This window comes from Juglans microcarpa x Juglans regia, chromosome 5S, assembly GCF_004785595.1.
Source record: "Juglans microcarpa x Juglans regia isolate MS1-56 chromosome 5S, Jm3101_v1.0, whole genome shotgun sequence".
Lineage (NCBI taxonomy): Eukaryota > Viridiplantae > Streptophyta > Magnoliopsida > Fagales > Juglandaceae > Juglans > Juglans microcarpa x Juglans regia.
The window spans coordinates 2,661,623-2,719,719 of NC_054603.1; the positions used below are offsets into that span (position 1 = coordinate 2,661,623).

A 58,097-nucleotide genomic window follows, 5' to 3' on the forward strand; every position below is an offset into this window, starting at 1 on the left:
TCATCTTCAAATTTGACCAATTTTATCGATAGGTGGTCTAAATTGAATTACCTAAACCCATTTCTCCTATAATTTGATCTACAGTAATTTAATCTTTTTTTTAAAATTGAAAAAAGCTGTACCAACTACCAAGTCTGATTGTTTATTAATTTTGACTCTCTCTTCCGCAATTTCTTTCTTTCATCTTCTTCTTTATTTCTCTTCCGTATCTCTTCTTTTTTCTCTTATTTTCTCTTTCTCTCTCGCGTCTATGCATTCTTTGGATTCTTCTAGTTTTTTTTTTTTCTCTTATTTCTCATCTTCTTTCCTCTCTTGTATCTCTTTTTTCTTTCTCTTCTTCTAGTTTTTTTTTTTCTCTTTTTTCTCTTCTTTCCTCTCCCGCGTCTCTTTTTTCTTTCTCTTCTTCTTGCCTTTTTCTCTCCCGCAGCTAAAACAACTTCAATCTTTCTCTCCTGCAACTATTCTTTCCAACACGACAAGCAATAACGCGGTAAAATTTGAAACCCTAGCCTTGATTTTATTGTTTGAATTTATTTGTTTTTTATTTTGTTTTCAGCAATAGTTTTTCAATTTCTAATTTTGATTTTAACACAATAGGGTTCAATTTCATTTCTATTTTCTAATTATGCTGCTTGTATACAAGTAATTAAAATTTCATTGACTTTTGTAAATTGCTGTAAATTTAATTTTGGTGTGTTAGTTTGAACATGAAATGCTCTGTAAATTGTATACCATGTACATTGTATTTTATTTCCTTCTTTTCTCGTTTACTTGACTCTTATACAGCTGCAGTACATATCTACTAATTAATGTAGTTGTGTATGGTTGCTTTTTTTATATCTTGTCATCATCTATTTAAGGGATAAGCTATGTCAGGGTAATGATCTATTTTATGATAATTTAAAAGTGTGCATTAAAAAATTAAAAAAAGAGGTGCTACTGATCTTTGGTCTATGCATATCAAAAGAAACAAAAATTAAGTCACACAAAATATAAAAGATTCTCATCTTCATGACCTTTTGAATTTGAGCAGACTGGAGGAATAAATGACCCTACAGAATATGGAAAAGGGTGATGCCCTACCATTCTTGATGTCGCCTTGGGTTCATTATGGGCTTGGTTATGTCCATTGATTTCTGATTTCTTTTCTCATTTGTTTTCTCCACAACAGTCAATCAAAGAAAAAATTACTTTTCTCTGGCCTCAATGAACAACCAGTTCCTCTTCATTTTCATGTTAAAATAATATTTCAGCCCTTACATCTTGAATTCCAAACTATTATAAGAGTGATAATTCTGCGATTAGTGCTTCAAACTCTTTCAGATTTTGCTTGAATTATTAAATCAAAACAATATCTGCACTTACTCATGTGCTTTTTGTGGTAAATATATGGCACGTACGACATGTTATTCTATCCTTTAATTTTGTTTCGCCATTACATTTTGGTGGATAGATATGGCTGCACATTGAGAAGTTAGATATGGAGGTACATATTGACTTAGATTAATGTTCATGGTCTAATCTTTCGAAAAGCCTTTTACTTTGATTTATTTGGATAGGGAAGCAAATCAGATTGGTTACCAATTGAAGGATAAAAGCTAATCCCACTCTTTGAAAGATAAAACATTCAGATATGCCCTTGTAATATTCATAATGAAAACATGAACTATTCTCATGATGTGAAATAGGTAGCACTTGTAATGTTGGGTAACTTTTTCAGATATGCTCCATTCATCTCAATACAAAATGACATTTTTGAAATGAAGTATTGTCTTCAAGTAATGCAATATTAGACCTTATTGCATGAGATTATATGTGAATATGTGTGAAAATTTGAGATTGTGGCTGCTGTTTCAGTAGCACTGTTTATGAGTCTGGTCCTAATTTTCTATAATTATACTTGAATTAAGAATGAGCACCACATTTGATGAATATCTATTCTTTACCACTCTATTGCAAAGTGGTGAAGAAGGTATATCCAGTACCCTAATAACTAGTAGCCATGATAATATTGGATTCCAAGCAACACAATTGGAAGGTAAAAAAAGGCCACCCAGTAAGAAAACACAACTAGGTGTGTCTTTCACCGTAAAGGAGGACAATCTCCTCGTGTTGGCTTGGCTCAATATTAGCATGGATGCTATATGAGAGACGGATAAAAAATACTATCAAATGTGGGAGAGAATTAACAATTATTACAATGAGCATAAAAAACCTAGCATGACAAATCGTTCTGAGGGGTCATTGACCAATTGATGGTCGGTGATCCAAAAATGCACAAATAAATTTTGTGCTACTGTGGTTCAAGTAGAATATTTGCATTCAAGTAGTGCGACAAAGCAGGAGAATGTATGAGTTTCTAACTAAATTCCATTCTAAATTTTCTTGCTGAAATTCTATTATCACATTCTTGTTACATTCACATATTTAGATTGAAAGAGCTAAAATCATGTATAGAGAGATTGAGAATGCCACATACAACATGAAACATTGTTGGTGTCTATTGAGACACCAACCAAAATGACAGCAACACATGTCCATGTTGTCAAAGAGAAGGAAACCACATGGGAAATGCCTTGCTATGGTGGAGTTGACTCCACTAGGAGACGACACGATAGATGACAACGTAGAGGTCATTTTTTAGAGACCTCCAGGCAAGAAGGCCAAGAAAGAAAGGGAGAGAAAAAAGGAAAGCTGCATAATCTTACGATGCAGAATTTGTTGAGGCCTTAACTTGCATGACAAATGATAGAGTTGTCTTCATGTCTGAAAGAAGACAAGCGGCCAGTAAATTGGATGCTGATAGGGCTCAATTACTAGTGAAGAAAAAGAGGAGAAATGATACGGAGAATAGGAAGATCGATATGGAGATAGTGAAGATGGATCTTGCTGGCATGAATGGAATGCAACAAGAGTATTTCTTGAATCTTCAAAAAGAGGTTTTTGAAAAATCAAGGAAGCGATTTTCATCTCTATCTCTATCTTCATCTTTTGAAGATGTGTAGCCTGTTGTTGGTATAATGTTTTGGGGTTGTTTTTATCTTGTGGTTGTATTTGTTTTGGGGTTGTAGCCTATGCTATTTTGTGATTTTTTATTATTTTGGATCACAAATATGGGTGTTTGAGAATGTGGGCAATAACTATATATGAATGTTGTACTGTGGGCAGTGATGAAACTTTTATATTTGGATATTGATATGGTATAAATTGTTTATCGGATGAAACTTTGTTTATTGTTTTTAGATATTGATATCGTGTGATGAAACTTTATTTATTGAATTGTGAAAATGAAAATAAATATGATTGTAAGAGATTATAAAAAAAAATTAATTAAAAAAAATATTATTATTATTATTTTATTATTATAGAGAGTGTGATGACTAATTTAATATAGACTTTAAATTTTGAACAAATAGTTAAAATTAAAAAAATTACATATTAACCAAAATTTAAAAAAGGATAGCAATCCAATGCTGATACTTATGCTGACAATCCATCACACCAACATACTCTAGCATAAAAAAGCAAACACAATTTCGTCTTCAAAAGATAAACTCGGTCAAAAAGTAATTAAATAAGGACAAAGACGTAATTTTACGAAGAAAAAAAACCAATAGTAAGGACAAAACGGGAAAATGATAAATGCAGAGGGATAACATTGAAAACAAAAATTGGAGAAAATTACTGTTCATCCACGGTTACACAACATAAACAAGGTCAAATATGTAAATCTATCAATAAATTAAAAGGATAAAATGTAAATTTTCAAATAGAAGAAAAGCAATCATAAGTATAAAAAGGGAAAAGCAAGAATAAAGATGGATAAAATGGAAAAACAAAATTTGGAGAAAACACTGTAGATTCTCTTTTATTAATAAATTTAAAAGAATAAAAATATTTTTTTAGAGAAATTACTAATTATTTTTTAGAGTGGTTTGGATTCAGAGATGAGTTAAAATGGGTTAAGATAGTTTGTGAATAATAAAATAAAAATTGAATTATTTATTATATTTTATATGAGAACTTAAGAATATTGTTTTGAGATTTAAAAAAGTTAAATTATTTATTATATGGGTGGCGATAGGGTTACTACACTATTACTACCTATCTACTATCGAAGTATATTTCAAGACTTTTTTTATTTTTTTATCATTTTTTTAACATCCTTAAACACTAAGAAAAAATTAAAAAAATATATAAATTTATTAATAGTCAATTCCTTAATCATTAAGTAAAATAAAAAATTAAAAAAATCAAATACAAATTGAGTAGTAAATAAGTAGTAATAGAATAGTAAGCCTATTATTATTCTAATACTTATATCTCAAAACAAAATAATTTATACAAGTTTCAAGCATGCGTATAATCCTTTTGTAAAAATCATGAAAGAGTGTAAAAAATATTTTCTTTTTCAATGGGATTCACACTTTTACAAAATGTTTGTACAAGATTTGTCTGTTTAGAATTTATACTTAATATTATTCTTTCCACAGTAAAAAGCAAACATATTTTATGGTCAATTTTTTTTTTTTTAAGAAAATTAATATACACAGTTATCGTATCACTTCAACATGAAAGTATTAAAAAATCGCAGATAAATTTGTTTCACACAACAACGTCAACAAGCGATAAGGTATTGAATTATGAATTTTTGTACTTTCCAACCCATCTTCGCACACTTGGCTCCTGTGAATTGGTAGTAGTCTATAGATGATAATTCTCTGATTTTGCATGTCAAGTACTATATACATGTATACAAGATATGACCATGTTTCTTACATTATGACTTTTTTTTTTTTTTTTTTTAATTCTCGAATGTATATTATATTAGTAATATTACTATTTACCGTGAACTTGTCATCTCAACTACATCGATTTATATGATTTAAATGAAGAAAATCATTTAAATTGCATCATCACTTATCGGGGTCACTTCAAATGCAAAATCATTACAAGTTTTTAACATAAAAAGCATTTATCGCATTACTTAAAGTCCAAAATAAACAATGACATTACTTTTGAAGATATTTTACATTAATCACTTATCTCTAAAGTTTAAATTGATAGAAATAAATATATTTACTTATTTATATTATATTCTTAATACCATTTATGTGTGAGTCAGACTCTCTTTTAATTAATAAATTAAATACGTAGAATATTTAATTAAATAAATTAGAATATAGATGTAAAGTTTGAACTTAAACCTCTTACTCTGATACAATATGTCTAAAGCCGATGGAAAAAAGTATATTGAATTATTTGTATTATGTTATTAGGTATGAACAGTTCTGCAAAAAAACAGTTACTTTATCCAAAATTTGAGTTTTTTTTTTTTAATAATGCTATTTTATCCTCTTAATTTGTCTAATCATTTTGACCGTTCATGTATTTAATTTTAATTTTAATTTTATTATTTATTGATTAAGAAAATGACTATTAGTATATTGATATTTTTTTTTATTTTTTAAAAATATTTAAAGATGTTAAAAAATATAAAAAAAAAAATTATAAATTTTGTCTAGTGGCACTCCCAACAGTCACTGTTGGCAGCCTAGCATTACCTTTTTTTTATTTTTTTTCTTTCACGTAACAATAGGAAAAATGATTGGACTCCCACCAGTTGCCTTTCTAAGTTTCTAGATAAGAATCATAAGATACGGATGACATTGAATCAAATTGTTGTTAATATTAAGGAGAGGTTCAGATAATTGGATAAGATTAGAGTTTGAAGTTAAATAAAATCTTATTATATTATAAATTTTTATTTTTTATTTTATTTTAAAATTTTTAAACATTGAGTTATTTATCATATTTTATTTAAAATTTTAGAAAAATTATAATAATTAAATAAAATAAAATTAAATGAATTAAGATAATTTATTATCTAAACAAGGACTAAGACGTAAAAGTTCAATTTTTGAGTCGGGCCCAACAACATTAGTGCTTATTTTAGTTCAGTCTTGCTATATACAATTATTTTTATGTATTTTTTATATATTTTATTAATATGATTGATTAAAATAATTATTTTATATTAAAAAAATATGCAGTTAATCAAATTAATAAAATATAAAAAATACATAAAAGTAATTAAGGATCAAATTTTTGATTCTTTAATATAGTTCTATGTTGTACGTACTCTGCAGTCGCATGTGCACTGCAGGTCTCAATGGTCCATCTTCTTTCTTTTGAGTACACCTATACGAGACGGTTCGATAAAGACAAAAAAGTTTTTTTTTTTAATATATATATTTATTATTTTTTATACTTTTAATTTTTTTTTTAAAAAATAAATCACAGCATCATCCAAATTTTTTTTTTTTTTTTTTTCAAAAAAAGCGTACGGACCGAATCCGGACCCAACTGTCGGTAGAGCAGCATTGTTCGCTTTTTTTTCCACTTATGTCTATCACTCTTCCATATTTGCTGTCCGCTTAACTTCCCAAGGCTTCCGAAGCCGCCCACGTGTAATATCTCCAGTGGCTCCCACGGCGGCATTATAATTTACTCCCTCTTGTTGTTGCGCGATATTTGACGGTCCCCGTCACGAGATCCGTGCGCTGTCGTCTCTCACCCGGTCCAAGACCACTGCTGCTACCTAACGCCGAGACAGCCTAACGGCGCAGCACCGTTATCGCGTCGTTGTCTCTTGCCTACTGTGGCGTGGACTTGGTCAGTTGAGGACCACGTGGCCCGGAGGTCCGCTCCGCGAGGGGCCCACGGGTCGTTGTTTCTAAATATGGATCGGACACGTTGCGGCGTCACATCGGCTGTCTGCACATGCCCAATGTCAATAAACTCAGATGCCTCCGATATTAGTACCAATAAAATCATTAATCAAATGTTTAGTGTCCTTCCGTGTCTGTTTTTAATATAAGAATAATATTAAATAGAGTCGTATATGCATAAAGATAGGATAATTCTTTTAAAAATAATATGATTTATTATTAAAAAATTAGTATTATATTTCATATAAATCTTATATCTATTCAAATTTTTTTATAAAATATTAAACAGGGCTTAGGTAATCTATAACCATGAATATCTAGCATAAAATATGAAATGATCAATTAACGAGGGAGGGCATCGGAGTCCATACGGAAGATGACAAGACTCACTCCGTCAGTTAACTCGCGGGGATTATGTGCCTCCCAATATATTTAAAAAATAAATAAAACGACGTTTACCCTTAACATAATTTCCATTTATCTTTAAAGAGAGAGCTCTGCAATCAGCGTAGCTATATTATTTACTAGAACACTGGTCTCGTTCTTGATTATCACAGGCAAATCGATTCTCCCTCTGCTGTCTCCAATAAAGAATTTATAGGGTTCCAGTCCCCCTCTCAACCTTTACAGTAAGCGTTCCCACGCTTGCTCCTATGTATGTATATATGTATGTATATATGTATGCATGCGTTTTTCGTGCTGTCGATATATACAATCGTTTTTCAATCTCGTTTTTGGATGAATACAGATTTTCTTCTTGTTTTGGACATTTTTTATGTTTGGAGCTTCGCTTTTTAAGTTTTTATGTTTATGACTACAGATTTTCGCTTTTTATTTCTATACATCATGCTCTCCTCTCTGTTTTGGTTTTTTTTTTTTTCCTTCCATACTTTTAATTTTTTTCAGTTTTCGTTTTGACTTTGGCTATATTCAAGTGTGGTTTCAAAGCTTAAAGATCTGTCATTAAATCTAGGATAATTATGTTGTGTCATTTATGCGGAAAAGAGAGAGAGTTTTATCGTATGGAATATGTGCATGCATGCGTTTGTTTGTATAGGCGCGTGTATTTTTGTCTGATGATATTGGTGGTGAGTTGGTGTTTGTTTTTCTATTTTTTTGGTGTTGTTTTAGCTTGATCTAATTTTGGTTACGTTTGTTAAGATTCGTGTGTTTAGTAAGATTACCCTTTTTTTTTTAACAAAAAAACATGCATGGGGGAAATATTTGAGCGAGTACCACAATTTTGAACATAAATCGGCTTTGAACCATTGAGATCCATTCATTTGTTAAGATTCATGTGTTTCGTAAGATTCCTTTGTTTTTCTCTCTCTAAAAAACATGCAGAAGTATTTGATCGAGTACTACAAGTTTGACAATAATCGGCTTGGAATTTCTTTGGCCGTAAGATGGGAGATAATATTTTTGGAAAAGAATTCAATGGTTTAAATCCGTTGCTGTTTTACATATTCAGCAAAAGATAAAAAAAAGATTTTACGGGTATTATATGCCCTGTGTGTGTGTGTTTGTGTTTTTTTTTTTTTTTTTTTTTTTTTTTTTTTTTTTTTTTTTTTTTTTTTTTTTTTTTTTTTTTAAGGAACAACTAGCGCTTGTGCAGAATTCTTGAGCGGCATTTCTGAGAGAACTCAGGGGCGTTATGTCTTTAATTTTTTTTTTTTTTTCCTTTTCTACCTTCTCTTTTTCCAATCTCTGTATTGTGTCAATTGAATAATAAAAACTTAAGCTGGTGGGATATATAAATTTAACCATCAATATTTAATCCAGTCATGTGGTTGAATGTCCATAACTTCCTTGTCTTTTATTGTCCTTCATCAACTCTATGTGCATGTGGATGTAAGAAAATCCTATGAGTGTGTACTTGTACGTTTATGTTTCCTCTTTGCATATAATTCTAATGAAATAGGCATTGGTTGACTCTGAGTTTCTCTTGTTTACATTGGGAAGCAGCATATTGGGAGATCATTATTTCAGGAGTGGACTAGGGACCATGCATCAAAAACAGGATGGCACAAACCATCAAAACACAGTCTGCTTTCAACCTTGGTGGCGTGGTATTGGGCAGGGTCCCATTTCGGCAGATTTCTTGGGAGAAACCACAGCAAGTTTATCTCCATCCAAAAATTCAAATGATAGTTTAGCGTCCAAAACCAGAAAATTACAAGTTGAGGATGGACTGGATGAGGGAAATGATGTCAACAAAAAAATAGAAATTACTCTTGTATCACAAGCAGGTATATTATTTATGGTAGTGTATGAGACCTCTACGCACAGGACCTTGCTTTTGCAGGACCAACACTGAGGAATAGCTCTTTCAATGCATGATACCTATTGTGTAGGAATGCTATTGTAATGCCAGCTTAATGAGATTTTTGAGCATGAAATTTGTCAATGTGGTATTCAGTCGATTGGCTTACCACATTTCGAAGTGAGAAGAGATTGCGAGTGAACATCACATAGTAAATCTTGCCATGAGGTTTAGAGAGTCAAAACAATATTTGATTAACTATTTGCATACAATAGCTTGTTGTTAAGGGTTAGTTTAATATTTACATACACGAAGTACATCTGTTGATATATCTCCAATCAAGTTGGTTTGGATTGAAGGAACACCAAAAGAAATAATGCTGAAGAAGGCATGTCATAAATCATGGCTACATACATGTCGATTGAAACCTCGAAATATTTACCCAAGCAGTTGTGATATCTGGTTGTGTAAATTGCTTCATTGTAGTCTCAATTCATGTATGCCATGGAAGCTTATTTATTCCTCATCTGATTTCCTTTCCTTTTAGGATTCTAGCTCATTATGATTATGGCTTATGATGTTTTTGTGCTCTGTTTGCTGCCTTTTAATATTTCTTTAACGGAACCTCCTATATATTTTCACGATGTTTTATAAACTTCAGTCCAAACATTAGGGTCCATTTACATGGTGGTGCATTTTGTTTACCCTCAACTTAAACTCAATTAAGCTTTGATCCCAACTAATAGGGATCTATAATTTATCCTTAATCAGTGCCACCCACAAATAAGTTCATGCATTATCCACTCTTTCCTAGTGTGATATGCATCAATCTTTATGCCTTATATCCTCAGCACTCGGTTTATGGGTATGCTGTTTCTTGATTTCCTAACATATTGAACTGTAAATCATAACTTACCCATATGATAAACTTTTTCTTTGAACATTCTGAACCATAATATTTTTCCCTACCTGATAAAATAGTTGATCTTCTTTTAATTGTGATCATGAAGATTTTCCTTTAATGTGCAGATGGAAAATGTGATCAAGAACAGCAGAATGCTGCATCCAGTAAGCCTGAAGCAATGGGTCAATACCTCACTCCACCGACAGAGCTAGAACTTCTCAACCACTCAATTGTAAATTCCCTCCCTCCCTCGTCCCCTTCCTCTCCTTCCCTCCCTCGTGAGCATCTGTGCATATGCTTACCCGATTGCTTATTTGATTGTGTACCTCTGTAGTTTCTTGACCAGAGATTATGGTCTTCCATACTCTGATATTAAAAACCTTTTGGCGTGATTTAACATTTTGATTTCGAAAATAAAGTTTGCTCTTCCCTTTAACGGCAGGCATGTGCATCGTATCAGGTTTCTAATCCATATTATGGGGGAGTTATGCCTGCTTATGGATCTCAAGCTTTGGTATGCAAACTGTCATGCCTCCTGCATCCTTGAATTGATAGCTTGCTTGGTTTTATATTTTATATTTTCTCTCTTTTATTTACACGGCTTAGTCAGATATTCTCGCAGTTCAGTTGTTTCCCATAGGACTGGTATTTGTGTTAACATTTTTCTCTGTTACATCTATTTGATATATGCATCCACACTTTGAATATTTGAGACATCATTATGTGAGATCCAACAGATACAAGCAAATTGCACTAGATGACTTTTTCGAAGGAGTCAAGTACTAATTTTTTCCTGGCAATGCAACGAGTGCAATCAGATCAGGAAGTAGTCTTCAGGCCGTACTTTTTACAGACATCATAGATTATTTTATTTATGTTCATAACAAAAGATCAGTTTTGTTGCTCATGATTTTCAGTAGCTCTTCACTCTAGGTTTGTTAGGATCTATTGGCATTGGCTGTCTAAATGCATTACCTGATGTAGCACTAATTTATTTAGGCTCTTAAGGTGTTGTAGCTGTTGGGTACCCAGTAAACAGATTATGTTCATAAAATGGATGTATTTGGCCTGAGATCTGATAACAAGTATTGGATATTGACTTAGGTACATTCTCATTGTCTTGGAGGGCAGCCCACTAGAATGGCCTTGCCCTTGAAATGGCTGAGGAACCTGTTTATGTGAATGCCAAGCAATATCATGGAATTTTGAGGCGAAGACAGTCCCGTGCTAAGGCTGAGCTGGAAAAGAAACTAATAAAGTTTAGGAAGGTACTTTTTCTGTATGTGCCCGTGCATGCTTAGGATTATCACATTTACATTGTATACATCGTTTTGGTTGCTTATTAATATATTGTTCTTACAGTTGCTCCACATAATTGTGTGCAATCTATGCATGTAGAAGAGTTTCATATCTGACTCAGTGGTGTTACTATCTCAACTAATTTAAGCTTGGAAGATGTAAGTAGCAGTTGGTAATGCTTAGCAAAAAATCACGGGGCCATCTTTGTTTCATGGATAAGTTTGCAGAACCAAGATCTATAGTTGTTTTTATGGACTAGTCAATTTCTTTGTTACTTGGAAATTTTTCATGGGAATATTGTTCCATGTTTTGGGTCACATGTAGAACTAATGTGTGAGAAATTAAAAAATGGTGAAAGATGGAATAATGGTTGAATGTATGTGAAGTTAGAAAGCTAAGGATAATGTATGACAAGATTCTAAAAGGTTGTAAGATGGTTTACTGCTGTGGAATGATGACATTCAGCGTCCTATGAGGATAGGTTTAACTCCCAAAGAATATGGGTTATTGCAATGAGTAAATATACGACAGCCTTTAATTTGGAAAGATATGTGCCAAGTAATGGGTAGATTGCTAATAAAAAGTTGTAATCTTCATGAAATGAGGTGGTCTTGCTAAGCTCTAAGCTTGGAATAAAGATATCGAATAGGTGCGGCCATATGAGCAGTTTAGGATTTTGCCGACTTTTTGGCTCTGAGAGTTCATTATATTTTCAAGAATGTGAGTGGTACTTCCGCTTATTAGGTGTATTGCTTCATGCTTTACAGCCGTATCTTCATGAGTCTCGGCACTTGCATGCAATGAGAAGGGCAAGAGGTTCTGGTGGCCGTTTTCTGAACACAAAGAAGCCTAATGGTAGTGATGCTAACACTGCACCTGAGAAAGGCGCCATCGGAGCTGTTTCCTCGTATACTTTCAACCCATTGCACTCTGAACAATCGAACCTCTCCGGGAATATGCATTCATCCTATGATCATATGAAAGTAACAGGGATTCATGTGCCGGAAACGCACCAACAACCAACATACTCCAATGCCAATGGCAACAGCTGCTATCCACACCATCAGGGATTCCAGTTTTCTGCATATCATTCGCTCTCTGGTGATAGGACAGAAGTAGTTGATTGTTCAGAGAAGCAGCACGAAAGAAGACTTATGGTCAATGGGGCTCATAGAGCCCTGATCATCAAATGAACTTTTTACATAACTTCACGTTATTCTTCCTCTTCGGGTGTGTGTTCTTTTACGAAAAAAGCATCAATCGACAAGGCAAGGCTGGTCTCAGGCAAATCATTCTTATGTTCCTCCCATGTACAAAGAAAGTGACTGTTGTAGGGGTTTTGTTTGAAGAGTGAGCAGGTTACATTTTTTTTTTTCCTTTTGTGTTTCGTGTTTAGCTTTGACGATTTGCAATTTGGCAATACCTTTCTGTTTTTTTTTTTTTTTTTTTAAAGAAATAAATATAAAGGTGTATTTGGTGTTAATACATTATTAATAATTTATTAGATTAGATGTAAATGGGGGGAGGCAGGAACTATGTTGGTGCAGGATAGCCTCCCAGAATTACGGTATTGGAATGATGATATAAAAACTGGGGAGTGGATGGGGTGTTATTCGAACTGGACCCGTTTCATGGGAGAGCCTGTCCTTGGTTTTTGTCTCTTTAGGATTTAGAATATCTTTTAGGTAACACATTGGTACCTACAACGTTTTTGACTGCCAGCATCGTCTGGTGAATCACATGATTTTAAATTATTTTTAAAGATTTCCTGTATATAAAAAGGGCCTATTTAAAATCCGTGGAAGAGTTGGATTCTATTTGTGGGTCCATAGACCCGGGGGTTGGGCGGCAAGTTGTGCATTATCCTCAAACTGCTTCTGTTGAAAATATTCGCTTTTCTAGGCGTGGTTGAAAGTGTGTTTTTTCCCATGTTACATTATACGCATGAGTAGCGAGAAAAGAATACGTAATGTCAGGTCAATATTGGGAAGAAGAAAGCTGCTCTCACCGGGAGTTTTTTTTTTACTCAATATACGTTTGCACACGCACGCTTTTTAAGAGAGATTTAGATAGTGAATTGACACATCTTTTAAGAGAGATTTGGATAGTGAATTCACTTTAGATGAGATTAGATTTAAGATAAATTTAAATAGTGAATTGAGTTGAGAGGTGATGAGAGTTAAAAATTGAATCAAATATTATTAAAATATTATTTTTATTTTAATATTTAAAAAAATTTAATTATTTATTATATTTTATTTAAAAGTTTAAAAAATTTATAACAATTAGAAGATGAGAATGACTGCCTGACTGACAGTATGCTTTGCTATGTAGGCCTACACAAGTTGGGGCAAAAAGGCCTGTCAAATGTGATAAATACTCTGTTTTGTAAGGCGCGTGAGTTATGATTTCCAACGTCAATATGCCGAACTCACTGGGCATGGGGCAGCTTTTCTCAAGGCTGTAAACTGTGAAGGAAGAAGCTTCGCTGATAGTGCGGTGGCATGTGTGTTGTTTGCTGCAAGTTGGGGCCTAACTCGAGTTTCCAGAGTGAGGGACCCAAAGTGAGGCCACAGGTAGCACGTGGGCGGGGCATGGAACAATTGGAGTTAAGGCTCCGACAAAAGGCTTTATGAGGGGCAAACTATTATCGAGCTGGCTGAAAGTACCTTATTTGTTGCCGCAGAAATCAGAAATCATTTCTCATTGCCCATCTAGGGAATACTGATTGTTCGAGTGTTTTGAAACAAGGAAAGAATAGGGGAGAGAAAACGGAGAAAAAAAGACAATGTGACGGTCTCACATAACAATATTCAGAGCTTTCTCACCTTTTTCCCATTCAAGTTATAGAATAAAAGATTGAAAAGAACTTTTTGAAATGATACCACAAGTTAGTATACCAAGGAAGGTAGTTGTCAGGTCGGCTGGTTGAATCCACTTAAGCCATCTGAAAATGAGTCAATGGCATAAACATCTAGACCTCTTGTCCGTCCAGGTGCACCTCCTTTGAGTGAGGACAAATCCAACACAATCCTGCTCAGCCCACATATACATGTAATTAAATTTAAAAACTCACTATCAGGTATTAATCAAACGAGTAATACTATACACCACACTCATCTTATTTTGATCATACTAAGTGGTATGTAGCACATTCATCACTATTAGATGATAAAGAAACATGCAATAAATAATCATTTAATGGTTATAAATGTGCCACATCATACTTAGTGGGATGAAAATGAGATGGTAGTACGGTGTATAGAATTTAAGAATTTTCCTAATCAAACAGATAATCAGTACAAAGCTTACAAGTTCTTTGATGCTGTTTCTAGTTCTGGACTCTCGCATTTAACGAGGACTTTCTGATCAATTTTTGATATTGATAGGTCCATAGGAAGCTCAACCCCTTTGGGTGCTGGATTGATGTTTTAAACTATTAAACTTCAGTTTAATGGCATATGGAATGTACAAGAAACAATGGGAACACAAATAACATGATACTGATGTACTTGAGGTACTTCTGAGTTCTTACATGATTTAAGGGAAGCAGTGACATTTCCATCAAGGCCCAAGAGTTTCTACAGCAGATGAAAGTTGTTATGTCAGAACATGTTAGCCTTAAATAGTGAAATTATTCACTGGCCACTGAGAAAACTAAAAACACAGAATCCAAGAAAAGTGTTGTGTGTGTAGATGAGCAATTGAAGATTACCTTAAGATTCTCATGACACTCTTCAAGATTATCATTATACAAGATATGATCAAAGATGGCAGATGATTGCCCCTGCTCAATCTCTGCCTGAGCATTTCGGAGTCGCTTCAGGATCTGTTCCTCTGTCTCAGTTCCCCTAATTACAGTCTTCAAGTTGGAATTAAGATGGCAAGATTTGAGGATGAAAAATATATAAATATGTATCTCTAACTAACCTTGCACGGAGGCGCTTCTCAAGTTCCTCCATTGATGGTGGACAGACAAAGATGAATATAGCATCAAGAGAACTTGCCCTCACAGATCTAGCCCCTTGAACGTCGATGTCAAGAATGCATCTCTACATCGTCACCAGACAAAAGCATTTCAGATTCACAGAGAGAAACCCATTTAATTTTACTATGGAACACAATGCTTGATTGGGGGGGTGCAACTTACAAGGTTCCCATAATCACCCAATAAAAGAATGATTAAAAACGTCATCCCATGATATGACCAAACAACGTCGTCCAGCATTCACCATTTTCAGTAAACAAATAGTCAAATATTTACCTTTCCTGCATCTGCTACCACTTCAACAGCTTCAACACTAGTTCCATAGAGATTTCCATGAACAGAAGCAAACTCAAGAAACTTGCCATCTTTTATCTCTCTCTCCATAGCACTTCGTTCGGTGAAGTGGTAATGAACACCATCCTTCTCCATGCCCCTTGGAGCCCGGGTTGTGTGGCTCACAGAGAACCCAAACATAGATGGGAATTCCTTCATGAGCATGGATATTAGTGTACCCTTACCTACTCCAGAAGGACCACTAATAACAACCGGCTTCTCAGCATCGCCCCTCACAGCCTTACTCCAAGCAACAACCTCAGTCCCCAATATTTTTCTCTGTTCCCTAACATATTTGGTGTCCACCTACCAAATATTCAAACAAATCAAACACTTTAAGAGGGGGTTTAATACAATAAGAAAATGAATGGTTCCATTTATATTTCTGAAGTATTCAAAAGAACCCTTTTGGATTTTAATTATCATTTTGGTGCTGACCCAGTTATCATATGCCATTTCAAGTTTATCATATTGGTAAGCGACTTCAGATGCTAAAAGATGTTTCATGGTTTCCAAATGTCTACATGAATATCCAAGCAAGCAAGATGGTAACCTCAAGAAACCAAATGCAATCATCTGGGGTAGTGCCTCTCTTAATGATCAATATCCTGTCTTCATGTAAAAGCACCGCTGAATGGCCTTTACATGGCTTGGGTTGTGTTCCCAGCACAGTAGGATTCACCCTGCAAATTCTTCCAGAAGTCAGGAACCGCGCCTGAACGAAGCAACTCCAAAGATACTATCTTTAAGATAGAACTATAAACTTACAATTCGCCTCTAGTTTGGTCAAAAATCTGAACTCCAACTGTTGATGATTCATCATGGCCACCACCAATCAGATACTGTAAAAAAGATACAAGGACAATTTCCAATTGGGAATATGATTCAGCCGCAGGATCACTAAAGCACAAAGAGTGACATTATAGGATATTAGATAATATAAAATTAGATCATCATACTTCTTTATTGCCGATGACAGTGGCTGTTGTACATCCCTTAGATTTAAAATCAAAACCATTTGGAAATCCCGTCGGCAGATCATCAACAATGAAGGCCGGGGCTTCACCCTAATGACCACAAGAAAATAGACATCCAAATTACAAGAAAGCAATCTCTTTGATCCACATTTAGACATCATTATTTAATTGCAATCCATAAGAAAGTATGCATTTTTACAATAAAATTTAATCCAAAATGACAGCTGAAAATTAATATTAAAGGCTCACCATGGAGAAATCTATATTGCCTCCAATTCTAGATTTTCCCTGATGAACATACATGAAGAGATATAAGAATACACTCAAGCTTCTGGATCTAACAACATATGCAAAATTGTCGCTTGTAGGTGCATAAAGGCAGAAACTCTATTGAAGCAATCAAACACCATGAGATACGCCGACAAAATATAGGTGAAAAATTCACAACTTGAAGTGCATAAAACCAAAAACAGACTCCAGAAATTAAGGTGCAGATGCACATTAATGTTTCGAATGCAATACATATACGCACAAGAATTACAAAGTCCACGGCATGCCATTGCGAACACCCCATGCTAGTCTTATTTGAAATCCAAAAATCCTTGAGAGAGAGAGAGAGAGAGAGAGAGAGCCAAATAACCAATCTAGCAAAATATATGGATCCAAGAATTGATTGTAACCAATGGCAGTGAACAATGCACCGGGGAAAAAGGAAAAACGAAACTGAACTAAATCAAACAGATTGAGACCCGGGCACCTATGAATAAGCAACACTCTCTCTGCCAAAAAATTAAAGCTTCTTTTCTTGAGGTATGTGAGAAAGGATCAATGAAACGAAAGCCCACCTTTTCAATGTCCGCGCGTGTGCTTTCCTACCTCGTAAGGTATAAAAAAATCAAATCAGAACGAACTTGGGAAGGAAAGAAAAGAAAGCGCTGTAGAAGAAGTTGCAAGAAGAGTTGGGTAGCATTCTCATATTTGTAGCCTGTAGGAGAGAGGGTCCTAGAAGAAGAAACAGAGAGGGGAAGAAGCGGTCGAATTCAATTCACGAAGCGAGAAGACCGGCTTTCGTTTTCCCGAAAGGTGCTCGATGCTCATCAAGTTCTTCCATTTATATTTTATTTATTTGATTATTATTATGTTTTAACTCAATATAATTTGATATCCATCGTACACAAACCAAACTTTTTATTTATTTATTTTATTTCTTCTAAACTAATTATATTTTTCTATTCATTATTCATATAACACATTTCGTAAAAGAAAAAAATTAAAAATTCATGCGTAATATATAGTGTAAATATGAGGAATGGAATTTTTCAATATATATATACATAGACAATTGTTTACAATCTATATTATTACCCTCGTCTTACTTAACTAAAAAAATAAAAACTTAAAAATTATAAATGTTTTCATCTAATTTAAATTCCAAATCTCGTATAATCATATTTTTTTATTTTATACAAAATTATAAAAAATATTAGAGAATTACAAAATCTATTATAAATCAATACTAGATTTTCAGTCTCGTAGGAAGCTATCCAAGTAATCAACATTAGTAGAATTAGGGCATATTTGGATCCTTGAAATATTTTAAGATTTTATGAATAGTAATAAAATAGTTTGAATAGAGATATTTTATTGAATTTTAAGAAATGTGAGAGAAAAAAATAAATAATAATATATTTTAAAATAAGTATTGTATTGGAGTTTGTGAAAGTGAATAGATAAAATAAAAAAATTGTTTCAATGTAATTTTTTAATATTATTTTTTATTTTAAAATTTGTATTAATTTTTGTATTTTGTTTTGAAATTTATAAAATTTATATTGATTTTTGTGTTTGAATAATAATTAGATCAATATGTTGAAAATTTAAAATTGGAAAGAATTTTTTGTTTAAGTGATATTTAAAAATAAAATTATAAAAAAGTCTTGAAAATTTTAGAAATTCTCGTGTTTATCAAACATGACCTTAATATATAGCTTCAAAATTCACATTTTTTAATTTTTTAATATTTTTTTAAACTTTTTTTGAGTTTATTCTTTTTAAATTATTTCAAATTTTCTATTCCTTATTTATATAATAAATATCTGATAAAAGAAAAAAATAATAAAAATTTAAAACAAATAGAATGTAAAGAGTGAAGAAGTTATGGAGATTTTCTTTCAAAAAGTAAATGTATTGCTTCAATGGTCAATCCAACACTTATTATTTTTGAAAGATATAAAAAGTCACGCGCAGCAAATATGACACGTGTCAGCCAATAAAAATCTGGCACATGTCACATTTTTTACCTACGTGGGAGAGGATCCCTTTCTCCTCAGTCTATTTGAGAATTCAATTGTTTTGAATATTTTTAAACTATTTTATTATTATGCATAAACTATTTATAAATCATTTAAAATACTTTTTAATATCCAAACGGAAGTGGGAAGATTATCTTCCCTTCCTGCCACCCACTTGAGAGAGAATCTCTCGGTCTCTCCCCCGTAATTTTCTCGATTTAATAATTTTTAGACATTAAGTATTTTTAATATTTTAATCATGGTTTTTTAAATATGGTAATTTGATTTGTAATAAAGTTTTCTATTGGCTAAAACCTGTTATATTTGTGATGTGGCTTACCATGCCATTAAGAAATTAGAAAAATTTTACTTATTATCTATCTTTATATCACACATAATTTTTTTTTTTTATCTCTTAATAAGTATGTGGTATATGAATGATGAGTATAAAAACTTAACTAGTTTAGAAAAAATAAACAAATTATTTTTTCAGAAAAATAAAAAATAAAATAAAAATAAGTATGTTGTGTAGTGTACTGTATAGATAATAAATAATAAATCTCAAAAAATTAACGGGTATTAGACATTGGAACTTATTTGCAAGTTTTTTTAAAGAATAGTGACTAATTATATGTAAATATTGAGCTTGTGTAACTTTTTTCAAAACTACAAAAATTTAGATACTGGTTTTATAGTTAATTCAAAATATTGCATATTAGTAATAGAATTATAGATTTTGAAGTTAATATGAAAAATGAAATAAAATAATTCAAAGTTTAAATTATTTTAAATTTAATAGTCTTTAAATTTTAAAATTTTAAAATTTTGAATTTCAAACTCGGAATAATAGTCTTGCATTTTAAATTTTAAATCTGTTTTCTACTTGTTTAGGTCTTGAAACTGAAATACGAGAAGGACCAGAAGGTGACAGTGTGACACCGACGAGAAATTCGAAGATTCGAATTGAGAGAATGAACGACACGTGTACTCACACGCGATAGGCAGACGACACGTGTGATGAGAGGTAACATGATACAAATTTTGGCCCTTGCGTGGTACAAAAGGGAGATATAAGCGCCGTTTGGCAATGGGTTAAATGCATTGCACCTCCTTCTATTTCAAGGGTGGAGTTTTTTGGTTCTAAAGTTATTATCATCACTTATCTTCAAATTTTAAATAAATGAGAAAGATAGATTTTATTATTTATTTTATATATTAACACCCACCCTCACGTGTAGGCCATACTCTCCATCAATAAATGACCAAACACGTATAATATTTAATTAAATAAGATAGAGTGTAGAAGGATTCGAACTTAAGATCTTGCTCTGATATCATGTAAAATCAACACTTATTCTAAAAATTTAAGCTGATAAAAATAAATAGATTTTATTATTTATTTTATATCTTAACAAAAGCCATAAAATTCTTCGTAAGCTTGGTTGACATGGGTTCCAAAAAATTACTAAAGAAGTATTATTTTCATCTTTAATATTATTATTTTTATCACATTAATTAATTTATTACATTTAAAGTAAATTTTTATTCAAATTATTGATCTGTAAAATTATTTATACAAATTCTAAATAAACAAATCTCATGCAAACTATTGTAAAAAAGTAGACCTCACTTTAAAAAAGTGTAAAACAAACTATTATTTGCTAGTAGTATCTACTTTTTTACAAAAGACTTGTATGAGATTTGTTTATTTAGGACTTCTATTTAGTATTACTCTTTAAAATATGACACGTTCATCAGTATGATTGAAGACCAACTACTGGTTTTTAAGATTGTTGAAACATGCCAAATTCACGTCACCCTCAAGCTTTAGTACTGGTCAAACTACTTGCTTGCTTGAACAAAAGTTCTATGGCATGCATGATTTGTGCTTTTTATGTGATCATGAAAAACATGATTCTCGATTTTATGCTTTCCAGACAAATTTTCCATCAATGTTATTTCACTTTCAATTGTGTTGATCATCATGAATGTTGATGCATTATAACATGCCACGTACAACTAATATTACGTACAGAACATATATACATGTTATTATGTTCTATTTGAGTTTTGCTTGGCGAGAAAAACATGTCTATGATATTATGGTATGAATTAAAGTACATTTCTTACGAGCATAACATGTTTTTAATGTAGTCGGATTTGAATGACCATGTCTGACGAACATGATTTGTATGCATGTCACTATAAGAAAAATACTTATTTGTGACCAGTTATTTCCAATAAAAATAATTATTTTTTGTCAAAATGAGTCTGTTATTGTTGTAAATAATCCGTCGCAACTTTATTTGTTTTGTCATTCTCAATCTTTTGCTGACAATTTATGTTGGAGAAAATGTAATTAATTGTGTGTGGATGATAGAATCATGTTAATGAAACAACCACATGGTGGTGTGTAAAGTTGTAAACACCATGCAGGTGCGTGGCCAACTATGACGGCACATGCACATGTGCTAGGTGGCCAAACATGCGTATGAGAAGGCATTGTGGTGGTCAACCAAACAAGACAATGTAAAATCTGCCCTAGCGCTAGCTATACCGTGGCCGACGGCGACGATCATCGGCCACTTGTTAGGCGGCTTGATTTGAGTTGTCTATAAGGGGGGGCGACATCAACTACACTCATAGGTAACTCGATCATGGAGTGAAAATAAGAAAAAATATTAAGACAAGGAATACAAATTTTTTTAAGTGAGATATTATTATTAGTTGTATGTTTGAAAATGAAATTGTGAGAAAAATAAAGAGAAAACAGTAATGCTTTGCCAAACATGCACTTAAAGCAATTCATTGGAGGAAACATTGAAGCGCATCTACACGTTAAGGAAAAAAAAAAGGCATATTAGTATATTACGGATGGGATCTGGCATAAGAATAAACTAATGCATGGCATGGCTGCTTGGGTATAATAGATAGCTTAGAAAATCTATGCATATATTCTATTCAGTGGCGTTTGCCTTTTGATTTTAGAAAGGGAATCGTTAGCAACGCGCATCCGTACCTCGTGGCAAGGGACAGTCCAGATCAGCCCCCCTTGTTTGTTGGCTGATTGCTTGGATGGGAGCGGGCAATGGCCCCAAACATTTTAAGAAGTTAAATCGTTTAGAGATTGTATTTTTAGTGGTTGAATGCGCAAATTTCAAGCATTCTATTTAAAAAAAAATACATAAATATGATATTTATATAAAAAATAATAATTTTGTAATGATAAATCTCACTCATTTTTTAAAAAAGATTGTGCGGCGCTTACACAATCTATAATTATATTTAACATTACTCGTTCTTTTAAGCAGCGTATTAGTGTCTAATTTTGGATAAGTACATAATTATTGTGGTGTATTTATAATCTTAGATGGCTAAATTATTTAATAAGTAGAATAATTTGAATTTGAGTCTTTAAATTATTTGAATGATAAATTAAATTTTGATTTTTGCACTGAATTCATATTAGATTTTAACCCTTCAAAATCGTATATTTCAAATTACATTATAAATAGATGGATTTAGAATAACCCTTCAAATTTATTGATTTGAAAACCAAAACCAAATCTATTGATTTGAAAACCAAATCCAAATCTAAATTCTTTTATTTAAATAAAATCTTGGGAAATTTTTAAGATTTAATGGATAAGGTATATGCCATGGAATATAACCTTGAAAAGAATGAACCAAAAAAAAAAAAAAAGGTTGCGATTGGATTTAAATTGATGACATCGGGTTAGGTGGATTTGATAAAGAATAATTATTCTCATCGGCCATCTCATACTTTATAAAAATTATTATACATTTTATAAAAAAAATAATTAAATATAAAATATAAGAATAAATAGTAATTAATATATAACAAAATCCTTTTTATATATTAGTGATACTAGATACTCCCGATTGAATGCTTTTTAATTTTGTATTGTCTTGATAATGATGTGACATTACTAATATACCAAACAACTAGAAGGTATCCTAGAGCCACTTGCTCCTATGAAAGGCCACATCTTTGCCCCACTTAACGACGGGCAAAGATGTGGGAGGCAACTGGGTCCATGCCTATTTTAATATTACAAAACTTTATAAAAAATTACATACTAAATATACAAAAAACTGTCACTATGTTGAGATTCTTTAATTGCTACTATTGTAAATTTCATTCCAAAACAAGGAAAAATAAAGTTATTTCGATTAAATAGGTTTAAGCGTTCTCGAGTCACCAATTATAAATTAACAGATGGGTTACCAAATTTATCAGAATTTTTTTTACTTGAAAGTCGGTATGTAAAACATACGCTCCATTTTATTGACATGACAATATTTGATTTGTATTTTGTAACAGATTTTAATTTTAAATTTCTCTAACAAATTAAATCTTGCCATGTCGATAAAATAGAGTGTGTGTTTTGCACACCGACTTTCAAATAAAATTCCTCATTTTGTTATGATGAATATAAGATGTTGTTATGATGTATTTAAAGTGATTGTCCAATTTAAATGGTAGATTTACATGAAATAGTAAAGACTATAAAAGGAATACTCGACGACTGGTATTGATTCTATTGAATATTTGAAAAGTGTCAATTTGAAACTAATGATACGTGCGAATTTTGGGAAATTTTGGAGCTTTCTAACAAATGAGAAAACTGAATGTCGAGACTCCGTAACCAAACAAAATATGTAAAAAAGGTTGCAAAGGTGGAAGATGTATTAATCATTTTTAGTTCCTCTGGGCCGGCCCATTTAGTTCTAGACGAGTGCAAGTCGCCGAGTACAGTGTAAACCCAATAAAATGCTTTTCCTACAGAAAAGGCCCCATTTTGCAGGCCTACAAATATTGGGTCATACTCTCAGCTTGACGGGCTGTTTTTGGTCTCAACACGCAGAAAATGTGGGCTATTGAAATGATAAAATACAAAATAAGAAAAAGAAAAAGCATCTCTTTTGATAGTACGTAATTTTATGTAATATATTATGCTCATTTTATAATAAAATTAATTTTACAATATGATATAACATATCAAATCATGTAAGACGGAAGAAGGTAGAGTAGCGGAATACGGCTCTCGCTACCCATCCCAAAAATCACGACAGTTTATAAATTTATTTTTATAAATTTTTTTATATATCAATCATTTCTCTTTTGTAGTAAGTTTGCTAGCCTTTATTACCAAACAATAAGATAAACTAACTAACATGTCACTCTCAATGCTAGATTTGATCCACGATGATCATGATATCCAACCAAACCCATCATGCTTATTAGTAAAATTCTCACACGCACAAATAGCAATTAATACCCACGTACACGCCCCTTAATTTGTACCCTAAAGTCGGTGCCACTAATTAGCAAATTCCACCTCCACATATACCTCACACTTCCATTACATCACAAAGATAGCTCAACACTCCCAAATGTCACTCCTCGATTGGACACCAAAACCTTATCAAGAAAATGACATGATATATATATATATATATATTATATATAAATCCTTTTCAGAAATCTCGCCATCGATCTCGTGAAAAGATAATTAATAGTGGATTATTGTCATTGATTAATATTAACTAACCACGTGAGACGTGGGCATCTTGAAAACTTAAGATTAATGTGTTAGTGAAACCGTACACGTGGCCACTTGTCGATTGTATTACGTCAGCACTTGCATGGATTGAAAATACGTGGCTTTTTTGATGGGGTCATCAGCGAGACGATTTATGCCACGCGTTGTTCATCAACAGAAAGTTGATGGCTACCGCACGACACGTGTGCAGTGAAACGACTAGTCCACCGGCACTTATCTATTTTTGGTGGCCCCCGTCCCCAACAAAAAAAAAAAAAAAAATCCTTGGCCGACACTTGATTTGCATTGCTGCCACTCAATCTCAACCTATTTGAACTTTCACACCAACACGTTCTGTATTTCTACAAGTGGCCAATATTTTCAGTTCCTGATACGTACTCATCCTTGTTTTTATGAAATTTTTATTAGAAATTAAACACCAATAGGGTCAGGTGCGCGCGCACGTGAATTTTGTGCGAGAGGGGATCGTGTATGCGATCGCTAGAGTGGAAGTAAAGAGGTCTACATAAAGAGGGTAATAGAAGAAATAACTGAAAAACAAGGGCTTAAAACCTTAATATGATCTTGATTTAGAGCATCTCTAGACTTAGTAATTTGCATTTTAGTCCTCTTGAATTCTTCTTCCTTACGTGTGTGGCCCATATTTCTCTCTCCCATTTCTGAGACCATCCATAATCACATACTTGTCTTTAATTACTTCTCCTCCATCAATTAAACTACTTCTGCAGCTTCCTCGCAATTCTATTCCAACAGTAATATTCTTTCTACCCATATACACTCAAAGATTAAGCTATGCTTAATGATCAGACGGCTAGTACCAGCCATGGAGATCACAACCTCATGCAGGAGGACGAACAAATCCGGGACATTTACGCTCTCACCCCACCTCACCCTCCTCCGGTGAATCGTGGCAATCGAAGAGAAGCTTGGGAAACTAGCAGCCATAGATCCTCGTCTTTGTCGACGGCGAGCGAAGGTGCTGGAAGTGAAAACTTCACAAGCATGAGCAGAGAATTCAGTGCCTTAGTGCTTGCAGGGTCTGTTATTGATCACAACAATGGTACGAATTATGAAAACGAAGGCGCAAACATTAATGGGAACAACAACTTGGGGAGGATTGGAGAGGAAGATGACATGCCGGAGGAGGAGACGAATCCATTGGCTATTGTACCGGATAATTATAACCCGTTGATGAACCCGATTCCATCTTCAAGGCGAGGAGGGCATCCTGGCGGTTCTGGGTCTTCAAATAGTACTGCCACGACTACAAGCAGTAGTAATAGCACTAGTGGTCAGAGTGAGATTTCAGTGCATAGAGTGAAGAAAGAGGAGGTGGAATCGAAGATATCGGCATGGCAGAACGCGAAGATTGCAAAGCTTAATAACAGGTTTAAGAGGGAGGATGCGATTATTAATGGGTGGGAAAGTGAGCAGGTTCAAAAAGCTTCATCCTGGATGAAGAAAGTTGAGGTACGTAAATTTTCAGTACTACTACTACTGCTGCTGTAGATTGATCTGTTCATAATAATTTATCAGATCACCTCGTATCAAACTGTAGTTTTTTGAGCACGATGCAATATCTTAAAAACTAGCTAGATGAAAAGGTTCATGTCCTCGTTTTCATCTGCAAGTCTTGATCATCGAGCATGCATGGGTTTGAACATCGACTTTTCAACAAAAAAAATGTTTTACTTGTATATTTACTTATGGGAGTGCTGTTATGCCCCCTGTTCACTTGGTATGTATTGTATTTTCTTTTTACTTTTTTTTAAAAAATATTTTAAAAAAATATATTAGTCACACTTTCAGTAAGAATAAATAAATAAATAAATGAACAGTCAAAATAAATAGTTAAAATATACGACATACTAACATTATTCTTATTTACTTATTAACGGTAGGAAATACACGACTTGATGCGATGTTACTCATGAACTTTTTCACTTGGTAGTATTAAAGTTGATGCTTCTCATGACCAATATTAATTTTCCAAATATATATGAAAAACCCTGCATGATCAGTCATTCAATAGTAGTGGACCATTCTTTTATAAACTCCATCGAGTGCTCATATCATGTATATTATAAATCATTAGATTGTAATCTAAAGTTGTTGGGTCAGCCAATCCACTGCCTTGGTCAAATGTTATGTAGTTTATGTTGCGTTTGGGTAGTGAGTTGATGATATTCTGTGAATAATAATAATAAAATAATATTAAATAATAATGAAAAATAAACGAAAAGTAATAATAAAATAATAACTAGTAGTGGAGAATTCTCTATGCTCAAACTAGCCTTTAACATAAAGATAAGGAGATAAAAAGATTTCAATATCCTTTTATTGTTGGAAACCTTAAAACAAAAAAAGAAGGAAGAATTTTGCTGGTTTTAAGGGACTTCTTCAGGAATTTAAGAATTATTTTCATCTCTTAATTGAAATGAATTAGTTAGTTCTTGAAACACTATCCGTACGTATAAAATTCAAGTCGAATGCATGTGTAACACATATGTTATATTATATGTTACATATAGCCAATAAATTTCACTTGTACGTGTAGAGGAAACTAGAGGCGAAAAGAGCAAGAGCTCTGGAAAAGATGCAGAATGAAGTAGCAAACGCTCGAAGAAAAGCAGAAGAGAGAAGGGCATCGGCCGAGGCTAAGAGAGGAACCAAAGTGGCCAGGATTCTTGAAGTAGCCAACTTGATGAGAGCTGTTGGAAGACCTCCTGTAAAACGGTCTTTCTTCTGATCATCATCGTCTCTTTCCCATCCAAAATTAGATCGATTGATGCAGTACGTAATTTATTTGTGAACTACCGCACAATCAGTACTGGTAGTACTACTGTGGCAGCAACAAGTAAAGAAATATAAAACTCATTTCGGTTGTTTCCTTTTTTGAGTGTTTGAACTTTGAAGTGTATTGCATGAATTCTTGGAATGGCTTGTTAGTGATAATTACTTGGTGCTAATTAAGTGCCATGAGTTTTTTCTGAGCAGCTGCAACGTTTTCTTTTTGCACACTGTAATGCTATATATAATCATAAAATATATAAATATTATATAATAATTTTAAAAAAATAGTTTATTATTAAAAAATTAATTTTTTTATATAAATTTTATATTTATTTATTTTTTTTAAAATAATTGAATGATATTTACACATTCACGATAGTAATTATTATTTTATATATATATATATATATATCTCGATCATTCTACAATCATTGAAGATTCCTGCCTTACGAAATGTACAATTTTTGTATTTTTTATGTTTTTATTATATATATTTTTAATTCCATCAATTTCTTTTATTTTTTTTTTTAAAAGTCACAACATCAGTTCAATCATTAAGATTAAAAAAAAAAATCGAGATTATAATCGAAATCCATTGTAAGAGCAGCTTTTTCCATATATATTGCCATATTGGTGTTGATGCTGAGTGCTTTAACGAGTGGGCGGAATTAAGTCGGTAGGCTGTACGTAGCAATATATAAATAATGAAAAATAATTTACACAACATTTTTTAATATCTTATAAAAATAATATAATTTAATAAAAATATTTTTTTATAATATTATTATATAATGTGTTATATAATATGTTGTGTATATATAATTACTCTGACATTCCAAATCTTCTGCCAGAGAGTACTTTCACTAGCTCTGAAATGAACATATAATTTCAGGAAGTGGGCATCATCAGTCAGACCCTAGCTAGCTTGATTTGAATATGTTAATGGCATAGAAATATATCCATAAAGCTTCGGTAAAAAAAGAAAAAGAAAATCACCGAAAGCTAGCTACCCATCAGAGGTGTCTTACTTGATCCAATAGACTTTATTTATTTAAATAATAAATCAAAAGCACGTACTTTAATTTTATGCCTTGACAAACAGCCAAAGATAAAAGAGGAAACAAATAGTTATTTTAAACAGTAAAATGCATGTTTACTTTCGCCAACGTTGGACCTCGATCGGCTCACATATTGTACGTTCTAGCTAGGGATCATGTCCCACGGATTGGACTTTTAATACTTGATTGTATAAAAATTATAAAAAGGAACTGTACATGTTGTTAAGTTTGTAGAGCATGATCTATTGTTGTGACAGCCTGATTTGATAATCAGATTCAATAATGAGATTGTAATTTTAAAGTAGATTTTTAATGAGACTTGTGATTTTGGAGTGGATTTTCAACGAGGCTTGTGTCATGGAGTGTAAATTTGGGCATATAGGTCCAAATCGAAGTGAAAATTGGACAAATAGTTCACTCGATAATGGGTTGGAACGAAGGTCAAGTAGAGAGTTCGCTCAACCCTAAGCTCGAGCGAAGGCCAAACAAAAAGTTTGCTCGATGCATGCTCGACACACCGCTAGAGTGAATATTGTAGAAAAATAAAAATTAAAGTTTCTGCTATGTAATCCTATAAATATGATTATTTTGTATAACATGACCGTTTTGATCAGTGTAATCTTATAAATATGATTACTTTTGTGATTCCTCAACATAATAAAATTCTCTGCAACTCCCTCCATAGAAGTAGATACCTTGTTGAACTACGTAAATTTGTATCGTGTGATTGATTGCTTGATTATTTTTAATTTACTTTTATTTCTTATCATCTTCTTTCAGAACACGTGTATCATTACTCAAAAAAAAGTGATGGACGGCTGAAATGGGGCACAATATTGGTGACCAAATATTGAAAGGTACTGAGGCCAGAATATTAGATATTCAAAGTTTATCTTTCCCAACGTCTAGATCACACATGTTATTTTAGGAATTAAAAAAGCTGAATTTTTTTATTATATTTTATATAAAATTTAGAAAAATTATAATAATTATATCCTAAAACTTCAACGCTATGCTAATTATAACCCGAGAGAGAGGGAGACCACGTTTGCCATTTGCATGAAACCCTGTCCGTCCAGTGAAGCCCGTAGTATTGGATGCCAGCAATCACGGAAGCCATATTAAGATCATGGTGAGGCTGGGCCTGGCCCAACCCATTGTTCTATAAAGTGCAGCAATAAAAGTGGCCACAAATCAATCATTTTGCAGGCTTTAACAATCTGTCCTTCAAAGGCACCTTATTTACAATTCTTTATACAGCTCTATTTTTATTAGGAAAAATATTTATATAAATAATATTATTTTATAAAAATTTCTTTAATTTAAAACGATTCGGTTTAAATAGTAAGATAAGATAAAATAATTTTAAATAAATTTAATAAAATATTGTTAAGATATTATGTTTAAATATTATTATTATTTTAAAATTTAAAAATTTTGAATTGTTTATTATATTTTGTATAAAAATTTTAAAAAATTATAATGATGAGACGAGATGAGATGATATGAGTTGAAATAAACTTCTGATCCAAATCGAGGCTTAATATACAAAATAACAACGAATTATTGTGAAATCAAATAATCAAATTGGGCCGCATACAAACAGAATCAGGCACCAGAGAAACAAGTCGAACAACTAGACATACATGTGGTGTGAGTTTATTCGGATCTTTTTATTTCTCTCAATTATAACTTGACGTGTTTGAATATTCGTTTCGTTATATACTTTTTGGGTTTTGTCTGTGTATTGCCACTTGTTGAGATCTCAATTCCAGGTGGGAGTGGAGTATTAAGTAATTAACATTTTCATATTCTCTTTCATTTGAGCATTTTATAACAAGTGATTCTCAGTCCTCCAACATTCATATTCATAGAGCTAGACTACCCTAAGTAACAGCAAAATATTCACCAAAAAAGAGTCACATCTTGTTCGATTGCACTCGGCAAATTCTTCAAAATATCTTATTTTTGTTCCCTACTCTAAAATATCATTAGAAAATATAATAAAAAAATATTTAAAAGGAGTACTAACAAAAATATTCTCATTTGGATATAGAAATTTTCTCATCTCATTATTATAATTTTTTCAAATAATAATAATATTAAAAAATAATATTCTAACAATATTTTATTTGACTCATTTAAAACTATTTCATCTCATCTTACTATCCAAACGAGCATTATCATGGATATTTTTAAAAAATGGATGGCCAAAATAGATAATATAATTTCTTTTAACAAAACTTTAAAAAGGGAAAATTAATATGAGTCCTTAGGTTTGTGCCTCGTAAAAAAGTAATTCATAACTTTGCAAAAATGTTATTTTTATCCTATGGGTTGTTTGGAAAGTTAGATAAGATAGTTATAATTTCATTCTTTAACATCACGTAAATATAAAAACATTTTTTGATTCTAAATTTATAGTTTTTTCATCTAATCATTAGTTAATCACTATAATTTTTTTAAACTTTTAAACAAAATACAAAAAATAATATAATTTTTTTCAAATTTAAAAATAAAATTAATATTAAGAAATTATACGTTATAATATTTTCATTCAACTTTTCATCTCGTTTATCAAAATTTAATGAAATATCTTAATTTAAATTATTTCATTATTATTCACAAAATTATTATATCATCTTATTATTCAAACATACAAAAGTGTTTTAAATTTAGATAGAATTATCGATATAAAAATTGAAAATCATAAAAACATAAAAATAATGAAAGAACATTAAAAGCGAAAAATAAAACATAACAATTTAAAATATAAAAATAAAGAAAAATATAAAAGCAACAAAAATAAAACAGCGTGGATCAAACAGAGCCATACTCAATTGGAAGTAGGGAGGTAGACAGCGGCCAGCCAGCCCCTTACATGTCCAAGTGCCAAATTCCAATTGCAGCCGTTCATTTCCCAAATCCATTCCTCTCTCCCACTCGTTCTTTCAGCAGCTGAGACCTGACCCCGTGAAAGAGTGAGCGAGTGAGAGAGAAATGGCACTTAGCTTCTTCAACAGCTCGGCCTTCTCCACGATGAGCCCTAACCTTCCTAGTCCTACTCCTAGAAGAAGCTTCTTCGCTTCTCCACTCTCTAACAAACTCTCCGGCCTTCGCTTTTCTTCATCTTTTACCTCCAAACGGGTCCTCAATTTCCGTTCCCCTAATACCTCTCACCGACCGATCAGATGCTCGGTTTCTCAAGTTACGGAAACCACAACGTCTGGTAATCCACTTGTCCTCCCGCTTTGCTTTTTCTGTATCTTTATATATAAATATATTATAGGAGTTTACTTTTGGTCTGTAATGGCAATTTCGTTCGTTTTAGAAAATAGAATCATGATTTGTTGTGAACTTTTGAATTGTGATTGTCAAGAGCATAATTCGCTAAGAGCCTTTTACCATGTTAGCGTGGTAAGCTCACGTCTACTAGGCACCGGGATTAAGAAACAAATAGTCCACAGAAGGCCAGTTTCTGGTTCCCTATTCAAAAAGCATTTTTCTGTTTTTGTTGCTGTAAAAATTTACGGTCATTTTTTGCTGAAAGCATTTTTGGTCGACAGGTATTTGATTAATGTACCATTTAGCAGACTTATGTAAACCTTACCGTTTCGGATATGCGTCCGTGCGTGTGCGCACTTGTTTAGAGTGTAGGATTTCATTTATTATATATGTGCGTTTGCATCACGTATGCATGTACGTGTGTACTCAAATTTACGTGTCCCATATATATATCTAGTAGCTTGGTTGATTTTAGAAGATAAACATACTTTATTCTTTTGTTGCTTCCTTAGAGAAGAAGAGCCAGTTGAAGAGGAGAAGTGACATTAGGAATATAGCGATTGTAGCTCATGTAGATCACGGAAAGACAACTTTGGTTGATTCTATGTTGAGGCAAGCAAAGGTAATTTCTAGAAAGAATTCGCCCCCTGATGATTATTTCCTCCGTGTAAGCTGGGTAATGCCACAAGTTGCATTCGCAAATTAAGGGTACATTTTGTTAAGAGAAATTTTGAGAATGATTGAGAACATTTGAAAACTTCTTTGAGTTGTGTTTATGGGATTTTGTGAAGGTGGATATGAAAATTTGAATAATTTTTTTTTTAATTATATATTTTTTGTATTGAAGTTAATAAAAGTTGACTTTTTTTTTTGAAAAGTTGGGAGAATATATTTTTGTAGGCTAGTTTTTTTTTTTGTAAAACTTGTTTTAGTTTTTTTGTTTTTGACTCTTCACTGAAATCTAAGCAAATGATTGGATGAAAAGTTGAAATAGAATATTTTTTTTGAGATTCAAAGATGTTTGGATTGAAGTTGAAATGTAAAAAAGAAAATCTTAACCAAACAGGGCCTAACTTTTTTGCAATTTTTTTTTTTTGATAAGAGATAAATATTATATATATGAATGAAATATACATAGCCTATGAACACGGGAAGTATACAGAAGAAACACCTAAATACATTCTAAGAGCGATAAATTAAAGACAAAAAATCATGAACATTGTCCCTATGCAATACAATAGCAGAAGACCAACACATTAAAGTTTGCCTAACTTTTTTGCAATTGATGCAATTCAGGTTGACATATGGAATGAAACCTGACTGTTTATAGTTATATTTATTTTTGTTGCCTTTTTAATGTCTCTTTTTGTAATAATGTACGCTTTTTAAGCTTTGGTGATCAATTACTATGAACCAAAATGTACATTATTTAAACAACTGATGCTAATGCTGGTATTGAGTTGTACAATCTTTCCGGGAGCATACGGGTGAGTTAAAAAATTATATCTAGTCCGAGGAGGGTGCTGACCTTGCTAAGGTCATGAAAAAATTGTTTGTGGGTTTCCGTTAAGTTCAGTTTCCGATACCATTATTGGCACCAACTGCTAGCTTTTGAGATGCTGACTTTGCTGGCTTATAAATGAGAAATCATGGAGTATGCAGAGAGACACATGGATCAGCACCTTGAATGGTTTTGGGATTACCATAGTGTAAGACACTGTGGAACCATTTGAATTTATCAAACGCCTAAACAGGATAGTGTTGTGTGAAAACCGTGGCTGTCACTCGCCACTCATAACTTATAATTGTGAAGTGGTCCGTCAAACCTTTCAACTCACCCCTTTCCCAACGCTAATGAGAAAATAACGAATCTTTCTAATATGCATTTCTGATTCTTCTGTGCAGGTTTTTCGCGACAACCAATTTGTACAGGAAAGGATAATGGACTCAAATGATCTAGAGCGTGAAAGAGGAATTACAATCCTTAGCAAAAATACATCTATCACATATAAAGATGTAAAGATTAACATAATTGATACTCCCGGGCACTCTGACTTTGGAGGGGAAGTGGAACGAATCCTCAATATGGTGGAAGGGGTTCTTCTAGTGGTACTTCTATTTTTTGGAATAATATACAATCTGTTAGGATTTTTATGCCAATGATTATGATTATTGATATGGACTCACTTCTCATGGGTTGGTATATGTAATTGGCTGTTTGTTTTCGTAAATCTTCAGTAGTGGGCGCACTTTCTGGATTGAGGATCATGGAACTGCATTTTTCTATCTTGAACATGCATTTGGATATTGGTGTTTTTACTTTCCATGATGGATCTTATTTTGCTGTTCTTGTTTTGGAATTTGCATTTATTCTTTCTCTAGTCCACACCTTTGGCCATTTCCTATCAACAAATGGATTGAAAAATAACATCTAATTAGGAGTTGGGGAAGAAAAAAACATATACCAATACTAATTATCACACCAAAATATATCAATCTCTCTTCTTATAAATTATCTCTTGGGAGAATTTTTTCTGTGCTTGTAACTTATTTCGATTGGCTTGCCTAGTTATGCTACATATTTAGATAATCTTACTTGGGTATCTCCCCTTTCATGTGATGTTTTACTTTATTGATAGAACTCTCCCTTTCTGTAGGTAGATTCTGTTGAGGGTCCAATGCCTCAAACGAGATTTGTTCTAAAGAAGGCACTAGAATTTGGGCTTGCTGTTGTTGTTGTGGTCAATAAGATTGACAGACCTTCTGCTCGTCCTGAGTTTGTCGTCAATTCGACTTTTGAACTCTTTATTGAACTGAATGCAACAGATGAACAGGTAATTATTTTATATAGTGCGAAGAATCAAATGTGTAATTCACATAAAAAATTGAGTTAAAACGTTTGTCATTTAAATCTGAAGCTGTAATTGGCACCATACACCGCTTAAATTATTAATGGATAAACTTGAGGCATCAAAATGGTTTGTGAACTATGATGATCCATCTTTATGGGTAGGAATTATTGGTTAGTTATGATGGTTAACAAGGATGAGGAAAGTCTGTCTTTGCCTGACTGGATATCAGGATGTCAATTTGGGAAGCCCAAAAAACTGCGGTGCTAGACATTTTCTCTTTATAATCACACCTTTTCTGTTGAAGCTATTTGATTCTTGACAAGCATCTGAAGTTTTATTTGTGACTTTCCTTCTGTGTGCAGTGTGATTTCCAAGCAATATATGCTAGTGGTATTAAGGGAAAGGCGGGATTATCACCTGAAATTTTGGCAGAAGATCTTGGCCCACTTTTCGAGTCCATAATCAGATGCATACCTGGTCCACACATTGAAAAAGATGGTGCACTGCAAATGCTTGTTAGTGGCTGTTCTTTTATTACTTTCCAAGCTAGCTTTTCATATGTTGTCTTTCTGGATGTGACATAGCACCTTCAAATGCTGCAAAATTGCATGATGGCAACTTGTGGGATTCAGGCTGAACATTATTACATGACTACAGTGGTTTATGCATGCTTCATTCAGCATATTAATCCTTTATATCAGCCTGGGAAAAGACTAATCAAAGAGATCAGTCTTTAATATTCGAAACCAGTATCAGAAATGATGCTAAGCAATTTTACCTCTGCTGTTCCATTTTATCTGTAGTGTGTCTATCTCACATAAGTCATGGGAGTAGTGGGATGTGGAACGAAGTTAATTCATTAGGAAGAATGAAGACATGTACAGGGTGTTGACCTGCCTTTGTATGCTTTGGTGAAACTGCATTAAAAAAAAAAAAAAAACTATCTGATGGCTAATTAGCTTAATTTGGCTGCATCTTTCTCTCTGCCAACATAGTTCTTGCAGCTTGATTGCAAAACTTACTACCAAGCTTTCCTCATCTACTCTGTATCCATAAAAAAATTGTATTCATGCAACAAAAAATAAAAAATAAAAATCTCTGGCCACACTTTACACTTAAAAGAATTCCTTGTCCAGAAGATTTAAAATGATTGGATAATGTTGATAACTCTCAAAGTCAGCTAGAAAGTATTAGATTCGAACATTATTACTTTATCTTTAATATGATTGACAAAGAAATTTGACTTATAGAGGTCAGCTTTGTATTTGTTTAATCTTAGATTGAATTAGTTTTAATTTATTTTTTTATATGTTCTTATTTTCAACATAATTGTATAAAATATACTTCAAAAATATTTCAGGTTACAAATATTGAGTATGATGAACATAAAGGCCGAATAGCCATTGGACGCTTACATGCTGGAGCTCTGCGTAAAGGATTGGATGTGAGGGTAAGGTTGACTTGAATCAGGAAGGTGGTACATGCTCATTATGAATGTTTAAAACGTGTGGGCTATATCTATGAGTCATTGAGTTCTTCTAGCTTGGTATCTCTCCTGTTGCACGCAGATAAAATCTGCGTTATTGAAGCCAATTACTTTTACAATAAGCTAATTGGATGCTTCTACAGGGAAAAGTATCCGGACACTTCTTGCCTGATGGTTTAAATTTCTTTTAGGTATGCACCTCAGAAGATTCATGTAGATATGCAAGAGTTAGTGAGCTTTTTGTGTACGAGAAATTCAGTAGGGTTCCTGCAGATAGTGTGGAAGCTGGCGACATATGTGCAGTCTGTGGGGTTGATGATGTACAGGTAAGGTTATTGTTTTGCATGGAATTGACGTTCTAAAATTGATGTTACTTTCTTTTCGCAAACAACATATAGGCTTCTAACTTCTAAGGTAACTTTCAAGCGAAAAAGTAAGGGAGAGTTTTCATCTTTGGACTTTTTGATTGTCTTGGTGGAATATGTTATAACTGATTTTAATTCTAAATTCAGATTGGTGAGACGATTGCTGATAAATCATCTGGGAAGCCTTTACCTGCCATTAGGGTGGAAGAACCAACTGTCAAAATGGCTTTCTCCATAAATACTTCTTCTTTTGTTGGGCGTGAGGTATGTCTCCAAAAATGACAAAACAGTGTTCTTGTCTTTCTTTCTTGACAAATCAGCATTTTTTTGTAAGTAATAGAGAACACATCAGAAGCTTACGAGCCTTGTGTGATGGCATACTTGTAGGCAAGCCAAGCGGCCTATATGCTTAAGTAGCACTTGTGTGTGATAACTGTGCATGCATACGGCCAAGTAAATACTAATTTGATCTTCAGTTGGCATCATGATCTCTTTGCAAAGATCTTGCATTTCATCTGTTTCTTGTTAATGTTGGAGCTTCTATTAGCCTTATGACTCAAACGTTTGTTTTTTCCATTTCAGGGAAAGTATGTTACAAGTAGAAACTTGAGAGATCGGCTCTATCGTGAGCTCGAGCGTAATTTGGCTATGAGAGTTGATGATGGAGAAACAGCAGATACATTCATTGTTAGTGGTCGTGGTACATTACATATCACCATACTGATAGAAAACATGTAAGTATAATTTGTATAAATTATTTTGGTGCTCATGCATTTTTCATCATATTTATAAATAATCTTTCATTTCAGGCGAAGAGAAGGATACGAATTCATGGTGGGACCCCCAAAGTTATCAACAAAAAAGTAGATGACAAGTTGTTGGAACCATATGAGGTGAATTTCTAATATATATTTTCCTTGTTTCTGGGTTGGGGGGAGGGGGGTTCAGTGGAAAGAGAGGGATAAAAGGAAAGAGGACATTGAATTTTATAATCGAGATGTACAGATTATTTTCAAATATTTATATTAATAAAATGGTATGGATATTCTAGACTTGTGTCATTTTATGTCATCCTTGTGTGTCACATATCATTTTTGTTGACACAAGTATGTACTGCTCGTGCATCTTGCACACAGGGTAAGAAAACAGCAAGCGATAAAGACGTGTAGTACTGGTGGTTATGGATAAATCAATAATTAGTTTTTTTAAATGAGGCAATGCTATCTACTTGATAAAGGACCATGTTAACCACTCTTATGAAACTTTTGTTACTGATGTGGATTACTTGCAGATTGCCACAGTGGAGGTACCAAAAGAACACATGGGACCTGTGGTTGAACTTCTTGGCAAAAGGCGTGGACTGATGTTCGATATGGAAGGGGTTGGGTGGGTAAAATTTACCTTTTGCTTTGATCATGCTACTGGAACTGATGGTTCCAACCGATGGAATAGACCGATCACTAATAGTTACTTAACCATTAAGAAAAAAAAAAGAGCATCGGTCAGTTTTATCGGTAGGATGTATTAGTTTGTTTAGCATTTTCCTTTGCTTTATTCCCCTTTTGGTAACTTTTCATCTTTAATTGGAAATTTTCATCTCTGGCTTAAAATGGTTGTAAAGGAACAAAAAAGATGATAACTATTTGCTTTCATGATTGCCTTTAAGGTTTTTAGCAGGTATGGGGCAAAAAGCTTACACTTTATAGAGCTAAGATGGATTATAGCTATATAATTGCAGTTTGTATGTAGGGGTCACATACATTGTGCCCATGTCTATGCTCAATTGCACATATCCATTTACTGCTGTACTATAATGGTATCAACACATGTTCTTGCCATGGTGAGCATGCTATTGATATGCTTTTTTGTTGCTCAGCATCTATGGTTGGGATTGTTGGGAACAGCTTCAATTCCTAACGTGCTGCGGATGAAAAATGGAGATAAAATTAGGATCTGATTTTGTCTGCCTATCAAGATTATATTAAACAATGCATGCATTCTCACTTTATTTGTGGACTAGATTATTTGTCTGCCTATTAAGATTGTATTAAACAGTGCATGCATGTGCACTACGCTGTGGACATGATTAATCGCATTCAAATGTTGGTTGCTACATATGTTAGATTTTAAATTTTAATGGTTCATCAATTCCAACATTATCTTTGGAAGTGCATATATATATATATATCTTGGTAGTGTAGAGCTTTTCCCCTTTTATGGAAAATATCTGCACAGTGGTGTACTAGTTTGCTGCCTTTTTCTCTTATCACAAAAGTTGTGAATGAAAAAGGCTTTTCTTCCCTGAACTTGCACCTTAGTGCTTGTGAAGTTGATCTAATAATCTGGAAATTTGCATTCTAGGTCGGAAGGAACAACACTATTGAAATATAAAATTCCAACCCGCGGTCTTCTTGGGTTGCGAAATGCAATTTTAACAGCTTCTCGGGGCACGGCAATTCTCAACACCATATTTGATAGCTATGGACCTTGGGCTGGTGATATTACTACCAGGGATCAGGGTTCACTGGTAATTTCTAACTTTTTGATAATGTTTCCTGTATTGCATCCATGACAAAGGGTCACAATGGTGAAGGCTTGCAGCTATCATTCTGTTATGATAGTTACAGTTTTATCGGTGATTACTTTATTACTACATTTTCCTTACAATATCTTATGTGTTTCACTCGCGAAACTCACATGCATAGGCAACACTCTTGTATAAGTCCCGTATACTCGGGCCTTTGTCTATTTATACTCAATAAAATTTTGTTTATCGATAAAAAAAAATGTCTTATGTGTTTCATTGAGGAGAAATATCCTAAGCAGATATGTTGAAATATTAGTAAAGATGAAGTCCATTACTACAATAACCAAGACTTGTATCCTTGGCTATATTTGTAATGAGGCAACGGTATTCCCCCAAATCTTAGGAAGCTTAATTCACAACAAACTGATTTTCAGGTTGCCTTTGAGGAGGGAACAACTACTTCTTATGCCCTTTTTAGTTCACAAGAGAGGGGGCAGATGTTTGTTGGTCCTGGGGTGGAGGTTTATAAAGGTCAAATAGTCGGTATTCATCAGCGGCCTGGGGACTTGTCTCTTAATGTCTGCAAGAAAAAGGCTGCAACAAATGTACGCTCCAACAAGGAGCAAACAGGTCAGAAGCATCTCTAGTTCATTAATCTATAGTTTTTCTCTTCTATTGCACTAATTCATGATGGTATTGCTGTTTCCTTTATGAAAAATATAGACCCATATATCTGCAGAGGCAAGTCCTTGTTGTCTATTGAATTTAATAGTCAATATTTTCTCCTCATTCAGTGGTTCTTGATACCCCATTGAGTTACAGTCTGGACGACTGCATTGAGTACATTCAAGAAGATGAACTGGTGGAGGTCACTCCGTCAAGTATCCGAATGTGCAAAAATCCCAAAATTACAAAGAAGTCGAGGTAGACATTCGATGTAGATGTCTACCATCTGGATATGCTGTCAAAGCGCCTTTGAAAAACCTATCCCACTTTCATTGAAACCGCATACATTTTGCAATTAGCTATTTCCATCCGCACAATCCGACCGTACCTCTCCCTCTCCCGTCTTACGGTAGTTTAACTAATTCGAATTGTTGGGAGAAAGGGGTACATAAATTTTTGCTTTCTAGTATGATGACTGTATATAATGGTGCGGTAAATTAATAATTGTACAACAGATGAGGATGCTCAATAGTGAATTATACGAAATGGCTCATAAACGTCATGAACAGGTCACTTTTTCGTGTAATGGGTATTTTAGCCGCATACATGCAAAGAAAAATGTACGTCACTTGCCATTTCTTCTGTTGATTTTGGGTGTTGGCTCATCTCTTATTATATACTTCAACATGCGATATATATTACATAGATTATTCTGCATTTTTGTCCTGAGAAATAGTCTCTCCTAAATTCTGCCAAGATCATGAGGTTCATTCTAATTTCTAAGTGTTTGCTATTTAGATAGTTGATATAAAAAATTTAAAAAAAAATAAATTGAAAGTATATCTGTCGTGTCATTAGAGTCCTATTTCAAACCGCCAAGGTGTCTGTAAATGAGGATAAAAGATCGACTCTTCCCCTCAGATGCTGCAACAAGAAGTTTAAAAGTCATGCAGATTTGTTCACACTTATCTGGAACTTGGTGCATTTGACATTTTCATTTATTGGATGGCGAAACCCACCAAGGTCAAGGATGATCAAGTCTAGTTTGTTGAGTCCTAGAACTAGAAGCAGCTCCAAGTCTGAGTAAAAATTTAATTTAAAGTCTGGGGATTAGATTAGCAATAGTTGAAGTTGCCGAGACAATGACATCGACGGACACAACATTTTCTCAAGTTTTCAACCGTAAAAGATCATGTACCTCGTTTGGAAGTTTTTAGATCATGTATCTAAAAATGATGTGTTTGTTAAGAAGAAAACGTCTTCGTCGCTACGCAAACTGTGCATTCTTCTAGATGGGCATGTGGGACCATCTTCTAGGCCGAGAGCCAAATTGAATCTTACGATGGAATCATTCCAACTTAACTTTTGTAGACTTCTCTTCATCTACTCTTCGGTCTCTTTCATCTTGACCTTCTAGAACAATGATTATGTATATATATGCATAGCACCTAAGATTACGCCACGTATCATTCTTGACTTGGGCACTCATGTGGACAAGAAGGAACAATCTTTTTTTAACCGTTGGATCAAATTTGATGGTTTACTGTTAAAGGAGATACAGACAATATATTAAATATTTATATGAAGTTCATCTATTCGGAAATTAATTACTGATATCAGTAGATACTGTAAAACCTAGCTATATGATGTATCCATATCGCTAGCTCTATAATTAGATTATCCAATTTCACCAATCAATTAAAAATATCCCTATTCTCTTAATTCTCATCATGTCATATTGGCATAATAGTTACATTTGTGAGTGTATAAGCGCATCATAATCATTTTAAAAAAAGTGAATATATACGGGATCCGCATGAAAAAATAAAATAATTTTTTAATAATAGGTCTCACTCTTTTTATTATTATTTCTTTTATAGCTGCTTCATTTCATGTTTAGGGGCGTCACCTTAGGATATTGTTATGGGTTGAGCACGTGGAAGATTCTACAAATACTTACCATTCCATTTCTTGATTATATTAGTCACATACTTCGGTACCAATAGCAATTACGACACATGATTTTAATTCGTCAATTTGTATAAAGATCATGACCCTTGATTGAGTACAACAAGTACGCAATGATGCCGAGGACGAGCATTAGTCTCGAATCATTCGAGAGAAAATAAGAGATCATCCACTATTTACTAGAAGATTGATTGTTAATAAAATAAAGATGAATTGATACCTTTTTGTTACTTCTTTATAGAATATATATATATATATATATATATATATAGTTCGTGGAGAGAAAGTACAAAATTTGTAATATACGTATAAATATTAAAATTGAGAAATAATATTTACAGTTTTATAATATATAAGTTCTGTACATTTTTAATAAATTATTATTTTTAATAATAGATCTCATTTTTTTAAAAAAAAAATATGCAAAACTTGTATATTCTAAGGCCTCGTTTGTTTTCACAGTTCATCTCAACTCATCTCATCTAATCATTACAATTTTATTAAATTATCACATAAAATAAAATAAACAATTCAACTTCTTCAAACTTCAAAATAAAATAATATTAAAAAAATATATTTTAATAATATTTTATTTAACTTTTTAACTTTAATCTTAACTTATTTCATCTCATCTATAAAAACAAATTAGGCCTAAAATTATATCTGCATTATTGTATGGAAAATAAATAAATCATCCAAATCTTGATAAGGACTTAGGTCCGGTTTGTATTCGCAAGTCATCTCAACTCATCTAAATTCATCTCACTACTATTTATTATTATTCATCAACTTTAACTCATAAATTTTACTATTATTTACAACTCATCTCATTATTATTTATAACTCATCTCAATTCATCTCAACTCATCTTCAAATTTAAACGATACCTTAAACAAAAAAACATATAAAATGAATTACAAATTATAAAATCTATTTGAGAGTGGCCGGCTAACCATATATGACTGAATGATTGACGGAAGGAAGGGATGTTTTGACGGAGTGGATGATTTTAAAAGTTGGTGTGGTGTAACTGACTCACACCGTAAGCAAAGAGTTACGTTTTCAAATCAAACGTTATATTCCCCGTTTTGGAAGTCAAAATTGCCAGAGTTTTGACTTGCCCGCCTTAAAAAATTAAAAATACATCACGTAGGCGGCGCTTTTTCTTTTCATACGTTCACGAAAATGCCCTTTCCCTAATCCTGATCAGGACCCCATCCACTCCAAAGAAGACACGAGATTAATGCATATACGATACTTTCCCTACAATAAATTATATTTGTATGAGCTCAGAAAAAAGAAAATTGTTATTTCTACAGGCAGCAGGCATTTTCCCTTTCTGTATTGTTTTGGACAAAGATGCCCTGAAAATACAGCCCAACAACTAGAAAAAGATAAATTTATTTTTAAAAAATTCATATTTACAATGATGAAATGTACAAATATCGTGTGATCTTTTTAAAAAATATAAATAAATATAATATTCATATGAAAAAAAATTAATTTTTTAATAATAGATCTTATTATTTTTCAATGAGATTGTATAGTCGTAATGTAACATTACTCATAATTTATAATCTAAATCATTAGTTAGAGATTTAAATTATTCTTAGATTAAAGACTTATAATATAATATATCTAATGTTCGGCTTTAAATAACTGTGATTGTCTAAAATCCATAACTAAAAGGTGTATTTGTGATGTCAGAAGAGATATAATTTATTTTATTCGTAAAAATAAATTTATAAATTGATGTTTCAAAAATATTTTATTTTTATTATAAAATAAATATAAATTATTACATAAAATTATATTAATTTATATATTTATTTGTATATAATATTTTTGTCTGCTGCACTTTTCTTTTAAAAATTCCATATGGCATTAATCTGAAATTTTGAAAAAAAAAAAAAAATCAGGATATTTTGGTAGAAACCTGCTGAGATGTAGATGTAGAATACAACCCTCTCTTTTGTGAAAAAGGAAAACACTTGAATTGTTTTGGATATTTTGGGAAAACAACAGAAGTGTCCTCGTTTCTCTCGGGAGAGAGAGACAGAGCCTCTGGGGAAAAAGAGGTTTGACCTTCCTTCCACCTTCTTCAGCTGTCTCTCTCCCATGCCAATATTCTTCTTCTCACCCATTTCCCCTCCCATTCCCTTAAATCCTCCTCTCAAATTCCTCATCTACTTGTGGGCATTTCGCTCGTTTACATATTCATCGATACCTTTCTCTCCCTGGAATCCCTCGCCCTTTTCTCAGTTATTTATTGGAAACCCAAAACTTTTCCGAGGGAAAAATTTGATCAATTCCGTCATCGAAAGATCATAATCTTGATTTTATTTGCTTTATATTCCCAGACCCGATTCAACTAAACATTGCAAAAGAAGGAAACCCTCTGAAATCTAGCTCTTAATCCATGGGCAATTGTTGCGCGACGCCACCAGTCACTGACGATATCAAGGAGAAGAAGAACAAGCCAAACCCGTTCGCGACCGATCAAGGCGGGAGCCTCAAGCTCTCGGTATTGAAGGAACCAACCGGCCGCGAGATCGAACTCCAGTACGAGCTGGGCCGCGAGCTGGGCCGCGGAGAGTTCGGAATCACCAAACTATGCACCGACAGGGCCACCGGCGAGACCTTCGCTTGCAAAACGATATCTAAGAATAAGCTGAGGACGGCGGTGGATATCGACGACGTGAGGAGAGAGGTTGAGATCATGAAGCAGTTGCCTGGGCACCCCAACATCGTCAGCTTGAAGGACACCTATGAGGACGACAGGGCGGTGCATATTGTGATGGAGCTTTGTGAGGGCGGCGAGCTCTTCGATCGGATCGTCGCGAGAGGCCATTACACGGAGCGCGCGGCGGCTGCGGTTACCAAGACTGTTGTGGAAGTTGTTCAGGTTTGTAATTTTTATTTGGAACGTTGAATTTTTGTAGAGAATTCGGTAAGAAGTAGTAAATATAAAATATAGGAGAACATTTATTGTGGACTGACACACCAAATTCACCACTGCCGTCGAAATCTGCCACAGCATCTTGATTCATTCACATAGCAGATTATCCCCACCCATCGGCTCGGACTGTTTATTATTCTTTCTGGGGATATCTTTGTTACATTTCATATAAACTACCTGTGTAAGAGCCACTGGATTTCACGACTATGTTGGTGCCACCAAGGTGCTTCTCTTTTATTCCTAGTGTTATTTGCTAGAGTCGGGAAATTTTCAGTGATAATTTTCATTTGCTTTTAAATCCCACCCCCCCTTTTTCTTGGCAAAAAAGAAAAAAAAGAAAAAGAAAAAATGGAGTTTGCGATGTGCTTTTCTTCATTTGTTTAACATACTTGATTGTATTGCAGATGTGCCACAAGCATGGTGTGATGCATAGGGATCTCAAACCCGAGAACTTTTTGTTTGCTAACATGAAGGAGACAGCACCTTTGAAGGCAATTGATTTTGGGCTCTCAGTATTCTTTAAGCCGGGTATTTTTTTTTTCTCAGCAGCCACATTTGATTATTTGTTCTTTGAGTTTCATCAATTGACTGTGTCCTTTCATATGCATAAGCTGACTTGGTTATTTCTGCAGGCGAGAGATTCACTGAGATAGTTGGAAGTCCTTACTACATGGCTCCAGAGGTGCTAAAACGGAATTATGGTCCAGAAATAGATGTTTGGAGTGCTGGAGTAATCCTTTACATCCTGCTTTGTGGTTTCCCTCCGTTTTGGGCAGGTTAGTTTGTTATGACTTCAAAAAAATGAACTCATTCAATTTTGTAAAATTTTAGCCCAAGCAGCCACTGGACACAGTTTTGCGTTGAATCATGCTTAATGGAGTGTAGTTGTGAGAAGTGTGTATATATACATAAACTCTGTTCTCTTTGTGTGCAGAAACTGAACAAGGAGTAGCTCAGGCAATTATTAAGTCTGTTGTGGATTTTAAAAAGGATCCTTGGCCTAAAGTTTCTGATAATGCAAAAGACCTTGTGAAGAAGATGCTTAATCCTGACCCAAAGAGGCGGCTCACTGCTCAGGAAGTTCTAGGTAAAATTTTAGTTCTAACCAATAGCTAACGTTGATGATGTATGGAATTCTTGTCGCAGAGAAAATTGATTATGCATTCCCAAAATATAAAAAGGCTGTGGATTTGAAACATAACAAACTGTTGTTTTTCGCTTGTTCATCAAATGCAGATCATCCTTGGTTACAGAATGCAAAGAAAGCTCCTAATGTTTCTTTGGGTGAAACTGTGAGGGCAAGGCTCAAGCAATTTTCTCTAATGAATAAGCTCAAGAAAAGAGCTCTTAGGGTAAAAGATTTCTGCTCGAGAAAACTCTGTATGCCTGTTGATCTTGGTTATTTGTTAAGCTGAATGATTAATTCATTTTTTTAACTTCAAATTAACAGGTAATCGCTGAGCGTTTGTCAGTAGATGAAGTTGCTGGCATAAAGGAAGGATTCAAGATGATGGATACTAGCAATAATGGCAAGATTAATGTAGATGAGCTAAGAGTGGGATTGCACAAACTTGGTCATCAGATACCTGATACAGATATTCAAATTCTAATGGAAGCTGTAAGTAACATCTGCACTGAAATCTTTTCGCCCTTTTTAGGCTTAACATGAAACTTTTTTTAAGTTTGAGGTGATAAAAACTAAATGTACGTAATTGGATATTTTTGTCATATTTAAGATGTATTTTTGGTTGAGTAACATGACTGGTGCTTCCATTTCATTGGACTCATTTTTTGGCCAAAAACTTGTTTTTTATGTATACATGCATTTAAATGGTGAGAATCATGGAGCCAGTGAGTCATTCTAGCGATTTGCACAACTCGGGATCTTGGGAGTAATCAGGGGCCATTCTTGCAGGGTGATGTAGATAAGGATGGATATCTAGACTACGGAGAATTCGTAGCTATCTCTGTTCACTTAAGAAAGATAGGGAACGATGATGAGCACCTTCACAAAGCCTTTGAATTGTTTGATCAAAACCAAAGTGGGTATATAGAAATTGAGGAGCTACGAGATTCATTAGCTGATGAAGTTCATGAGACAAACAGTGAAGAAGTTATTAATGCCATTATGCATGATGTGGACACAGACAAGGTTGGTTTTGGGTTTCTTAACTTATGCCATTATGCCTGCATACTGTTGCATGCTTTAAATTCAACCCTAAATCCTGTTTGATAAACATGCAGGATGGACGTATAAGTTACGAGGAGTTTGCGGCAATGATGAAGGCAGGCACAGATTGGAGGAAAGCATCAAGGCAGTATTCACGAGAGCGGTTCAACAATCTTAGTTTGAAATTGATGAAGGATGGGTCATTACAGTCAGACAGTGGGAATAGATGACCCAACAAATGACAAGATTACCCTTTTGAGAAGATGCACGTCAAAAGAACAGAAATATATTTTTCTTTCTTTTTTTGTTTTTATACATTTTCTATTTTTTCCGGGGGTTGTTGTTAAGGAGTTCAGTTGGACATGGACTTAGGTTGTCGATCCCTTGATGGATCAGAATATATTTATCGCTTTTGTTTTGGTGGGGGGGTTTATGGAGGGAAGTATAAGAGTGGGTGAAGGATGGAGTTGTAATTTGTGGCTGTAAATATGTTAAATGTTAATTGAGATATAAACTGAAAGCAACATTGGAGCTGTTTCATATGTTTGCCACCACTTTGCATCAACCGGAGTACTTAGGGCTCGTTTGTTTTCATAATTTCTCTCAATTCATCTCATCTAATCATTACAATTTTTTCAAATTTCTATACAAAATAAAATAAATAATTCTATTTTTTCAAATCTTAAAATAAAAATAATATTAAAAAATATATTTTGATTTTAATCGTATCTTATCTATAAAAACAAACGTGGCGTTATATTCCTTGTGTTAAAACATCCTCAACAATTCTGGAAAACGTTAAGAGAGTTATCCCTCATGAACCCATATCATACTTTCCTGTACACCCAAAAAAAAAAAAAAAAATCGTAAAAAACAACCAATTAGGTCATAAGAGAATAAAAAATGCAACAAAGAAGTTGGAAATCGCAGCCAAGTGGAAGAAATGTCCCAACCAAGCGGTTTTACTTTTGTCAGGTGATGCCGAATAATGTAGCTAAATTCCAGGATTCTTTTCCCAATTTTCTGAACACTATTCTGATAGTCACCAGTTAACAATAGACATATGATTTGATCATTGGGGGTCACATTTGGGCTTAGGTTGAATCTAGTTTCCCACAGGTCCAAAGCCCAAATATTTTTTTACCCTTACAGGCCCAAAATACGTTTGCCCTTCCCATATCTCAAAGTCCCTAAATCCGACCCAGACAGGGCAGGATCAAAATAGAGGAATATACCCAAAACGTTTTGGTAACAGCAATGGATGATTAAGGTACGTTTTGGTAACACAATTGTTTTCAAATTCCTTAATTACTATTCATAAATAATTCATTAATATTCACAATAAATATTCTTAAGGTTTCGTCTATTTTTACAGATGAGATGTGATGAAATGAGTTGAGTTGAGATAAAAGTTAAAAGTTAAATAAAATATTATTAAATTATATATTTGTAATATTATTTTTATTTTAAAATTTTAAAAAATTAATTAATTAATTTTATTTTATATAAAAGTTTAAAAAATTTATAGTAATTAAATAAAAATAGTTCTGAAAACAAAGAGTGACTTAACATCAGACAAAATCTAAATTACGTATCTTTACACGTAGACGTTACGCTCAATCATTGACAGCTTTAGCCATCAATTATTAGGGAGCCTGGCCTTTTAACACAACTCAGTGCTGGATCATCTTGTCAGCAGCACTCAATCATTAATTTACCATTCATTCATGAATTATATGTATGCATCTGTTTATATAGGGCGGTACTATTGCAATAAACTTCCATCAGATTGCAATTATGCTGTTTTTTATTCGAGTACGTAAAATCATAAATAAGACAGCATGATATATGATCTCGGACCCACAACAACTGGATTCAGAGATAGATTTGATTGGACCCACTCCAATTATTAGCTACGTGGCGCTTAATCGGATATTTATTGTTTTACATGTATGATTGTTACGTACATTCTCATGCATGTCTATATAATATATATATATATATATATATATATATATATATATATATATATAGCAATCAAACTCGATCGATCGATCGAGTAATATGGATCTTCCCCAGCTTAATTGTCTGAATTAATATATATTCTAATGTTAAAGATCGATCACTTACAGATTGTCATGAAATTAATGTATAAATAGTTACACACATATATATATATATATATATATATATATATCATGATCACTAGTCATCTATCCAGTACTAGATTAGTATTAGAGCTGATAATGGTCATTGAAAGAATAGATTCTGATGCACTATTGTGATAAAAATCTCATGCTATCTTACTTTTTTTTTTGGTATTTAGTACAACGTATACTATATAGAAAATAAATATTCTTGTTAATTATAACAGAATTCACAACTGTAATTAAAAAAAATGACACGTAGCTAGCAACTACAGAACTATTCTAGATTGTTCTAATTTGGTATGGCTGAGTCGTCCTCTGGAGCTTGTGAAGGTTCTGTGCTGATAGCCTGATATTGTTAACAGTCATGTACGTACGATAAGATGATTAAAGATGGAGATCCGAGTCATCCGATCCTTTCACAATTAAATTGATAGGGTACAGATAAATGGTGGCCGGCAATAATAGATGGCATGAAGTCAACCCATGCCATGTGGTCTATTTTATTGCTGAAGCGACGTGGCCGTATAAAGTTCCTTTTCATAATTAATTGGGATATTCATGGCGACATGCATGCGATATTACTCCACAAATACTCGAACCCTATGTGTTTAATTAATTAGTCTTTTTATTAATTATTTAGGAAGTGATAACAAACATTTTTTTTTTTTTTATCAAGGCATGAGTTAGTTATATATATTTATTTTATTATAATAAGTTACTATCTAATTGTAAATAGTAATATTTGTTATTTTTTTCGTTAACTTTTTTATTTTTTCGTTAAGTCCGTTAAGTCATATTTTACCAAAATGCCTTTAAAATCTTTGACCATTTGACGTATAGCTCCCTTATAGAATTTAATGAAAGATCCTGTCTTACCAAAAGGTCCTTAAGGCCTTTAAACATTTGATGTGTAGCTCCATTGTAGAATTTAATGAAAGATCATATTTTACCAAAAGACCCTTAATAACCCTGCAGTGCACATGAATTGACGTCTTTTTTTTTATGTCCTTTTTGTTTTGATAGTGTACTCATTTTCCTTTTCTTCTGTTTCAATTTTTTTGAATAAAAAATTAATAATATTTTATTATTATATAGAGAGTAAATAGATAATTCAATATGAATGTAGACCAATACTCATACTTTACTGAAATTTAGATTTTTTTAATCTTATTTTTGTCTTTCTTTAATTTGATATTTTCTTTTTTCAGACAAATAAGCTACTATTTTTTTTACTTTTTTAATTTAAATCATTATGTCAGGTGCACCCCGGGACTAACGCACCTGGGGTCGTTCCCTAGTGTGTGTGTATATATATATATATATATATATATATATATATGCTAGCTAGCTATTAGTTAGATATTACAATTATTTATGAATTAATTAAATGCTTCAATCCAAAATTGAAGCACTGTTTATGTAATTATTATACAAGAATTACTTGTTCCATGAGTCAAATTATATATTAGGGATTTTTTACATTCCAAATTATTAAAAAGGAAAAATCTGAATGCAACATATTTCGCGTACCGAAGCGCACCAATCTCCACGTCAGTTAGTAAAACAGTGAGTTTTACTTAAATGATATTCGGGTTATGTTGCGCGCGGGAAGGGATGGAATTTAAATGAAGATGAATGGAATTTAGAACGCTTTAATGAAATGGTGCATTTCATTCGGGACATAGACTTTTGCAAGCTTGAAACGGTGAGTTCTGTTCTCCTTCTTCGTTCTCTCTCTCTCTCTCTCTCTCTCTCTCTCTCTCTCTCTCTCTCTCTCCATTTCTCTGCGCGCAACTGGAAATGATTCTCTCCTCCATTGTCCTCTTCTCCCTGTCGTCTCGTGCACCGTCGTCTCCATTTCATGCTTCGGAACCCCCATATGCGTTTAACCCCCATTAAAGCTTCCGAACCCTAACCCCGTCTTCTCCGTGATTTGTCGTCGAAGGCAACGTGGGATTTTTCTCAAGCTGGGGTATATATCTCTATCTCTCTCTCTTTATGTGATTTTCAGTAAATTTAGGTTGATTTGTTGAGTTCATTTGTTTAGGGATTTTCAATCAAAATTTCTCAATATACAGCCCTTATGCCATCGATTATTTCTCTACTCTTATCTTCATTGTGCTTTCAACTTAGGCTTGAGGGATTGTTGATCTCACATTGCTCTGGATTCAAAGACATGTTGAGTATTTTTTAGATTTTCTAGTTTTATGATTAGAAATAAGTCATGACTAGAAATTGAATGCTTCAGTTGATATTGGTTGCACTCCTTCCAGCGACTCATTTAGTTACCTAATATGCTCACTAAAGATAATATTACCTGTCCTCTTGCTTTTGCTTTTTTCTCCTGAATTTGAGATGTGTTTTCTTGGCCCTTTTATTATATAGACAGTCTCATGTCCACTCCAACGTAGATCAACCGTGCACTATGCATAGATAATATAAGAGAAGCTAGCTATACAAGAGAAGCTACAATCTATTAGTGGTAAAAATCTTGGATCTACATCTTACAAACCACAAGTGGAAAAAATATAACCTGAACTTAATAACCTGCATCTTATACAAAAAAAAAAAAAAAAAATAAAAATAAAAATGCATTGGAACAGGGAATCATGGTCTTCAAGTGGAAACCATATAACCTCGACTTAATAACCTGCTCTTCAATCAGCTCTGTTCTGTCTGAGTAACTAGAAAATGGTGAGTCTTGGTATATCTGAAAGCTATTGTGTAATGAACACGGCTTGGTAGTTTTATCTTATTTGGAAATTGGACTGTCGCTGCATTGTTGTGGACTCACATGTGAATTTCTATAGTTTCAATTAGATGGCTCAGGACTGAGTTTTATCTATTTTTCTTCTTTTTTTTATATGCGCACTGTAATTTGTATGCACTATAATTTGTATGAACTAGAAATAAGTATGCACTGTAATTTGTAGAAAAATATGAGTGCATGTAATTTGCATGCATGCATGGAGGATTGTTATGTGCCTAGTAATTTGCATGCATGCATGAGTTTCTACAAAAGTTTGATATTTTCAATACATGTCGTTTATTTGTATATAATCAGGGATTATTACACTACAACTATTTCAAATGGGCTGATAGCAGTGAAGAAAGAGAAAAAAAACTTGTTAAAATAGAAATTGAGTTGTTAAGGAATGAGGAAAAACTTTGAAGAAGAGAGGAAGAGATTGGAAAGAAGGAGTTGGGAGTTCACAACGACCAACTTGATATTCAAAGGCAAGAAGCAAACATTCGGCGTGAACGCACACTATTTCGTGTGTATTGGATTATTTCTATATTAATTTCATTGTATTTCATATAGTTACAATGAAACTATAGTACTAGAGGGAACTTTGTATATACTTTTGTGGCCTTTATTGTGTATAACCTCAACCAACTGGTTGTGAACTTTCTTGTAAACGATGCATTCGCATCAGTACTCTTGTATATAATTTCATTGTATAAAGCTGAGAAGTGTGATATTTGTGAGACAATTTTATTATTTTTACCTTGGTGGGTGTCATAGATTGATTATTCTGAAAAGATGCATGTGCATTAGTACTCTTGGTATTTGTAAATGGAAGATTCAACTGCAAAAACTTCCCTTGCAACATGTTCCAAGTAAAAAGAGCTAAAAATATCAACATGTTCCAAGTACAGAAATACTTAAACTGGCAATAATATATTTTTCTCAACTTCCCATCCATCCAAAAAGAAGTATTTAACATCAGTACACATTTTTCTTGATCTAACATCAATACATCAATACAATAATCATCAACCAGATTTTCTCCTAGCACAATGACTTATAGCCACGGTTGTGTCCCAGACAAGCTATTCGGCTGGGTTACATCCACCCCAAGTTGCATCCGTGAACATAATATAATAGTTAAAAACTCATCCACATGTAACAAAATCAACATTCTTGAAATGAGTGACGAAGTGGAACAAAAACCATTACACTTTCTTGTGTCTCAATCTTTGTAGTGCCAGTCTTGGTTCCCCTAAAGTCCAACACTCGGCAGTGTTTTGGGATGGCTAATAATAGATAATAAAAAAAGAAAAAAAAAGCATATTATATATATAGTTGAGAAATCTTATAAGAAAATCTACTAACTTCTTAAGCATATTATATATATAGTTGATTTAAAAGCAATCCTATGAATAAAAAGAACATAACACGATATAATTTAAAAGCACTAATTAAGAGGTATGTAACCTGAACGGGAACACTCTTGAGTCCCAAATAAATTAATGCACATGCCAACACTCTCGATATCTATTCCATGCGGCTACAGATCAATAAAAAACAAGATGTAGTCTAACAAACAATTACGCAAGCTATTAACAACTTAATAACTACTGAAGACCAAATCTGCAGCTGATTCACTATTAACTAATTGCCTAAAAATTAGCTGAACAACCTAGCTAGCTATGAACATGCAGCCTGTTCTTTCCTCGAAAACCAATTGACCTGATGATCAGTACACTTGCACGTGTTTTATTCTCCCATGATCAATAACTTTCAATTAAATGATATTATTCATGAATAATATTGTGCTATAATAATAAAAGGTATAATATGCTAACTTAATTACATTCAACCTATATAAGAATTGGACAGAAATGGTTTAGTTTCCTCACCAAACCATGCAGTACATGTTTCTTTAAATTAATACATGAATATACAACGTAGCTTTCAACACCATAGTCCATGCCTATATACGTATAAAGTATAGCATGTGAAATTGTCTTTCTTAGACTTGAAATTTAAGGAATGAACTAAATGGATTAGAATCTTAAACAAGGGGGTGGGGGGTGGGGAATCTTAAACAGAGAAGGCAGTAGCAGCAGAATGACTCCAAGTTTTCTATGCTAGACGTTTGGTTTTCGGGAAATTTAACACATTTTGGTAAATCCTCATGCCATTGATCACAGAAACCCATCACAACAAGGATTTTTTTTTTCATAGAAGGCAATTTGAAAATAGAAGGAAGAGGCATTGAAGTCATTTCGATATTGAGGATGAAGTACTTGAGACCGTCGACAGTCGCTCGCAAAGGAAACTGTCGCCGTCGCACGTAGAGAAGATGACGGCGTTGAGGAAGAGATTTGGGGATATACCTGCGTTGAGGAAGAAATTTGGGAGAGATGAATGGCGTTGAGAAAGAGATTCGGGGGAGATGAATACGTTGAGGAAGAGACTTAGAGAAGATGAATGCGTTGATGATCAAGAGATTTGAGAGAGATGACGCGGGCTGCGTTGTTCCTTCAGGAAGATGCTCTTTCTATTCTTGACCATTTTTTTAAATATATCTGACAAAACTTTCCATGTAGCAGCAGTACGCAATCAGTACCCAAAAGCACTTGCACCCAAAAGAATTGTATTAAAAAAAAATTAAAATTCATATTGCAATATTTACAAATTACAAAAATTGACACTTTTAATTGCATCCTCTTTGAACAATGGAGTCTTAAGATTGTGTCATGATATATAGTTATTTTTCATTGAACCTAATTCTAATAATTAATAGAACTAAACGATTGAGAATACAAATGCTATTTTTTAATAATTTGAATATACAATCTGATAATCATGATCATATGTTTGCTGAATGATCATGTAGAACAACATGTTCCTCTTCCAAATTATGATTAATTCATTACAAGTGGTATTTTTTTTCCTTTCAATTGATGAAGAAACATAAACAGGGCATGACACCTATTCAAATAAATGATTCAAAGAAGGTAAAGGTTGTGTGAGAATCATCTCTGTATTGGTATTTCTTTCTTAATGAATACCAGCAGCAACAATACAGTATTTATAGGCATATTTGGCCTATATTTCAGACGTAATTACATAAAGAAAATATTGACAAAATCCAGTATTCTGTTACAAATATATTCTAGAGTCTTCCATCTTTTCAACACGTTCAATGTGTGAATTAGTTAAGAATCCAATGCAGAACCTTCTAGAGATGTTGAGTCATTTACTGAGTCACTATTTACTTTTTTGTCCCCCCTCGATGCAAGCAGCATAGGCAATATGGTTAAGCTTGATCGTAATGAGGAGAAGTGAGTAGTAGATAGTGGTTTAGTAAGAATGTCAGCCAGTTGATCATTACTGGAGACAAATGCCACATGCAGAGTCTTGGCAGCAACATGGTCCCTCGCAAAATGAAAATGAAGATCCACATGCTTGGTTCTATAGTGCAAAACAAGATTCACAGAAAGATAAGTAGCACCTAAATTATCATATAGCAGAGTGGAAGGATCAACAAGACAAATTCCTAATTCTTTAAGAAGAGATTGAAACCATAATAATTCATAAGCAAATTAATTGAGAATCGAAAAAAAGAATTCATCGGTGGACTTCCGATCATCAGGGCAACCAGCCCAATCAGCATCGGAGAAGACTAGAAGTTTAGGGGAGGAAACTGGAGAAAAATGTAGAGCAAATGAAACAACTAAATGAAGATACCGAAGTATTCGTTTAATAGCTTGCCAATGAGGAATGCGTGGACAATGCATAAATTGGCAAACTTTATTTATAGCGAAAGAAATATCAGGTCGAGTAAAGGCAAGATACTGAAGACTCTCTACGACACTACGATAAAATTGGGAACCTCAAAGGTGGATCCGTCAAGAGCACTAAGCTTGGTCAAGGTTGACATGGGAGTAGAGACTAACTTAGAGTTTTGCATATTAGTTCGTGACAGGAAGTCAGAAATATATCGAGACTGAGACGAGAATAAACTAGTAGGGTTACAAGTCACTTGGATTACTAGGAAATAATGTAAGGTGCCAAGGTCTTTGACAAGGAAGGTACTTCGAAGAGCAGTAATGAAATTAGTTACAAGCACATGATTAGAAGCAGTAACTATGATATCATTTACGCAAACGAGTACATAGACAGATGCACAACTAGAATTAAAAATGAATAAGAATCAGAGACATATGCATGAAAACCCAAAGCAATTCATTTTGAACTTAGTTTGAAAAACCAAGCCCATAAATGGATTTTTTGAGTTTACATACATACTAAGGAAAGTCAGGATTGACAAACCTTACTAGCTGCTGCATGAAGATGTCCTTCTCTAAGTCGTTGTGAAGGAATCGAGCTGATGTAAAGCCAGTGCCGAGAAATGGCAATGGAGAGCAACAAATGGATGGTGACAGGTTTCACCACCAATCTAAAGGTTTCAGAGTAGTCAAGACCAGGCTGCTGATGGAACCCTTTAGCAACCATAAGAGCTTTTCGGCGCTCTAGGGTGCCATCAACATGTCTCTTGGTCTTGAGAACCCATTTTGAGCCAAGAGCATTTTGAGAGGGAGGAGTAGGAACCATAATCCATGTTTGGTTGTGGAGGAGAGCCTCAAATTCGCTGGCCATGGCAGCACTCCAGACAGGAAATTTCGAGGCCTCAGTGTATATGGAGGGTTCCTCAGGAATAGATTTAGCTTCGGTGAGGTGCAAAGAAGGGTGAGCAGAGGGCCAGGGTATAGTTCCATCAGATCGATGTAATGGTCGAGTGGTGTTTGTCTTGGATCGGGTAAGCATAGGATGTATATTTGAGGGATTTTGAGAAAGATGTAAGGAGGAGTCCAGGGATGGTACGATTTGAGGCCATAATCAATAAGGGAAGATGAATCAATAAGGGAAGATGACAGTGCTATCTATGGAGAGGAAGAATTAGGGTTTGTGGTGGAGGATGACGACGCTATCTCAGGAAAGGGAGAATTAGGATTTGTGGAGGAAGGAGGTGATACTGATGTGAGTATGAGAGAATCACGTGAAATGAGAGGCTCAGTTGCAATATTGGGTAAGGAGAAATTGGGTTGGTGGGCTTGGGTTGTGCCATACAATGATAAAGAGACAAATTGTGGGTGAGATGAGTTAGATGGGCTATCGGGCTGAATGGGTAGAGTCTGTAGAAAATCAGGAAAGGCAAGAAAAGGGCTGAGGTCACAGATCCAGGGGAACCAGGCTAAGGAAAAATGGAAAATTGGTTTCGTCTAAGTGCACATTACGCGAAATATAAATTTGACCAAATGGAATATGAAAACAATTATATCTTTTATGATCAAATGTGTAACCAAGAAAGACACAAAGTTGAGAACGCATGTCCATTTTGTGTTTATTAAAGGGACATAAATTAGGCCAGCAAGCTGAGCCAAACACATGTAAAAAAGAATAATTAGGAGATTGATTAAAGAGAATTTGAAATGGTGATTGATTTTGTAAAATTGGAGTGGACATGCAATTAATAAGAAAAACAACGGTTTGAAAAGTGTCAACCCAAAATTTAGTAGGAATAAAGGACTGAGCTAATAAAGACAGTCCAGTTTCTATAATATGGCGGTGATGCGGTTCAATACTACCGTTTTGAGGATGTGAATATGGACATATTACCAAAATGTTGTAAAATCTTTGGAAGGGGATGGAATTCGTTTGTATTGCAATAATTTTAGAAGAAAATGTATTAGTTATATATTTAATAAACGCTAAGAAAATAGTAGTTACATCAAATTTAACATGAAGAGGGAAAAACCAGATGCACTTACTAAAATCATCTACAATAGACAAATAGTAACGAAAACCACTAGAGGAAAGCATAGGCGTTAATCCCCAAACATCTAAAAATAAAAGTTGAAATGGTTGGGAGGATCGGGATGGTGAGGAAGGGTGTGGGAGAGCATGGGCTTTTGCTTGGAGATATGCAGCACATGATGTCACATTATTTCTAGTAGTAGTAACTGGAAGTTGAAAATGCAAAATAGTAAAGACAGTAGTAATACGTGAAGACTGATGATCGAGACGAGAGTGCCAAATTTGAGGGGAGGTGCGTTCACCAATAAGAGCATGCTTGGAAAGGGTAGACATGGCCTGAGCATCAATGGCAAGCACATATAAGCCATCCTTAACGGGTCCATGAAGGAGAACTGCCTTTGTGCGCAAATCCTTCACAAGAAAATAAGATGAATTAAACTCAAAGAAGACATTATTGTCAAGACAAAATTGACGAACAGATAATAGATTGCGTGAAATAGATGGAATATGAAATAAATGATGAAGAAGAAATTTGCCATTTGGAGTGGGAAGAATTCCAGTGCCAGAGTACTGAATTGGGAGATATGAACCATCTTTGATGCATACTTGGTCAGTGCCTTGATATTGGTGTGATTCCAAATTTAAGATAGAGAAATCGACTGTAAAATGATTTGTAGCCGCTGTATCAGAGAACCAACTGTTCGGATTAATGGGTTTTTGAGAATATGTTGTGGTATTGGCCGAGAATGATTGTGGGGGAGGTGCCTGATAAGCATGATCAAAGTGATAGTGGCAGACCATAGTAGTGTGACCAATTTTATGACAGACCTGACATATAGGGCGATTAGAGGAAGCAGTAGAGAAATAATTTAGAGATTGAGGGCTTGACCTCC

General features: G+C 33.6%; 4 protein-coding genes and 1 pseudogene across 5 annotated transcripts; 4 read left to right on the forward strand and 1 right to left on the reverse strand.

Moving 5' to 3' along the window:
- Positions 1-7,150: 7,150 nt before the first annotated feature.
- LOC121268381 lies at positions 7,151-12,657 on the forward strand (annotated as a pseudogene).
- Positions 12,658-13,884: 1,227 nt separating this feature from the next.
- On the reverse strand, positions 13,885-17,607 carry LOC121268382 (guanylate kinase 2-like). Its single transcript, XM_041172638.1, has 11 exons — positions 17,341-17,607; positions 16,745-16,783; positions 16,478-16,585; positions 16,287-16,360; positions 16,072-16,201; positions 15,462-15,824; positions 15,128-15,249; positions 14,913-15,048; positions 14,733-14,778; positions 14,510-14,615; positions 13,885-14,230 (listed from the first exon to the last, which is right to left on the reverse strand). Exons 2-11 carry the CDS (start codon positions 16,745-16,747, stop codon positions 14,113-14,115), a joined length of 1,206 nt encoding a protein of 401 aa, XP_041028572.1. The 5' UTR covers positions 16,748-16,783; positions 17,341-17,607; the 3' UTR covers positions 13,885-14,112.
- Positions 17,608-25,011: 7,404 nt separating this feature from the next.
- On the forward strand, positions 25,012-27,312 carry LOC121268387 (remorin 4.1-like). Its single transcript, XM_041172644.1, has 2 exons — positions 25,012-25,844; positions 26,932-27,312. Exons 1-2 carry the CDS (start codon positions 25,167-25,169, stop codon positions 27,121-27,123), a joined length of 870 nt encoding a protein of 289 aa, XP_041028578.1. The 5' UTR covers positions 25,012-25,166; the 3' UTR covers positions 27,124-27,312.
- A 3,767-nt stretch (positions 27,313-31,079) lies between these two features.
- Positions 31,080-40,052, forward strand: LOC121268384 (putative elongation factor TypA-like SVR3, chloroplastic). Its single transcript, XM_041172641.1, is given in 15 exon segments — positions 31,080-31,454; positions 32,023-32,132; positions 33,416-33,619; positions 34,168-34,344; positions 34,725-34,877; positions 35,723-35,812; positions 36,040-36,174; positions 36,361-36,477; positions 36,796-36,947; positions 37,023-37,060; positions 37,063-37,106; positions 37,505-37,599; positions 38,575-38,740; positions 39,175-39,370; positions 39,535-40,052. Coding segments are annotated over 15 exon segments (2,040 nt in total). The 5' UTR covers positions 31,080-31,225; the 3' UTR covers positions 39,669-40,052.
- A 3,330-nt stretch (positions 40,053-43,382) lies between these two features.
- LOC121268385 (calcium-dependent protein kinase 8-like) lies at positions 43,383-47,023 on the forward strand. 2 transcript variants are annotated; one of them, XM_041172642.1, is made up of 8 exons: positions 43,383-44,279; positions 44,738-44,861; positions 44,966-45,109; positions 45,268-45,420; positions 45,570-45,685; positions 45,784-45,951; positions 46,249-46,485; positions 46,578-47,023. In XM_041172642.1, the coding sequence occupies exons 1-8, from the start codon at positions 43,794-43,796 to the stop codon at positions 46,731-46,733; spliced, it is 1,584 nt and encodes a 527-aa protein (XP_041028576.1). In that variant the 5' UTR covers positions 43,383-43,793; the 3' UTR covers positions 46,734-47,023. The 2 variants fall into 2 exon arrangements, with proteins under 2 accessions (XP_041028576.1, XP_041028577.1); XM_041172643.1 differs by lacking the exon at positions 43,383-44,279 and adding an exon at positions 44,442-44,514.
- The last annotated feature ends 11,074 nt before the right edge of the window (positions 47,024-58,097 follow it).

What these genes read in the sequence shown, in the direction of transcription:
- LOC121268382 (XM_041172638.1), bottom strand. An exon ending in TGGTAGCAGATGCAGGAAAG is followed by an intron (nt 15,250 to 15,461) that starts GTAAATATTTGA and finishes GTGACGATGTAG; the next exon opens with AGATGCATTCTTGACATCGA. An exon ending in CACTGCTTCCCTTAAATCAT is followed by an intron (nt 14,616 to 14,732) that starts GTAAGAACTCAG and finishes ACATCAATCCAG; the next exon opens with CACCCAAAGGGGTTGAGCTT.
- LOC121268387 (XM_041172644.1), top strand. Translation starts at nt 25,167, where the DNA reads ATGCTTAATGATCAGACGGCTAGTACCAGCCATGGAGATCACAACCTC. An exon ending in CCTGGATGAAGAAAGTTGAG is followed by an intron (nt 25,845 to 26,931) that starts GTACGTAAATTT and finishes TTGTACGTGTAG; the next exon opens with AGGAAACTAGAGGCGAAAAG.
- LOC121268385 (XM_041172642.1), top strand. Translation starts at nt 43,794, where the DNA reads ATGGGCAATTGTTGCGCGACGCCACCAGTCACTGACGATATCAAGGAG. An exon ending in CTCAGTATTCTTTAAGCCGG is followed by an intron (nt 44,862 to 44,965) that starts GTATTTTTTTTT and finishes TTATTTCTGCAG; the next exon opens with GCGAGAGATTCACTGAGATA. An exon ending in TCAAGAAAAGAGCTCTTAGG is followed by an intron (nt 45,686 to 45,783) that starts GTAAAAGATTTC and finishes TCAAATTAACAG; the next exon opens with GTAATCGCTGAGCGTTTGTC.